At 38.0% G+C, this 72,089-nt stretch overlaps 1 protein-coding gene across 1 annotated transcript; it reads right to left on the reverse strand.

The window, feature by feature from the left end:
- Positions 1–2,032: 2,032 nt before the first annotated feature.
- Positions 2,033–41,266, reverse strand: LOC134528500 (kelch-like protein 10). Its single transcript, XM_063362212.1, has 9 exons — positions 40,939–41,266; positions 37,643–37,909; positions 30,796–31,069; positions 28,502–28,683; positions 27,827–28,038; positions 24,652–24,800; positions 22,167–22,353; positions 18,900–19,025; positions 2,033–2,229 (listed from the first exon to the last, which is right to left on the reverse strand). Exons 1-9 carry the CDS (start codon positions 41,190–41,192, stop codon positions 2,033–2,035), a joined length of 1,848 nt encoding a protein of 615 aa, XP_063218282.1. The 5' UTR covers positions 41,193–41,266.
- Between the last annotated feature and the right edge of the window lie 30,823 nt (positions 41,267–72,089).

Consider the following 72,089-nt stretch of genomic DNA (forward strand, 5'->3'; position numbering starts at 1 on the left):
GCGACAATTAACCCGGGGGCATAGTGAGAGACGACAATAATTTTTTTTTTATTATTTAATTATCCACTGACATTTTTTCTCCAAATATTTTAAGAAATTATAAAACAGGAATATGTATTTTCGGTAAATATTTACAATCGCGGTAGATGCCAAAAAAATGCTAAAAATCCGAAAATACTTTTATTCTATGCTCTTTCACTTCCTCTTTTCAAATCAACCGGCGGAGATAAGAAATTCCAAATACTTTAGGAGATATCGAATTTTTTAATTTCATGATATGTAGAGTCGCGGTAGATGCCAAAAAAAAATGTAAAAAATCCTAAAATACCTTTATCATATGCTCTTCAACTTCCTCTTTTCATTAAAAGCGGCGGAGATAAGAAATTCCAAATACTTTAGGAGATATCGAATTTTTTAATTTTGCAATACAAGACCTGTGGAACCATTCGAGCGGCGCCATTTTTGTTATTTTGCCGTGTGTTCGTGAATACGTGAATCGTGAATGCGTAATTAATAAAATGGTTGATTAGGTCAGGTCAGTTACATTATTAATACTTTCAAACTTAGCCGACATTAAAAATTTTTTTGTGAATTAATTTTAATGGATGTTTAGTTTTAAAATATTTATAATGTAACTGACCTGACCAAACAAACCCGGACAGAGGGTGAACAGTAAACTAAAATGGTCGATTAGGTCAGGTCAGTTACATTATAAATACTTTAAAACTAAGGTGATATTAAAAATAATGTGAATTAATTTTAATTATTCTTTAGTTTTAAATTATTTATAATGTAACTGACCTTACCTAACAAACCCGTAACAAAGGATGTACAGTAACAACTCACGTAAATTTTTTTGTTACTTATTACTTGCGCAACAATATCAAAATAACAAATAAGACTTTAAAATTAGAAACGTTAAAAACTCACGTAAGTTGGAGGCGGTAATTAAACACCGTTTTAAACAATAATTGAACTAAATAATCACGTATTAGTTCATTTGAATTCTGGCCTATCACGAACAATCACGTGACATCATTATCCAATAAAAAAATAGATACTCGTACGTAAACAAGAAACAATGGTGCACGCACGCCACAGGAATGCGCTGGTTTTGTGCTGAAATTTAAAAATTCGATATCTCCTAAAGTATTTGGAATTTCTAATCTCCGCCGCTTTTAATGAAAATAGGAAGTTGAAGAGCATATAATAAAGGTATTTTCAGATGTTTAGCATTTTTTTTGGCATATACCGCGACTCTACATATGATGAAATTAAAAAATTCGATATCTCCTAAAGTATTTGGAATTTCTTACCTCCGCCGGTTGTTTTGAAAAGAGGAAGTGAAAGGGCACAGAATAAAAGTATTTTCAGATTTTTAGCATTTTTTTTGGCATCTACCGCGATTGTAAATATTTACCGTATTTTCACAGTAAATTTGTGTAACGCAAGTGGAGATAGTCTGTTGAGAGTATATATATATATATAGTATTAAGTTGGTATCGTTACAAGTTAAACAAATACAAAATTAATACTTCACTTACGTGCTGCTATCGTCTGGTATGGCAAAAATGGCACATTTATTGCACAAAATTCATGAAGAGCTGTCCTGCGTTGGAGTGTGCTATGTAATAAAATGTAATGTCGCATTCTATTCTCTGTAATCCTGAAATATTGATTACTCAAGAACTTAAAAATTTTGACTTAAAATGTAAGTAAGATTAAGGGAATTACACATATCATTAAAATTTTAGATGTGTGTGTGTATATATATATATATATATATATATATATATATATACACCTATATATATATAACATGAGAAACACATTTCGAATATATATATATTAAAGGAGAAAGACAGTCAATATTAATTATTTTTAAAAATAAATTTGGGTAGTCTCTTTCTTTTGAATATCAATCAAAATAGTTGTTCAGATAAAGACTCTTCAATAATTCAAAATGTTGTTGAAACAGCCTTAAAGGTTTTAATGGCGGACTCCCTGTTTAACCTCGGTGGTCGCTCGTACCTCAGGCGGACGGCTGGTCGCAGGAGCAGCCCTGCCCCAGCTGCGACACCTTGGACAGGTACGAGAACTCCCTGCAGTTGGGCAGCCCGCTCAGCACGCACGCCGTCAGCGCGCTGCGGTTGAGGTTCATGGGCGCGCGCGGCCGCCACTGGCCGCCCCTCGAGTCGAAGCTCTCCACGTGCGGCACCGTCGTCGTGCCTGCTAGCAAGGTTTCTGCCATGCCGTTCGCTAGGCGCCCTCTCGCCGCGTCGCACGGCGCACACGCGGGTCGGCGCGCGCGCGGGTCGGGCTTGCGAGAGGCTGCGCGCGCAACCATACCGTTTCAAACACAATATTCTTTTTACAAATTCTTTTATCTGCCACTGACTGGGGATGCGCTGGAGTCGACGGTAGAACTGTGAGACTCGGCTTCACCAAGTCCAGGTCTTTGTGCTCCCCCTGAACATTTGAAAAATTTTTACTCTTGCAAACCACATTACGTATTAAAATTTCAACGATGGTTTTGCCAATTTATTAGTAAAATATTCTGGTTATTATTACTTGATAATTTATCGTCCGGTCAATTTTTCCGTGTAATTAAACGTGGCAAAAAAAAAACGTTTGGCTATTTTATTTTCTCGAAACGAAATCGTGAATTGAAATAGATATTGACCAGCTAAAAGATAATGAAAATTAAAAGAAAATGAAAATTTAATTTCCCTTTTCCCAATTGTGTGTATTATTATTATTATTTTTTGAAAAAAGAACATTATTTTTTGATAGTAAGGAAGGAGTAGTCGTCAGTTGCTTTTTGTCAGAAAAATATGGACAGGGACGAAACAAGCTTCCAGTTTCTTTCGAGACGTTGTAACTTCGTTCATGGTTAGAGTTCTGTGGTTTGCGTAGGTTATGCAACTCCTCATATTGTTGCGCAATGACAACTGTACGAGGAGCGATCCATAACTAAATGATACTGATAGCCAGCTGAGAGTGGAAATGGCCGATTCAAAAGAAACCACAAAACCCCTTTTCCCCTTCCCCTTTCAAATTGCAAGAAGGACTCCGAGGGAGCAGGTGGAAGATGAAGTTATCCGCATTGTACGACCGCACGGATTCTCTCGCAGATTTCCATTGGCACTTTTCCGACGTCCGATACGAACGATGCGGAGACGTTCAATGCAACGTAAATAATTCTCAAGCCCGATCCGTGCGATTCCCGCCGTGTGTGCGTCGACGACCAGATTGCCTTTGTTCATGTGTCCGTTTGCCGCTGGTGTCCTTTTATTCACGCGTTTGCATGCGTGGATGCTACTGACAACTTTGAGGGCGTTACTTCCAATGCAGTGATGCCAACCACTGCTGCTTCTTAAATTCCTTTTTTCTTTCCTATAGACTTCGTAGGCGAGTATTCCATACACACGGCCTCAATTTTACCTCCTAAATAAAACATTCTAAATAAAATGTACTGATTTTGCACTGACATGCTTCTCAGTAAATTTCCACACCAAACATCAAGCAGAAGTGACGGGGTTGGCAACCCTGTGAGCGCACGGTGGACCGCAGCACTGTGAATAAAAGGAAACGTTACATATCGTAAGTACCAGCTTTCTAGTCAACAAAGCTCAGCGTTTGCAACGCTCTACCACGGATAAAAGATCTCATTTGAACCAATACAGTTTGAAAACGCGCCGCGAACGCCAACACGTGAATAAAAGGATTGCAGGCAAGCTACATCTACGATGCGGGCCGAAACGTCTTGCGAGCTGCGGCTTCGTGGTTATGCCAGGTTTGTAAACTACAGATAAAACGAAGAAAGCAAACGCTAAAAGCTCAACAACGGCGTTTTAAAATACTCGTCTATAAACTACTCAATACGGAACAATGCAACGCAAGCATCGGCCAACCTTCAACTTCTTGCCTTTGTGGCTTGCGTTTCCGGCTCCCATATTTGAATTGAAGTGTCTTGAAGACTTTTAAAGTCTCATACGTAATATGTGCAAAGACCACCATTTATTTTTGTTATACACATGACGTTTTTAATTGTCATACATTCGCACAGTGAAAGGAAAAACATTTTAAAATAAATTTATCGACAGTTATAAGTGTTTTTATGATAAACTGAACTAACAAAAGGGACCCGGGGGAAGAAAATCGTTTTCTACTGTTACACAATTTGAAGATGTGAGATCTATGACGTATTGCGACTTCAGTAACACAGTACGGCCGTGATTTTGTTGCATTGATCACGTTTTACGTATTTGCATCTTTGGGTTCGTTGCATAGTTTATAAAGCTGGCCTCATTTGGAGCAGACCGTCCGAGCAAAAAAAGCTAAAAAAAATAATGAATAAACTGCACAAACCTGTTACACAACAACTATTCTAAAAACATCAACGATAGTTATAATGCTGGTGCATGTGAATACGTATTGTTCGCTAAGCAATAGGTCGTTGACATATTTTGAAAGGGTAGACCATTGGAAGAAAATGCCGCGTCCAGAAGATTTTTGGGGCGGTAGTAGCCTAAATTATTGTGCTGTTAATATTTCCTGTTTTTTTTACAACTTATTTTTAATTAGTTCATATTTATTTGGAATACATTTTTTTCTACTTATGTCTATATTTATTGTCATTTTATGAATTATAACTAAAATTTTACGTGGATCTTAAAATGTACTGAAAGCATTGAACATAAGGTATATCTTTTAAATTAACTATTCATATGTAGCCTTCACCATAAAACTCTTTATTTTTAGTTAACCACTCATTAAATAAATACAAATAAATTTCCCACTACTAACTTAAACCCGAGTATTTCAGGGTTTAAGGAAATCTCAATTTTTAATGATTTATTAATGTTTCTATGAAAGTAAAGAGATTTAAGACGTGGGCTGCATACGAACTGTAAACTCAAAACCGTATATATGTCACTTATTTTCATGCTTTCAGTACATGCTAAGGCTGACACAAAACTTTGTCTTTATTTTCATAAACAATAATTTAATAAGGCATGAAATTTTTTGGAAACATGTGCAAAAACACGAAACACTCTAGTTAAAATAAATAAGGATACTACCTTTCTTAAGCCTCCTTGGCTACGCTCTACCTATACGTATTCCCTTCCTTTCTTCCCTTAGCGGTTAACCCCTCACCCTCTTTACAACTGTGCAGGCAGCTCGCAAGACTTTGGGCCAGCACTTTACAATGACCGTCGATACTGTGGGTACTGTGGGTACATACAGGACATGTAGAGAGAGCATAAACGTACGAACATTTATTAGAGAATGTCATAGTCTTTTAAGGATAGTATTCACATTGTTAATTGTTAATTAGTTACAATTTTTTTAATTTATTATTTAAGCTAAGGGAAAAATATAAGATAATTGTGAAACCTTTTCCGTATATGATTTTTTTATAGTCTGTAATAATAGGTGTTTATTTAATTCAGTGTTAAATTTGTGAAACATAAAATTATGTTAACTTCTTTATGTGATAAAATTTTTAGACTTGCTTGTAATTTTAATTATCAATTTCGTATCTCGTATCTCAAACGTGTTTTCACAGTCTGGTCTTGGTAGTTATTTTTATCCAGGTTAGCTTAATAATGTAGGAGAAAGTTGGACAAAATGGGGAGATGCAAAGTAAATTGAATGTTGTGAGTAATTTAAAACTGTGAAGTGAATTTTCTCTGCCCCTAAATAAACTTTAAATGTTCTGCTAATTAATAACTCATATAAAGAATTTTTTACTGCTTTAATTTTTCCAAAGAAATAATTTTTTAAATAAGTGTATTTTTCCCCATTTTGTCCAACCGGTATGATAATATAGGGTAGTAGATACAATGAATCCTGTAGTTAAGTTAATCATAATATAAAATATAAATTTTACGACGAAGGATGGAAAATTCCTTTTTATATTATATATTTGTTGAAATAGATTTTTAATGTATTATTATCATTGGCTATTCTTTAAAAAAGTTTCAATGTCAATAGCAAAAAAATATATATTTTACAATTTTCACTAAAAGTTGATGAACCAAAATTTGCACTTTACAGCCTGCTATATTGGGCGACAGCGCATGGAAAATGATATTTGGAGCGAGCGCGCGCACACACACACTTATTAAAAAGCTTACAAATAAATTCAAATCTTTAATATAATTTAAATTATTGAAATAAAGTGCTAAGTGATTGATACAAACAAACCAAATTAAAAGTATTTCGCTTTTCACAAAAGTTTCTAATGGCAATAGTCACGAATGTAAACATCATCCAGTTTATCAACCCAACTACAAAATTCATAGGCCCAGTTTTTGCACTGAACACACTGATTCCAACCTTCTTGGGCCACAGAGCTGGAAAAAAAGTTCATTGCAATACAAGCATGAAGTATCACTCTCTTCATCAGAGCTTGAACTAGAGTCCTGTGTTTTCGACTTTGATGATTCACCAAATAATTTGTACGACACTGCTTTCAATTTCTTCGAAACATTGCGATGTTTCCCTTCATTACAAGTCCTCTTCTTGTTTGCCTCGAGTTTCTTTTCTTTGGTCACGAGATCTGTAGCTAGTTCATCCTTATAAGGAGTGGAAGTCAACACTGCAGTTCTCCCACATCTGCGACTATTGTTAATGTTTCTATCAGCTTGAGGGATTTTCACCAGATCGTTTGTAGAAGCGATACTGTAGTTCAAACACTTTTTTTTCTATTGATGATCCTGGTTCGGTAATAGAAGCTTGAATAATCTCTCTAGCTGGTTTTTCCCCTTGTTGGCGAGGGACTACTTTTTATTGAACTGCAGAAGGTGTTTCAGCAGGGCTAGGTCTTTCTGTTGTGCATGATGGTTCTAAAAGGTAGTCGGGAAATACATTTGGGTCCAGTGGATGAATTACAGTTACCAGAAATCCATTCACAGCAGTCTGCATCAACCCAGCTCTCATGAAGGCTTTTTCATAAAGCTCAGCAACTTGCTTCTCAGAGACAGAACGACCAGGATGCTGCAGTAGCCACGTGTCAACTTCTTGTGCATAAAACTGGCTAAGGGGTACCATTAAAACCACATCCAGTGGCTGCATGCGATGTGTGCAATGAGGAGGAAAGCATATGATAACCACATAATGTTGACGTGCTTATAAAACTAAATCTAAACTTTTTGTGTGTTTTGCATGTCCGTCAAGCAGGAGGAGAACTGGCTTTTTAGCTTTAGGATTAGTGAAAGCCACGAACCTCTTAAACCAAGCAACGAAAATATATTTTTGCATCCAACCACTCTCATGAAATTCAGCTGTAGTTCCAGGTGGTTAATGGTCAATCAAATCATTGTAAGCGAAATATCACCCAATGACTGAAAAACCCATCACAAATTCTCCGGAACTGTAAGACCTACAGACTTGAAATTTGGCACGTACAATAATTTTTTTACTTAGACATCCGATAAGAAATAATTTTATAAATATAAGGTCTTAAGGAGAGATTCAGGAACGTTAAATTTCAAAATTCACGTACTTCAACAATAATTTCTACCAAATTTTGTGGGGGCGTTAAAATTAATTAATTTTTTTAATTGTATGTCCTACAGACTTAAAACTCGGCAGGGATGTTCCATGTATTACATAATCTTCAAACGAACAAAATAATAAAATGGATATACACATAGGCTAAATATAATTGTGAAAATAAATCCATAAAACATAATAAAAGTGGGTGAATAATTTGATGAAATAAAAACATAGTCGGTAAGACTCAGCCATCCAAACAGTGAGTGTTTCATTTCTGTACGTCCACTACACGGTCATAAAGTAAGGTCTGGCAACTTCCTATCCTCCTTGACTAGACCCATGCGCTTAGTAAAGCGCCCGGCGGCTAGCGAACTAACCGCGCTAATAACAGTTTAGATTTTAACTTCGTTATAGACAGTGCTGCATAGAAATTAAAACGCCCTATCGTTTGGCGCAATCGTCAATAAAACAAACAAACAGATATATACATCGATCGACACCGTGATGGAATTAGAGACTTTATATATTCTAAAATAAAATAAAAAATAGGTTACGTTTAACGACTTAAGTAAATATAATTATTATACAGTTTTGTTACGAATTAAATCTTTATTACACGTGCCAGTTTAATGTGTATATTTCTTAAGTAAAAATGTTTGTAAATCAGATACTTTTCTTACAATGATAAAACTTCAAATCCTGAAATTATGCGAGCGAAACCACGGGTTATTTACTATATTTTATATTTCACATCTTCATTCACCCTTCCCATTTATTATTTCGTTCTTCTCACACTGATTAGAAGCCAGTAAATAATTCATCTCTTTTTTATATTTGTCCGCAGATATTTCCGACTTAGACAATATTTCACTCCAGGCGTCTTATTTAAAAATTTTAAATGTATTAATTTATTATTATTTTATGATTTTAGAGTTTATATACGATTTTTTTATTAATATACATTTCTATCAGTATCCATCAATCAGTAAATCGGCTTCTAAACACACCATAATAGTGATAGGTCATGTCATCTCAGAATTTCAATTATTTTTATACAGCCTGCAATAAGGTCTCTAAACTAATATATTTATTTCATATGACATAGGGCATAAATATTGTTACTTGTTGAAGTCAACTCTTTTCAACTGGTGTGATTATTATGGTAGTTGTAGTTGCCCGCGTGAAATAACATATTACATCGCTGCGCTTACAGACTATAAAATGCTATAAAATACGATGTTGCAACAAGGTAAAGAAGTTCTAACAGATATGATTTATGCCTTACGTGTAAAAATGGTGAAAAATAGGTCAAATATAATTAAAGCAAAAGGATGAAATAATCATGAAGGCAAGGCCTGATCTCGCTTAAATACTTTACGGTGAAACAAAAACAACTTCTAAAAAAGTAAAATAAACGATGGAAAAGGAGCATAGCGAGCAGAAAGAAAACCCAAGTAACTGCACGCTACGCCGTGCCCCAGAGAAATGAGATAGTCTGCGTCCGTCAGGAAAACCAACAGCAGGCGGTTCGCCACGAGGGTTCGTAAGCTGATCGGCTGCCAGATCACGAGAACTAGCGGCACGCTAGCTGTCCGATATTGCAGACATCGGCCCAACACGAAAACTAGCGGCACACAAGCTGTCTGGGGTTGCAGACATCGGCCTGTCACGAAAACTAGCGGCACACAAGCTGTCCGGAGTTGCAGACATCGGCCCGTCACAAAAACAAGCGGCAAACAAGCTGTCCGGGGTTGCAGACATCGGCCCGATCACGAAAACAAGCGGCACACAAGCTGTCTGGGGTTGCAGACATCGGCCCGATCACGAGAACTAGCGGCACACAAGCTGTCCGGAGTTGCAGACATCGGCCCGATCACGAGAACTAGCGGCATGCAAGCTATCCGGGGTTGCAGAGATCGGCCCGATCACGAGAACTAGCGGCATGCAAGCTATCCGGGGTTGCAGAGATCGGCCCGATCACGAGATTAGCGGCACACAAGCTGTCCGGAGTTGCAGACATCGGCCCGATCACGAGATTAGCGGCATGCAAGCTGTCCGGAGTTGCAGACATCGGCCCGTCACGAAAACTAGCGGCACACAAGCTATCCGGGGTTGCAGACATCGGCCCGATCACGAGAACTAGCGGCATGCAAGCTATCCGGGGTTGCAGAGATCGGCCCGATCACGAGATTAGCGGCACACAAGCTGTCCGGAGTTGCAGACATCGGCCCGATCACGAGATTAGCGGCATGCAAGCTGTCCGGAGTTGCAGACATCGGCCCGTCACGAAAACTAGCGGCACACAAGCTATCCGGGGTTGCAGACATCGGCCCGATCACGAGAACTAGCGGCATGCAAGCTATCCGGGGTTGCAGACATCGGCCCGATCACGAGAACTAGCGGCATGCAAGCTATCCGGGGTTGCAGACATCGGCCCGATCACGAGAACTAGCGGCATGCAAGCTATCCGGGGTTGCAGAGATCGGCCCGATCACGAGAACTAGCGGCATGCAAGCTATCCGGGGTTGCAGAGATCGGCCCGATCACGAGAACTAGCGGCATGCAAGCTATCCGGGGTTGCAGACATCGGCCCGATCACGAGAACTAGCGGCATGCAAGCTATCCGGGGTTGCAGACAACGGCCCGATCACGAGAACTAGCGGCATGCAAGCTATCCGAGGTTGCAGACATCGGCCCGATCACGAGATTAGCGGCACACAAGCTGTCCGGAGTTGCAGACATCGGCCCGATCACGAGATTAGCGGCACACAAGCTGTCCGGAGTTGCAGACATCGGCCCGTCACGAAAACTAGCGGCACACAAGCTATCCGGGGTTGCAGACATCGGCCCGATCACGAGAACTAGCGGCATGCAAGCTATCCGGGGTTGCAGACATCGGCCCGATCACGAGAACTAGCGGCACACAAGCTGTCCGGAGTTTGCAGACATCGGCCCGTCACGAAAACTAGCGGCACACAAGCTATCCGGGGTTGCAGACATCGGCCCGATCACGAGAACTAGCGGCATGCAAGCTATCCGGGGTTGCAGACAACGGCCCGATCACGAGAACTAGCGGCATGCAAGCTATCCGAGGTTGCAGACATCGGCCCGATCACGAGATTAGCGGCACACAAGCTGTCCGGAGTTGCAGACATCGGCCCGATCACGAGATTAGCGGCACACAAGCTGTCCGGAGTTGCAGACATCGGCCCGTCACGAAAACTAGCGGCACACAAGCTATCCGGGGTTGCAGACATCGGCCCGATCACGCGATTAGCGGTACACAAGCTGTCCGGAGTTGCAGACATCGGCCCGTCACGAAAACTAGCGGCACACAAGCTATCCGGGGTTGCAGACATCGGCCCGATCACGAGAACTAGCGGCATGCAAGCTATCCGCGGTTGCAGACATCGGCCCGATCACGAGAACTAGCGGCACACAAGCTGTCCGGAGTTGCAGACATCGGCCCGTCACGAAAACTAGCGGCATGCAAGCTATCCGGGGTTGCAGACATCGGCCCGATCACGAGAACTAGCGGCACACAAGCTGTCCGGAGTTGCAGACATCGGCCCGATCACGAGAACTAGCGGCATGCAAGCTATCCGGGGTTGCAGACATCGGCCTGATCACGAGAACTAGCGGCACACAAGCTATCCGGGGTTGCAGACATCGGCCCGATCACGAGAACTAGCGGCATGCAAGCTATCCGGGGTTGCAGACATCGGCCCGATCACGAGAACTAGCGGCATGCAAGCTATCCGGGGTTGCAGACATCGGCCCGATCACGATAACTAGCGGCACACAAGCTATCCGGGGTTGCAGACATCGGCCCGATCACGAGAACTAGCGGCATGCAAGCTATCGGGGGTTGCAGACATCGGCCCGATCACGAGAACTAGCGGCACACAAGCTATCCGGGGTTGCAGACATTGGCCCGATCACGAGAACTAGCGGTTCGCGAACGGTACGCGAATGTATGTCCATCTCTACACACTTCGCGGACGCCATTGGAAGTTCTTTTGAGTAACAATTATAACCGCCCTGTCACACTGTCAACTTTTGTCTCCAATATATTTGTCAATATTGTTGGAGGGGTATCATTGGACGGAAAACTGTTTTCGACATTACTCTGTCAAAGAAATTTGCACAGATATCTTGAAATATGTTTGATAATCATGTCACACTATCAAAGTTTATTTTTGGTCTTAGCTGTCACAAACATTTACCTGTTATCTCAATTTTATAAATTAATGATGCATTACCATGTTGTTCGGAATTGTTGAAGTTATTATATGAATAAATAAATATATATGTGTGTATTTTTTTTAAACATTCATGATTTCAATTCACAATAAAATTGTTAGGTACTCAATAAAATAAATTATACGTGATTTTTTTTATAGTAACAGAAAAATTATTTAATTTTTGCTCATAAGGTGTTTTTGCATACCTCATTCATATAAACATTATTTTAGTTATTTAACTTTAATAACTACTCTAATCGCCCATGTGTTTTTCCCTTTTTTAAAAAAAAAAGAATTGTTGTGATCGAAATGGATATCATCTCTGTTTTCGCTAGGCACGATTTTGATTGGCCGATTGCATCCAACATCCAACATATTTTAGAACCCGTTCTATATGAAAATTTTTTGATGGAATCGTCAAGTCATCCAACATGTCAAAAAAACATGGCTGCGCCTGCGACGTTTTATGTGACGTAATAACTTTCTAACTTTATTTGACACATCATATTGGGAGTTTTTGGAAGCGCAAATTTCACAGTATGACAGGGCCTTAAGGCCGGGCGCTAGTTGAGGCGCAGTTCGGCGAGGTGAGGTGACTCATCAAAGGTTTATGTGGAACTCGTAAATGATTGCAACAGTGAATGTTCGCACGCAGGTGAAGTGACCTAGTTTCAGCGCTTGCGTGATCTGCGTAGTTCCGAACTCAAGTCACAGTTTTCACCAGTCTTCTTTACAGGAGTTCCATCATAAGACCGAGAAGAAAGTGATACTTTAGTCAATTTCAGAACTCAGTATTCTGCAAACTGAAAAGAGATAATATAATATATTGTGAAACTGTACTTTTTATTACTTAATTTTTTTCCTTACCTATAATTTTGCATTACAATTTAGGTTTTTCCACTATTTAACATTTTTTTTTTAAATTGTAGGGAATTAATAAATATCTTACATTAAAAATACATCTAGTTTTTCTTTAGTTCCCATATGCCTTGAAGTATTGCACGCCTGTTCATGGGTTACACGATAATAGTTCTTAAAAATTTTCAATAGTAAATTCGTCCTTAAGGATGTATTCTCCGTGGTTCTTACTTTCCTTTAAATAGTTGCACTTCGGAAGCTTTTTGAGGCATAATGTTGTAATTATTTATCTTCGGGGTGTATTTGTGTTAGTGAGGCGGGATGATAAGCGCGATGTTCGCTGGTGCCTCTAGCGCGGCATCGCCTCTAAGCGCAAGGCTCTAAACAGGCGCGCCGTCGTCTCGTTGTGAACAGGACAACTATGAAATTTGGAACGGCGATCGTAACATTTCACGGCGGAGAAGTGAAGATAAAGCCATTTTAACACATCTCAAAACCCAATTTAAAAACTTAATCCAGAAACAAAACTACTTTCCGAACCTTAGCAAATTCCTAACAGTTTTTCGTAAACAGATCCCACTCGGATATCTTGAGTAGTTTTCAAATCGCGCTGTTCTTCCTGACGCTCTGCGCACCGTGTGTGTGTCAGGTAGGCGGGGGCCCTGACTGCGGATGTGCTTGTGTGCCGCGGCGATGGGCAGTCACGCCCCGCAGTTCACTAGCCCATGCACCCATCCTGAGCGTGGCCACGCGGGATCCCCGACGAGAAGCCTTAACAGTTCACAAGGATGAGAGCCACGCCCGAACACTTCCTTAGTTGACTTGATGTAAGTTTTTGGACATACGCCATTGCTAAGAACTTTTTCTGTTGAAGAAAAACTAATAAATAAATAAATAAATAAATAAAAACCAAAAAAGACAAAAAAACACACAAAATTAAGCAAACAATTGCTGTTGTCAACAAGGATATGAACACCACAACATATTCCGAAACAGGAATATGTTCAACAAACAAAGAAAAACAAAGAAAATTGTACTAAGAGAACGAAAAAAAAAAACCACAAATGATCTGTTTTGGTAAAACTATTGTGTTTGTTTGTCTTTTCGTTTTGTCGTGTTTTTGTCTCGTTTCAACTGTTGAGCTGAATTATTTTGGGTTGAATATTTTTGTGTTGTCATCATTTGTGTTTTTTTTTTCGTTCTCTTAGTACAGTTTTCTTTGTTTTTCTTTGTTTGTTGACCAAATTCCTGTTTCGGAATATTTTGTGGTGTTCATATCCTTGTTGACAACAGCAATTGTTTGCTTAATTTTGTATGTTTTTTGTCTTTTTTGTTTTATTTATTTATTTATTTTATTTATTAGTTTTTCTTCAACAGAAAAAGTTCTTAGCAATGGCGTATGTCCAAAAACTTACATCAAGTCATGCACTCCCATTGCACAAATCTTTTAAAGATAACACTTCCTAAGTTCTCCGAAGTTGGCCGATCGTTCATGGAAAAAAACAACACCATTTTGCAAGTTTATATATATATATATATACATATATATATATAATGGAAATTGAGTATTTTAAATAACTTGAGGCGTGCGTTAAGTTCTGTTTAATTTATTAATTCGTCACCCTACGTAAATTTATTTTTACTTATTTGGAACGGTACTATTGTTGTGCCTGAGTCTACCGATAAATTCCGCCACCCAGCTGTCAGCGTACCGAAACTATCGGCATTGGTGCGTGTTTCGTTTCCCCGCCACTGCACGGCGCCACCGGCGCGTAGAGCCTGAACTTTTGCTGCGGCGCTCGCCACGCGCGGGACTTGCACGCGAGACAGTTTGGGCTGTGGACTTTCACTGCTGAGGCCGAGCTGTTACCATCATGAGCGGAGGTTGCGCTCAAGACTTGGAGGACTGCAGAGTCGCTGCGTCATCATGCGCTTACAGCCTGGTATCGGGTTGTGTTTGGCGAGTGTTGGAACTAACTTAAAATTATTGCACGCATCGGCTGTGGTAGTTCGTGCTGTGTTTGTTCACCAGCCCGCTTCAGATAGCTGTGTTTGAGCCTGTCGTTATAAGCTGCTGCAACTACAGTGCAAGTAATTATGTATTTGGTGCCTCACTTCGTGGAATGAGCCGTTTTGACTTTTACTGGGACTACTTTTGAACTCGTTTTCATTTGACAGCCATTTTAAGAGCTTGGGAAGCCATCAAAAACTTTTTGGCTTTTATAAAATATTTTCTTAGCTATAGTATGATTGGACACGTATCTCTTTGCACATCAGCAGGTTTTTTTTTTTTTTTGCCTTTTACTGTGACTGGGACACTTTAAAGTTTTGAAAGCTATAGCAGTCAATATAGTTTGCCTTAAAGTCGATGTTTGCTAATCCCTAGCCTCAGCGAACATTTTAAGAACTTGAATTTGACTTTGGGACTGACAAAGAAGTTGGTGTCGCGCAATAGTTGTGTTCTGCGACGGAGCTATACACGAGTGTGGTGGCGTTCGCTCGTGTTACAAATGGACACATCGGCGTGCTTAATAAATGTAATGCAGGCTATTGAACCCAGACGACCCACGTAACTGCTGTGCAGAACAACGAACAGGTAGCGTGAACCATTATGTGTTCATCGCGCACTTATAAGACTGGAAAGTTGCCGATTTGGTGTTCTACATAGCCGCGGTTCACTGTTTTCATTGCACATTAACTGAGAAAATAATTTAGAATAAAGGTTCATTGTCGTTTCCGCCTCTTCTACATGTCGTTCGTATGTACCCACAGATTTAGACGTGTTTTTTTAATACACAATTTAGGATTAAATATCATCTAAACGTTTTGAAAACAACTGCACAATACTAAACTTAAAAATATAGAATGTCTTCTACTTGTTATTGCTGACATATATGAACAAAAAGTTTCATATATTTAAACCTTCTTAGCTAAAAAACCACTTAGAAATGTTAGAATTGTTTACAATTGTTTCAATACACTATATACAATGATTTATTCATTTAGACAACAAAGAAATTTTTAGAATACATGGTACCGAAAATTTTTATTTTATATTCACAATAATATAACTGAAAATTTTGTAACACACTTAAGTGGAACATACAAAATGTATACTTATAAATCATGTGTATGATATGTTTGGAGGCTATAAAAAGATTCATTGTTGAGATATATTTATAATATTTTATACATTCCACAGGAATGTATCGCAGAATTTACTCTGTTATACAGTACATAAAAGAATGTCCCAGTTATAAATGTTTAAAGTATCAATTGTAAGCAATGAAAAGTGTTGGTTCAAGGTCATAATTAAGGAGTAACTCAAACCTTTTTAGATAAGCGGCTACGCGAGTACTGCTTTGTTGTTTTCTCGCTTGCAGCGCCATCTACGCAAAATGACAACTCTTGAGCGTAAATTGTTTTGTAATCTGAAATTTGCTAAGAGTTAATATGTAATTTCAGCTGAACGTGCGTTTCGTTTAAAGTTTAATTGTGATCCCCCATGTGGTAAAAAATATCCGCCTATGGTATAGGCAATTCGAGACGACAGAGCTCTTTTTTTTTTTTTTTCGCTGGCCTTTACTGTCGCCTGACATAACAACGTGCGTTTTTTTCTTTAGTGCTGTATAAAAGATCGTGTCTACTTTCCACCACTACCTAATGATTTTTTAGAGTTGAGACACAGAACTGAAGAGGCTTTTGCTTCCATTACTCCGGACTTGTTAACCAAAGTGTGGGCATAATCGGACTTTAGGTTGGATGTACACCGTATAACTGAAAGTGCATATATTGAACATTCGTAAGAAAAAACATATTAATTTACCTTAACTTTGATGTATGATTTGTTCTAAATAATACAAATTAAAATGTTACAAATATCCTTTTGAAACTGGGACATTCTATTATCGACATTCTTTCATGTAATTAAGAATGTATTTGTAAGATTACAATGGGATCAAAGTCTCGTTAATAGCGTAGCAATTAGAGACACTAACAGCAACGACACAGACCAAAATCATTGGTAGAGGTATCAGCAATATTGCTTACATCGAGGAGAATTTAGAGAATCTGTCGAATGTTATCCTTGTAAATCAAGCAGAAAAAATATTTTCTATACTTTGACTAAAGATTCCTTTGGAAACCAGTTGCTAAGAAATAGTTTGTAATACTATTGTAACTTTGTACAACACATGGCTGTCATTATTTCTGCATATATGAAATACGTTGTTCGGGATACTACTGTGTATTTTTAAACCATGCAAAATATAATTGAATATTCAATAAACTGACATTATTTTGTTTTATAATGCTTAAAAATGTGTGCAGTTGCTACTGGAATGATATCCAGAAAACGGTTTACAAACAACTTTAACTATTTGAGGTACTGGGAAACACAAAAGCATAAATTCCCAGGTAATAATACGAACCCTGCATCACCGCGAACACTATTTTGTAGTGATGCAGTTGTTTCTATGTAAATGTACAAATTTACAACTATTTTTAAGTTTGGACGAATATTTCTGTTTCATTTACAAAAGACGTTTACAGTGCATGGAAAAACCAATTCAGGGAAGCCTAGACAGGGGTGCGAACCCAGCGTACTACCACCGCGCCAACCCACCCTCATCACTGACGATAACGGCTTGGACTCATTCACTGTGTTCGATTTCATTCTTTTTAGTTCCAGAAGACATATGTCAGCAAGTGACATGTATTATATAAGTATTGTGCAGTTTCCAGGCGTGAAAACATGGAAAAAATAGTTTAGGTAGCTAAACATTATTATATATAAATTTTTTACACTTGAATATTTGCTTCAAAACTTACCGAAAACAAGTATCATGTATGCAATTATCAATCTTTACAAAACCTTTACATACTCATAATAATTACATTTCTAGAAAAATAATTACGTTATGTGTTCAGGACAATAATTATAAAAGTATGTTTTTAAGTTTGACGGTTTATTTACTGTAAACGATTTTTTCAACACTTTTCTTTCGCCAAGATCTTTAAAGTGTTGCCAAGGATAAATAATAAACCCATATTTATGTGTAAAATTACAAAATTCTTTTGTACTAGTTTGCAGTGGTTCCATTCGCAGCGGGGTCAAGCCAATAATATTCATTTTCGCAATGAAGAAACATGGTGGACATTGCCGTAAAAACGACGGGATTTCTCTTGGTTTTTCCGTACACCCTCCTCCTTCCTCTCCGAAAGGAATTCCGTCAATGCCAAATTCGTATCTCATTAAGTGTTACGCTATCTGAAGACTTTGATGTCGATGAGACCCTAAGGGCGGTATTCCAAGACGTTCGTGTAAAGTAGCGAATAAGAACTGCCTTGTTGGAATTCAACCGTCTCCATGGGCCGTATGCGAGAACGTGTCCCACGAATCCCACTAAGAAAAGCAATCGGCAACCGTTTTAATAAACGGTGCCCCGCGTGAGGCTAGAACTAACTGGTTTCCAAGCATTCTAATGGACTTTTGGCAACCATAGATACAATTGTTATGGCAAAAATCCTATAGATAGAAGCAATATTGCACTATTTAAATGGTGTTATTCATATTTTCTCAAGTACTATTTAAGTTGCGAATATTCTTGTTATGAAAATTTAAGTGTACAAAATGTATTCCAGGGTAGTTTTGCCAAAATAAAGTTACATTTGACTGACCAATACGCCTGTTACGTCCCCGATATTCACGAAATTGAATATGATACGAGTTATTGGCGCCAGACGCGGGTCCGCCATCGAAAAAGTTATGCTTTTCACAAGAATTGGGGTAAATGGAACGGAATCGGATAGTAAAACGAAATCCGTTACCTAAAAGAAAGGGACTGACCGTGTCCGATCGTGCACTAGGAACATGGTTAGGTTAGGGGTGTAGCACATTCAACACCTAAACCATTATTTTAGTGTCTTGGAATAGCGGCCAGAGCCCTACTTCATTAATTCGTTCGTTCAACCACTAGTACATAAATAGAGACCTGTAAAATTCGCGGATTCATTTCGCGATAGGATAGAGTTCAAATACTTTTGACATTATTTTGCTTCAGTGATTGGGCCACAGTTTATCTGAAGGAGTCTGGGCCTATGAAAAATCTTTAACAGGAGAATTAGCGAATCACGTTCATTCCAGTCAACAGGTGTTACGAGTCGGTAACCAATCAGCAGATGTAATTTGCACGAGTGCGTAGAGGATCGAGGAGTCTATCCTTTAGGGATTTGAAATCGCGAATTTGACAGGTCTCCGTACATAAACGACAGCTCGGAGCTCGTTTTTACCGTTGAACCCGCCGACGACGAAGATGGCGTCCTCGAGCACCGCGCAGGCGAAGTTGCTGCGCGGCGTGATCATGGGCGTGATCTCGTGCCAGGCGGGGAACTGCAGCGACGGCGTCAGGCACTCCACTGCAAGCGGCAACAAACACGCGCGCGTCCTGTGGTCAGCGAGTTGACCGTCGAACCGTCAGTGACGCGCCAACGTCTAGCCTCGCTCGCGTGTTCTCGCCTTGCAAATAGAACTCGTGATGCCAAGTTTACCGTGGCGTTATTTAATGTAATGCCGTGCGTGATAAATATCACAACACTGTGTTTTCAACTAAGTTTCTTGACGCGAATCACAAGTTGTTTCCGCAACCGCCGCTAGAATTCGTTGCCGGAGCAGCTATTTTAACTAGAGAATCATGCGATTTGCACAGCGAAAGGTTAAAAATATATAGGCCTATAATTAAACGGCACCGATAAAAGCGAAAGAGACTTGAAAAAATACTGAACACCGGCTTTTGACCTTAATTTCGACAAGAAAATTTACTAAAATACTGCCTATCTAGATAAAATTCACTATTAAAATACTATAAAGTTTTCCTTTGTCTCTATACATTTGATTCGCTCCACAAATGGCAGTACCGTGGTTTCACATTTCCGTTCCAAGCTACTTCCGTTCTATTCACGAAATTACTCCTACCAAATGCCGTTTACCGAGAGCTAAGATGTTTATACATCAAACAAAGGTAAGTTACTACAGGTCCGTAGCCAGGAATTTGAGATGGAAAGGATACAGTATAACCCACACATATATTTTTATGAGTTAGTTTTATTTATAATTGATTTGAAAAAATAATTGATTGTCACACTAAAATCTCGGGTAATCCTGATCCATACTCTTTCCGCAAAATTCTACGCCTACGATATTTTCAGTTTTGCTCTATGACGTCATCGGCATGACTTACCGGCTGGAAAGAACTACAAACAGACTTTTCTACTGGATTGGATAATTTATTTCCACACCTTGTTCTTTCAAGGAACATAAAAAGTATCTAGGATAATGTTTCAGTTGGGATCTTCAGAAATAGTTCTGCATCGCGGAACAACCGACTTGAAAAAATGTGTTTGTGTTTACAACGTATCTGTTTTGATTAGCTATGATGAGAATGAACAGTTTTGTCTCTGCTGGTTACTAGAAAAATTGTACTACTGAGCTCAATTGATTGTCTTGAAATATGGGTGCCCTGTGTTAAAAATTATTCTTATAACAATGGCAGTTAAAGGAAGGACCAGTTTTTTTTTTTTAAATCTTAAGGTGGCCGCCCAGCTGGTCTTTCGAACGTCGTGCAGAAATCCTGATGTTAACGAACCTTTTTACAAACCGTTTGTGATTAGTTGAAGGTTCTGATCAGCTATTGGTAATCAGATATCTTTAATAAATACTAAACGGTTTGTATATGAGGCGTAAATGAACACATGATGTTGTCTTTTCTACGCACACGTTTGTGAATATTAACCTGAGGGGGCTATTTTATGTTTATCGTTACATTCATTGAGTCATATAGACATCGAGTTCACTCGATCGCGCTTCTAACGACGAAAAACATAGAGAGCAATAAAATTGTATTATAAATAGGTAATCGTTAAGACGCTACGAAGGCTCGCGGAATTGGTTTTCTTTTTGTTTTCCTCCTCTACTTTGAGTTCAAGAGTGGGCATAACAACACAACAGCAAATTAACATAGGCTATGAAAAACCACTATCTTTTTAAAAGTAATGTAAATAAAATAAATTCAGAGGAATAAAATTGTCTGATATAAATCATGAAGATATTTTTATAATCATAATTTTATTAGTTTCTAAAACAAAGATATATAGAATCATTATAAACTAGGTTGGAACAAAAACTTCAGTATTGAAAGGTTTTTAAATTTGGCGACAATGCGAAAGTGTGTATTAGTAAATAATTATTATTTTAACTTATAATAGGTGAACGAGGAAACTGTGACCTGGTAAATGGCTTCAAAAGTAATAAAGAACCTACGCAATTATTTATGTGGCGTGGTTGGTAACTAATTAAAACAAATTGAGATACCATATATTTCATAAAAAAACGATTTTTATTTTGCATTAAATTATATATTTTTTATCATATCAACTATGGTCTTAAAAAGTATAATACTTATTTATTTTATGGTTGGTCACCTGTAATTACGCATATTAAAGTTTCAGGTAGGAGCACTTTCCTGTGGCGATTATTTAACAATGTTTGAAACTCTTTATTGTATATATTGAAGGATATTTCCCAACACAGAAGCGTTAATTATTGGCCCCAAAAAACCACTCATTGACATTAAAGAAATTTACAACGACTGCTTTCTTGTCGCAGACACTCTCGCCAGGGTAACCCTTAGCGTCTTTAGGGCTTTAATCCCGCGGTTCTTTAGGGCTCGTATGTCTGGCAAGCCGGGACTTTAGGGTTCGTGTGTCCAGTCAGGCGATGTTTTAGGGCTCGTGTGTCTGGCTAGACGGGGCTTTAGGGCTCGTGTGTCCGGCCAGGCGATGTTTTAGGGCTTGTATGTCTGGCCAGCCGGGCCTTTAGGGTTCGTGTGTCCAGTCAGGCGATGTTTTAGGGCTCGTGTGTCTGGCCAGCCGGGCCTTTAGGGTTCGTGTGTCCAGTCAGGCGATGTTTTAGGGCTCGTGTGTCTGGCCAGCCGGGCCTTTAGGGTTCGTGTGTCCAGTCAGGCGATGTTTTAGGGCTCGTGTGTCTGGCCAGCCGGGCCTTTAGGGTTCGTGTGTCCAGTCAGGCGATGTTTTAGGGCTCGTGTGTCTGGTTAGACGGGGCTTTAGGGCTCGTGTGTCCGGCCAGGCGATGTTTTAGGGCTCGTATGTCTGGCCAGCCAGGTTCTTTAGGACTCGTGCGTCCGGCCAGGCCCTTGCCGTCTCCCCTTACGGCCATTAAAACTAGGATATATCATCTTACGCTACGTATCTATTCCCCCCTCCTTGCCGTCTTTACATTCGACCACTAGTGCATGCTTTGTAGTGGTGTCGTCTTTGACATACTCTCCTCCTCTATCGGTTCCGCCACCACGTACCTAATTATCTCCCTCCTCGCCTGGTTCTCCCGTTGTTAACCTTCATATTTCACTCATGCAATCGTAATTTTCGTAAAGCTCGAAAATTGTAGTAGTTTCACTTCAAAATTTGGTCAAGCACTAACTCCAAAAGCGTATAATTTTTAAAAATGTATTTTGTAAAGTGATTGTGGAGTCGCGCGCTCACCGGAGTTGAGGCGGGTGACGCCGTCGAAGCCGCCCATGGCGTACAGGCGGTCCTCGTACGCGATGACGCTGATGCCCGAGCGGGGTTGGCTCAGCGCCGCGATGAGCGTCCACTGCATGCTCACCGGGTCGAACATCTCCGCCGACGACAGCACCTCGGTGCCGTTGAAGCCGCCCGCGATGTAGATCTGCGTCAGCGCACGACCCGCGGGTTCGTTCACCTCGCAGGGGGAGACTGCTCGGCGCTCCAAGGGCGGTGTTTCTAAACCCCCCTGCTGGGATACGGCCGTAACCTCACTCGCAGGGCCGTATTCCAGCACGTTTCCAATAAAGGAACAGATCGGTAAACCGTTTTAATACACGGTGCCCTGCGCGAGGCTAGGAACTGGTCCCAACGCATTATAGCGGACGTTTCAATACAATTGTTTTTTTGCAGAAATACTAGAGATAGCAGCACAATAGCACAAAAAATATATATAACCACCTTTCTAAATTTTTCTCAAGTAGTTTTTTTTTTAAGTTGATATTACTTCTTGTTATGACCGTTAAAGTGTACAAAATGTTTTTTTTTTTTCAGGATAGGTTCGCTACCACAAAGTTTCATTTGCCACACCAACACGCTTGGTTCATCCCACGATGATGACAAAAGTGACTATATAAGAGAATATGGCGCAAAATGCGGATCCACCGTCAGAAAAAAATCAACGAAAAAGCGAGCTTGGCACATGCGCGGAATTTGGGCAACAGATCGGCAATGAATAGGGAACTAAAATTCTTTCCCAAATGATAAGGGACTGGCCGTGGCCTATCGTGCACCAGGAGCAATGTTAGTGTACAGGTGCAATGTATTCAACACCTAAACTTTTATTTTCGTGTCCTGGAACACCGGCCCTATAGTTCGCTTTGTGGGATGTCAATATGAAATTTCGAACTCGTAAATTTTTTCTTATCATTTGAAACGACCGTGGGGCGAGATGACTGCACTGTCTTCTGCTTTCTAACCAAAAAAAATACGTTTATGTTATTTCTAACGAAACCGTGATACATCTCCTAAATTTGTTTATGTAATCTCAAAATTCAAAGGAAATCCACCAAATTAGTATGGTAAATCCAAACTTCCATTATTTGTCGGCCAATTAAAATTATTTTCCCCCACATAATATACTTCAGTCACAACAATTTAAAAATTAAATTTGTTGAATCTAGTAAATCTGAATACAACCAAATGAATCCACATTGAAAGAGATTAAACTGTCCTGTGCAATGTGTTTATTAATGAATATGTGTTTAAGTAAAGACTGTAGGTAAGCTACCATTTTAATTTACCTTCTTATAAAAAAATTAGTTTTTGTGTCTTCCTCTTCTATGCGTTCGCGCATCGTTCATTTGACTGAGTTGAAATTCTGCACACTTGAACTTCGAAACACGAGAAAGGTCACTGTCCAGAGGAGAATGCGAGAAAAGAACCCCTTGAAGCAAAATTTAATTATTTTCGCCATTGCATTGTTAATGATTTCTTCGTCTCCGTGGCAACGGGCCATATCCATGGTGACGGCTTTTCCAACGGCAATGGCGTACCCACACGAATGGTCATGTATTGTTGTGCGAGCGTGTCCTGTCTGTAGATGTCCGAAGTGAAGCGCGGGTACACCAGCTAGTATACAATAAAAATGCTTATAAACCAATGTAAAAATATATTAATATTTAAATATAAAAATATATGAAACCTATATTTAAATTATTTAGCTGGATTACATATACAGATTTGAATTTTTTTTTGTCTTCGTCTGTTTTTTCTGTTTGTTCCGGCCTGGCACAACAAGTACAGAACGAGTACAATAAAACTTTTTTTAAATTAAGAACTATACTAATTTATACACAAGGCTCTACCTCTTAAAGTATAACATATGGTAAGTGATCTTATAACCAAAGTTAATGAAGAGGAAGATAAGATATTAAGAATGGTTGATATTTATCACATGATTTTTGTACAATGTTTGAGCGGGTTTTCAAATAGATTTCTGATCCCGAAACACGCGTATTTTCCACACCAGCTGCTAGAGTTCGCTGCCGGAGTAGCTACGTTGACTATAGAATAATTTTATTGCAGACCGAAATATTAAACTCTATAATGAAACGGCTCCAATAAAAGAGAAAAAGATTTGGAAAAATACTAAACCCCAGGTTATGATTTAATTTTTGACCACAAACTGCATTAAAATACTGCCCACCTTGTTAAAATCAATTAAATATTTATTACTATAAAGATTCACTTTGTATTTTTATTTTTAACTTCACTTCATGCCATTCGCCACAGATGGCAGCACCGTGGTTGTTACCCGTTACCGATCCTTGATTTCCATCGCATTCACGAAATAACTCCCACCAAATGCCGCATACAGAGTGCTGAGATGTTAAACATAAAAAAAGGGGGAGGGAACCCGCACGAAATGTTTGCTTGCCTCGCCGGGCCCTTGGTTGCTCACCTTGCCGCCGAGCACGGCGGCGCTGGCGTCGGAGCGCTGCCTGTGCATGGGAGGGATCATCTGCCACTGGTTGTACTGCGGGTAGTACCTCTCGCACGAGCTGAGGCGCATGCGCCCGTTGTAGCCGCCCAGGGCGTAGACAAGCCCGTCTGCGGAACCAACGACCGAGCACACACACCCCACCGTAGTGGCTTCCCGCATTTCGCATCAAGCTTTACCTGGGCTTCAGATGAATGGTGCAGTGGGGGATCTTGATTTAATACGCCATTGCTGTTTTTAATTGTTTGTCATGGAAAAAAAAACTCAAGCAAGCAAATTAAGAATTAAAAATAGAAACATAAATCCACAGAGAACAAGCCAAAATCAGGTGATGTCAGAGAGATAAACCCAACGTTGAACCTTAACCTGTATTGTGGACTACCCGATGACAACAGCACAGACGAACACAAACAAACTTAAATATCAGACCGCATGAGAAATACGTGTAAGGAATTTAGTCATGAAAAATAATAACAGCGCAGAGGAACACAGTGGGCTAGCAACGACGAGACCGTTTCAACAATAGCAGTAAATTCAGGTAGACCACAAAACCTGGGCAATGCAGCAAATATACGAACACAAAGATATAGCTAAACATATATTATGGACAACACAACGACGACAATACCAACGAACACAGTAGGTTTTCTATATCGCCTATGGTTTTCATTTTATTTCTTAGTTTGCTTTCTCGAATTTTCCCATGACAAACAGTGCGAAAATGCAATGGCGTATGTTTAAGAAATTGTATTAAATCAAGCTTTACCTGTTCACGATGTCACGCCGTTTAAATGGGTCGTGGCCTGGTTCACATGTTCCAAGCGTCTGGAAAGACTTTCACGGTTCTCGCCACGTCCGCAGATGGGTAGGAGGGAAATGATATGACCTCAACGTTTAGACATGCCTCGCTGCAGCCATCTTCAAATACATTCAACAACTGAAGGCCTAGAGTTCTGTTACATCAATTTTGTAGCGTCATTCGCAGCCTAGCTGTGATTGGTTTCTTTGATTGGCCATGATTGGAGGACGGTAAGTGTACGATAAGTCTGCATAGTATGTAGACATGCCTTGACTCTGATTAACCATCACTCACTAACTAGCTAACGCATTTCGACGGACGTGACCTTCCCAGACGCCAAGAAGGAGTCCGTAAAAATGTTCCGATTTTTATTTTCCCCTCACTTTACTTAGAAAAGGTGTTGTGACGTGAAGATCATAAATGCTAAGGCACACACATCTGAATGCTTGCTAAGCGTTTTCTTGCAATCGAGAATGCATTTGAATTAGAAACTTCTTTTCATGAAAATCTTATAAGTTTGAACCTATGAGGGAGAAATAATTTTTAAGTTTGATTTTGTAAAGTTATCAACTTGAATGATTGGCCAAAAGAAGTTCTAAGTGACAATACTTTTAAAGTAAATAATAATATCTTTTTAAATAAGGTATTCATTATATCTTTCACAACTACAGTAATAATTAAATATAGGAGATCTTGCAAGTAGAGTTCACGATGAGGCGTGACTGCCATGCACCGAAGCGTCCGGATATTGAAGCAGAAACTGTAGGTACCTACATATTTTGCGAGTGGGATACATGGAGAACGTTGCCTTGAGACAATTGGCATTTTCGGGATACTCCTGTTTCCCCTCCTCCAACAGAATTATTCTAATGCTGAAATGTTTAAATGTTTTATCCTATGTCCATTTCTGGTAATCTCAAGACCAATGTGAATTTTAACCCCAATTATTTGAGTCATTCGTTATACTTTCGATGAAGCATATCCAACATCATTTATTTTCACTTATCTGTGTTAGTAACGAAATTTATGGATAGTAACGATACCTGAACTGGTCAAATTTCAACAAAGTAAACAAACACAAAATTTCAGCGTAGAAAATTAATGCAAAAAATTACTACTGTGGCCATAATTTTGAAAAAATATTGATCTTCGATAGCAGTTACTATATAGTCTTATGTCTACCATTTATCACAATGGGCTTGCTTTATCTCCATTCGCACGTTTTTAAAAGCAAAGGCTAATTGTTCTGAAGGAATATTTTTGTCACTTTAGTATCTGCGTATTCAGATCTGCGATATGCGGTCGGCTGAAACATGCTTAATGCACAGATACTGAAGTAACAGCATACGCTGTACGTGCAAGCGCGCTCTTGCCACTTTGAGGTGGCTGTTGAAGCAGCACACCGAATTGATGTGCTTGCAGCTTGCAATGCCTGGAGTTTGAGAAGTGGAGGACACTGATATAGCAGCATGCATTGTACCTGCAGACGCGCTAGTGTTTCTAGGAGGTGACCATGTTGTAGCCGTGTAATGAAATAAATGCTTGTGGCTTTCAAAGTCTCTGTCAGATGGGTTTTGAGGAGAAGAGGAGGATCAAAAACTGTGGCAAACAGACCATACTTAGCGTGCAGACACTAACATAGCAGCGCGCATTGTATTCGCAGACTCGCCCCTGCTATTCTGAGGTGACCGTGTTGAAGCATCGTACCGAGTTGAAGTGCTTGTGGCCTTCAAAGCCTCTGTCAGATAGAGTTTGGGGAGGCGGAAGTCCCCGAAGCCATGGCGTGCACACAGAACCTAGCGCACAGATGCTGGTGTAGTAGTGAGTGTTGTACATGCAAGCATGCTCCTGCCACTGGGAGGTTGCTGCGTTGAAGTATTGCACCAAGATGAAGTTAATTTAAGCTTTCAAGACTTTCGTCAGTAAGAGTTTGGGGAGGCGGAAGGCCCAGAAGCCATGGCGTGCACACAGAACCTAGCATACAGGTGCTGGTGTAGTAGTGAGTGTTGTACATGCAAGCATGCTCCTGCCACTGGGAGGTGGCTGCGTTGAAGTATTGCACCAAGTTGAAGTTCATATAAGCTTTAAAGACTTATGTCAGTAATAGTTTGGGAATGAGGAAGGTCCAGAAGCAATGATAAGCATACATTACCTAGCGCACAGACACTGGTGCAGTAATGTGCGTTGTACATGCAAGCATTCTCTTGCTACCGGGAGAGTTCCGCGTTTAAGAAGCGCACCAAGTTTAAGTGCTTGTGGCCTTCAAAGACTTTGTTGGATTTTGAAATTGATGGTTGAGGTAGGGGAGGCTCAGGAGCCGCGGCGAGTGGACCGTACCTAGCGCGCAGACGCTGACGTAGCAGCGCGCGTTGTACATGCAGGCGCGCTCCTGCCACTCGGAGGTGGCCGGGTTGAAGCAGCGCACCGAGTTGAAGTGCTCGTGGCCATCGAAACCGCCCACCACGTAGATGAGGTTTTCGAGCGCGCACATGCCGTGGTAGGAGCGTGGCAGGCTGTCCGTGTGCTGCGACAGGAACCAGCGCTGCGATCTGAACAGGCAAAGTCTCGGCTTCACCCACCATGATGTATGTTTTGTCTTTTTCACCCACCATGATATATATTTTGTCTTTTGTTGCTTCAGTCTCTTACAAACAAATATAAAATACAAGGCTATATAAGTATTTATTGCACATCTGGGGAGTCAGAAAATAAACATTAAAAGTCTAACCATGATGCACATTAACAAACAATATGTGATGATTACACATGGACAGCAGAAACGTATTTCTTTATTGTGCAATTTAACCCTAACTAATTTCTCACGTATTTTAAACATATTTGTTTAGCAAATACTAACTTCATGATTGCCTTTCCACATTTATTCCCAACGAATTTATTTCAAGCTATTAAGCAAACTTCTAGGGTTAACGTTATACGGCCCCGGATTGTTTTCCTTCACACACAAGAATAACCCCAGCTTCACTCCGCGGACTGGTTCCTCCAGCCACCCACCTCGGGTCGTAGGTCTCGATGAAGTTGGTGGGGCTGCCGGAGCTCCAGCCGCCAACGGCGAACAGCACCTCGTACGGGATGCGCGGCCTGCAGAAGTGCGGCTTTAGATCGAGCTCCGTGGCGTTGCTGGTCGCCATCTGCGTCAGGAAGACCGTCGGCTCCTCCACGAGGCGTTGCAGGTCCTGCGCGGCCAGAGACCAGAGTCAGCGCCTAATTAGGAATCGTGCTGGGGACAAGATCACAAGAGGGCTCTTCATAGAGACCAGTGGTATTCGCCATTTCATTTTGCGTTTAGCCAAAATTCAAATATGGTTCGGCGATTGGAGGAATCTAAAACCATTAGACTCTTTAAATAACAAAGTATCAAATCACACAGGCTACCTGGTAACAGGCCGGAAGAGCTCCAATTGACATGAAAAATATACGTAATGGGGCGGGGCGGCCAAATGTTGACTGGGAGATACTCCTCAAAGAGCCCAGGATGTGTGGTGTTGGTCTCGCCCTTGGTGCGTGGTCGCTCGGAACTTTACGAGCAAGCCCTGGGAGTCCCTACTCCGAAACGAGCGGACGAGTGAGCAGCGTTACACTGCTCCGGTACTAGCCTAGTGAGCTTGTGGAGGTTGGATAGGTCCTCAGCTGGATTCCGGACTCTCTGTGGGATGTTCTGAGGAGTCGCAGAGTTGTTGAGAGGCCTGGATGAACACCTATACTGCCTGCTCCGTGAAGGGGGGCGGGGAGCGGCAGCTAGCCGGCATGGAAGCTATTGGTTGCTGAATGGACTAGGGGTTGGGTGGTGGATGCTGGGATGGGTGGTCTCAGCCTCTCGACATAGCTCTTCACCGACGCCTCCAAAATGCGATGAAATGGCGTATCCGTTTCCCTTAGGATTCTGCCCTTCTAGGAGCATATCCCGTCCCGCAAGGGTTTAGGGAACGCGTGACGTAAATTAGCGAAGCCTAAGCCCTATTTTCGATTAAAATTTAGGCTACCATTTGGGAATCTCACAAGTCTGCAGCAAGTGCCAGGGAATATTTCTCCATGTATGCAAAGAACCATTGGAACCACTAATTTTCTGGTTCCTATTTGTGTAATAGTTTAACAAGGCAGCAATAACCAAAACCTCGATAGGCCTGATAGCAAAATAATCAAGCGTAAACAAAAACACTCAAAAACCTTCGTTTTTTGGCACTTAAATCCCAAAGTGTATCCTTCATACCTAGGGACTGGAAATATTCGCGCATTCACTGACCGGCCAGATGGACTTCAGAGACATAAGTATTATAATAGGGCCGATGTCACGTTTCCATTGACTGCTAAGATTCTGAGAGACTTGAGTGGTTGGCTTATGATTCGGAACTTCTTTGATGGCAGTCTTGTAAATGACATCTTGGCGTCCGCGTGAAATGTGTTCAAAATGAAGATGCAGCAATTACAAAAGTTTGAATTTTAGCCTATGGTGAAATGAACCTACGAAATGTCCCGTTCACCGATCTCTAACGATATCCTTACGTTGAATTACAGATTGCGCGCGTGAGTTATGCAATAAATAATTTTATCTTAAACACTGAAAGGCCTATTTTCTTTTAAGAATTGCCTAAGTTTGTCATGCCACACACAGCTATTGCTTTGCTGATGCTATGCCCCCATGCACATTATCTTTGCGCCACGGGCTCGGCAGAAATGCTAGGAGGAACAGGTTAGCAACGAGCAATAAAAAGTTCACGCTTTAAGCGCATGCAAACATAATTCATACATCGTTACAGAGTCAGTCAATCAGTCAGCAATGAGCGTATTTATATAATACAGTAGGGACTGGAATAAATTCTCGGGCTAGACTCCATAAATCTATGTACACTCAGGCAAAAATAACTCTCTCAGTGGCTCCTGTCCTGTGAGACGTAACTGTAATTTGAAACTTCTTTGAAGGTTTTTTATTGGCCCAATGTTCTCCATGTAATGTGTGAGAAAGTAACAGAAGCAGCGCTCAGGTATAAACTATTGAATTTTCACCTGTTTTACGGTCTCTAATTATTAGTCATTGGTGTTGCCTGTCTGTGAGGTACACATTCCCCTTGCTCTTTACAAAGTATTATTCTCTGGTGTGGTGGTTGGCTCAGAATGGGAGAAAGCCAACTTTGGCTTGGGAGTGGGAGTGCGAAAGTAGTTGGGTGGAAGTGAGACGGAGGCAGTGGTTGGGTTCGGAGTGGGAGGGAAGCCGTTCTTGACTTGGGACGAGGAGGGAATTCAGAGGTTGGCATGGGAGTGCAAGGAAGGCGGTGTTTGCTCTCGCTCACCGGGCTCTGCTCGACGTACTTGCACCGGAGCACAATCTCGGTGAAAGAGTCCAGGTCGAAGAAGCCGTAGCGCACGCACAGCAAGAGGCGCGGCAGCAAGGGCGCGCGCGACTCCGGGTCGGCGTCCACCCAGCGCGTGACGGCGCGGAACACCACCGCCTCGTCGGCGACGTTGAGCTCGTCGTCGCTCAGCAGGCGCTCCAGTTCTTCCACCTGCATCTCGCACCACTCGGAGCTCTCCTCGGCTATGCGCTTGAAGTTCACCTTCACGAACCTGAGGGAACCCCCGCCAGCCATCGTCTCATCAAGGCAGAACTGTGAGGATCAGGTACCAACACATCTGACAAGGAAGGCTCCAAACACTGTTATGTTTCTTGAAGTGAGACCTGGTAGTGTGAGACGAGGCGATGTCATCTTCAGAGCGTAACGGAAGTGTAATAATGCCTTCGGGAAACGAGAAGTGCAACGAACAGGGGTTAAAATGTTTCAAAGAGCAGAGGGGAGGATTATGAGTAGAATGCCCTATGTCATTTTTTTTAAATATAGTAAACTATATGTGGATATTTACGTACTTTTACACTTTATCATTGCACAATAATTGCATTCTTGCTTACTCGCATACTTGAACACGTTTATTTACCATTATATGTTAAATTTAGTTTCTAATGCGAGTGGCGACCACACAAATTTTTTAATTTATTATTTTGCCATGTATTTATGTGCGCTTTTTTGGCACGCCTATGAAAAGTAGGAGTTAATAACGAGCCAAAATAATCTGAACGGTAGAATAAAGCTAAGGTGATTCACGACAAGTATTTACTTCTCTCGAGGACAGCAGCCAGTGAGAAAATGACTTGAGATCCGAGAAAACACAGCACAATCATGTCTATCCTGCAGGTATATGAACCGACACATTTTCCGGTTCCTTAGCAGTAATTAGACATGGCGACAATTAACAACGAAATCCAGGGATGTTATAGAAGGATTCGGCCCGTAGTCTACTGTCTGAAATAACTCTAGTGTTTGCCTGGAATGATTTTGGGCAACCATGGGAAATTCAGGATTTGAATCCAGGACCTCTGGAATGTGAATCCATGGTAACAAATTTTGTGTAAAATGATATGGTTTAATCCGTATAAATGAAATCTAAAGACAGGCAATCACTTTTGGTTATGGTTATAGACGTGACAAAATAAACCGCAGCTAGATATCATATGATGTAAAAGAAAAGTCACTATATATAATTAGTACCCTTCTAAAGCCAGTCTCTTAAAAACTAACTGTAAATAATATCATGAATAAATATATATGAAAAATTAAAAATGGGAACGACATTTATACGGAAAATTTGGCCTCGTTAAAACATTAAATTGTGTTTTAAAAGTTTATTTTGTTTAGAAAATTAATATATATATATGTGTTGGAATTATGTTTCCATAAGTTTCAGCGGATTTAATAACATGGATATTTTTGACCAATATAAGAAAATAAAAATATTATTATTTCACGTTAATCTTTCCAGTTACTTTCAGATCTCGAGACCTTCATTTCATAACTTTTCTTCTCTACTTTAAAATGATCAATGAGAGGGGAAAGGGAAATATATAGATGTTAAAACAATGGAGGCACTATGTTAATTGCAGGTACACTGTACCTAAAAATCTAATTATATGAAAATTGTTCAAGTCAAATATGTAAATTAGTCCAAAAACATCGCAAATAAATTATAATTTTATGTTAAATATTAAATGATTACTCAAATTTTTAGATATCTTACAATTTCAGTATGTTTTCAGGCTGAGCATTTAGATCTTTTGGAAAGCAAGCCGAGGGTTAAGCATTCGATCGATTGCAAGGGCAGAGATTTTCACTTGCAAAAAAGTCCTTCCTGCTTTCAGAACTGTTTGTCACTTTGTTCTTTAACGTTCGTTCACTGTAAAAATTTCTACACATTACAAGTAAAATACTTGAAAACTCAGTTGCCAACGATATCACTAGTAAAACTGCAAGGAAGAACTTTGTAAAATTGTATATGGCACAAAACTCCGCCTCGCAATTTTACAAGTGATATCGTTGGCAACTGAGATTCTAAGGACTATCTTTCTAATAGTACAAAAACGTTTTTACAGTGTACTGTAAAAAAAAATGTCTAATTATCGCAGTGTGATATCGCATGACGATAACTGGACATTAGGTTGGTCCTTATTTTACAACATTTTAAATGGTTAGCTCCCGCTCCCCTGTCTTGTTTCAATCAAAAAAAAAAAAAAAAGAATTGTGCAAAGTTTTATCTCAATCGGGCAATTGCAAGACGACCCTCATCGACCATGGAATTTTGGAAATTTGGAATTTTCACTCATAAGATATTTTTCAGTTATTTATTTATTTTTAAAGTAATTTTATTTTCTGGCAGATTTTCATTGATGACGACCATCATTCCTGTTACGAGTTTTATTCTGCTGATAATTTTCCTTTCTGCGACCTTGTATACATTTTTCTTGGCTCTTTGGTCGATTCGTGAGGTGACATTTAAGGGTGTTTGGAGGATTGAGATATGTGATAGCCATTACATCAAGTGCAATAAAATTGCCAACATGGGCAAGATCACACTATTTAGTTGACAATTTCAACGATATACCTAATTAGTTATGGTTTTTGTGTTATTAATTGTAAGTACTCGTGAATTCATTAATAATTTATTAGAAATGGAAATTAATGCGAGATTTCATTGATTTAATTAGCGTGCCATTTTTATATAACATTTGATTCGCTATTGCTAATTTAGTATGAAAAATCACTACATATTTGCTGTGTGCATTATTTTATATGATTTATTATTACCCACCAGTGTACGAGATGGTATTGTGAGACCCAACCACATGCACTTCATCGAGTTGCCAAAAGATGACAAAAGCTGTGTTCTTGTGCTTTCTGCTACCTTCCTACCTATACCACTTTAGTATCTCTGTGGTATTATAGCAAAGTAACAGATTTTTTGTAACGTGCTTTATCTACTTAATTATAACACAATATGGTGTTGTCTTGGATGATTGATTTCTCAATTATTGTTTCAGTTCGGTTGGTGCTGCTGTTATAAAGTGACTTTTGTGATGTGATTTTTCCTAGACTTGTAAAATGGCAGCAACTTCTTCAGGTAGTTTGTCTCACTAAGTAGAGTGTTTTTTATTTCACTCTTTTTGGCTACATTACCAATCAAATAATTAGAGCCAAACTATCTTCCAAGAGTCAGGGTTAAGTGGTTTTTTCCTACAATATAATATTATTAAATACAACGAAAGAAAGTGCAGCATTGGTGATTCTAAATGTTTCTATTTTTTGAGAAAAAATGTGACTTCCTACTGGAAGAACTGACCACTCCATCGATAAGTTAGTCGAACTATATGATGAAACAAAACATTTGCAGAAACATTTGTCTAGAACTTCAGATAAAATATATATATATTTTTTTTGGAAACTACGCATGATATTTTTGACATATATTATGCAGATACTTTGGGAAAGATGCAAAATAAAGAGGATAAGAATTTATTAATGCTTCAGCGCCAAAAAAAGTCCGAATCCATTGTTCTTGTGGATGGAAAAATAAACCACAACGAAGAAATAGCACTAAAGCACAACGCAAAGGAAGCTTCCAGGAAAAACATAACTTATGAAGACATGAAAAATATTTTGATACATCAAAAACTGCTGATTTATCATCAAGCATCCTAATCCGTGAGGGTGGTGAAGACATTTAAAATTCTTCTGTCATCGATAAGCAAATATCAGCAACTGCCACAGCAGAAACAAGTTTCAGAAACTCTAGACGTTTCTCTGAAGTTTTTGATAAGTGTAAAATCACTGATAGAAATGGGGTTTACAATTAGTGGTTGCTGCAGAAGCTTTGGGGCGTGATAATGATCAGCTGGTAATAAATCCAACTTATTTTTAACGCCTTCGAGAATAATCTATAGAAGTGAGACACACAGAAATTCATCACAAATTTAACCTAAACGACTGACTGCCAAGAATTAGTATAGCATTGGAATGGAAAGTTGTCCCAAGCATTCACAGGTGTTGAAAAATTGATATATTGGCAATAATAGTAACATTTAAAGGTAAGGAGCAATTGTTGAGCGTCCCTCAAATACCAACTTCTTTGGGACAAGAACAAGCCGTGGCTGTTTACCAAGCAGTGGAGAAGTGAGGTATAACCGATAACATTCAGCCACTTTGCTTTGATACGATCGCAAGTAATAAAGGTCGACTAAATGGTGCTTGTAAAAATCTATAAAATTTTAAATCGTAATCTGTTGTACCTCCCTAGCCGTCATCAGCTTTTTGTGTTAGTTTTGAGGAGCTGTTTAGAGATACTAATGAGTGAAACTTCTGATCAAAACATGCCGCTTTTCAAAAGATTTATCAAAATCTGAGAGAAAAAAAAACTCGACAAGAACATTTACATAACTCGTAGAAATGGATTGACTGGTAATGTTGTCTCAACCATTCTTAGATTTCTTAAACTCATCTTTCTGCACAGAAACAACAGCGAGATGCTTATCGAGAATTGTTGGAGTTAAGAAACTATGATCTTTATTGGCTGCATGACAAAGAACGGGATGTAATTTTGTACCCCAGGAGCTGTAAGTCATGCTAGGGGGCTGTCAAAGGCAATTTATATACTCAAAATTTACCTATTTAAAGATCAATTTAAGTAATCTAATAGGGAGAACAACGGATTAAAAAGATTATGATTTTTTTTGCTCAAGTGTACATTCACACGTAGTTTCTATCTCAAAGCAATTAAAGCACCTTAACATGATTTCCTATTCATGCGTCAACAAATAAACTATCAGGATATAGATAAAGAAATCAGTAAGGCTGCTGCTGAATTTTTCTAACTCCTGCCGTTTTAAAATAAAAAAAGGATATTTTTCTTAAAAGTTTTATTTTTAAATGATAGCCTGAACCTTAAAATTCTTTTCCACATAATTTCAGCAAATATTTAGGCACATACCGTAACGTACAACTAGTTTTTAAATACCACTCAGCATGATTTAAATGTATCAGATAACGACTAACTTGTAAAACGTATCTTCTTAGCTCCCGAAACTGTGGCTCTATTCTTATTTGATGACAATGTTCCAGCCACGGCTAAGAAAATTACGCCTGAAGTTATGCTGTAAGCAGATAAAGTTAAAGATTTACGTTCTGTGCCCAAATGATTTTTCTTCCTTTACAAACAACAAGTTTTGGTCTTTTGTAACTCCCGTTACTAAATTTTCTTCGCGAGATTTTCTAACACCACCGATTTCCACGACAAAGACCCTTCCTGGTTACACAAGTGATATTGAAAAACTTCATAAGACAGTTGTTGTGAATGAAGCTGCAGAAAGAGGTATCAAAATAATTCAGGAATATAATAACATTCTCACAAAATATAAAAATGAGAACAAATTGTTTTACTGATCGTTGCCGAAAACCGTAAAAAAAAAATACCCAACTGTAACTAAATCCTCTCGTAGGAAAACATAATGTTGAATGTTATTTTACGTAATGTTTTGATTTTAAAGAAATAATTGCTCTTAAAATGTATTTCTCTTATATTAATTATATAAATATAATATTTTTAATTTTTCATCTTATTTGAAGGATTGTTCCAATTTCAAGGCGTTTGAGGGTCGCCTGGTATTAGTCCTTTCAAATGAAATTTTGACAGCCTGCTTTATTTGTTGATTAAAATTAACTTTTGGGAAATAAACTACGGCTAAGGAGCACCCTACTGGGCATTCATACCAGCCTCCGAAAGAATCCCCTACCATTATTTAGAAAGGTTTAGTTTTTAGTTTTATTAAAAAATGTTATCTAAACAGCTTTAACATTTATTTTGTTTCTTTTATAACTTAAACAATCAGCTAATGCCCAGACTGCGTTGAATTGCCCATATGTATTTTTTTTGTTTGAACTATGTACACATATACAAAGCATTTCACTATCTATATCTCTCTAATTATCTATCTATGTAGACCTCTCTATCCTTCTCCATCTATCTCTCTAGCTACATATATTCATCTACCTCTTTATATCTCTTTACCTCAATTTATCTATACATCTAAATCTCCCTATATTCATCTGTCTCTCTTCTTTAAATACCTATATCTATAAATCTCTATAAGTGCCGCTCCATAACACTGAACATATTTAATATGTATAATTATATCTATATATATTTCTATCCATCTTTTTACCTGTCACAGTTGTGATATTGGTATATAAAAACACGCACGTACTCGAATGCAAAGTTGTGTCAAAATTTCAAGGCAATCGGTGAAGAAATTTCTGTTTGTTGGTGGGAATAATATATATTTTAGAATAATTTTTTGAGAGGGGGTGGGGTATGATATATCCCCAAACTAAATAATTCTCCCCCCCCCCTTTTTTTTTGCTGTTTGCATACGCCACAGTCCGCATGAAATGTAAACCAATCGAAGACGCAGCAAGTATTAGGCACATTGGTTTTAATTTTAGCCTGTGGTGAAATGAACATCTGAATTTTTTTTTTATTTCTATTTTTGTGCAAGTAGGCGCCAGGGGAGGAGGATTAGGAGGAATCGTAGACGAAGAGAAATAATAAGAGTAGGAGGATGCAGTAAGAATTGGAGGAAGAAAAAGATCAGGATGAAGATGAGGAGGCAAGAATGAAGATGAGGAACAGATTATGAGAAAGAAGAGGAGGAAATGGAAGATGATAAAGAGGAGTAGAAGGAAGAATAGGAGAAGTAAAAGGATGGAGGATGTGTTGGATGAGGAGTAGGAGGAGGACGGACGGAGAAGTCCAGCGACCCACCTGTCGCCGGTCTGCTCCAGGTTGCGGCAGAAGTAGTGGCGCGCGAACCGCAGCACGCCCAGGCAGTTGGCGGGCGTGAGCTCGCGCAGCAGGAAGTGGCAGCAGCGCTGCACCACCTCGCCGAAGCTGTAGCGGTCGGCGGCGGGCAGCAGCTCCTGCACGTTGTCAGCGGCCACGCGGCACGCGCCCGTGTACGCGTGCTCCAGCAGGATCTCCAGCAGTCGGCCCGGCAGGTCGACGGACTTCTCGCGGTCCAGACTCTGCTTCCTGGACAAGGGAGGTGCAGCAAGCCGCGAGGCAGGCAACTCATTTCACACTGAGCCCATCCTGTAGGAGTTTTACTGAAGGTCAAGATTATCAAGTATGTTGGCGACGATAAAGGTGAAAAACCAAAATTGTGGCGATTCAGATGGCTTCCTCAGAGTAACACAATTCAAGATATCGGCCTACATCCAAGATACGGCTGGAGCCGAAATACTTTAAAAATGACAGTATATGATTTTCACCCGCCTGGTCATTTTTTTTTCTTCGCACGAAGATGTTCAAACACGATTGGGATATGCTTGCTACTACACGTTAGAGCTCTCATTCCGCTGACTGCATGTCAGTGAATCCCCCCAAAGTTGAATGAAATGACTGACATAGGTATTCGGAAGCAGACTTTGTGCATCCTTAATTCGCCTATGTTACGAAACAATGAGAAGAAGTTCATAATGATGATAATAACAATACACAAAATATATTATTTGATCTCAGTCTCTAGCATCCACGAACTGGACGTCATTTTCAGGATGGTGATTGTCAGTCCTCGCTTGAAATGCCTATATAGCTGTATACATCTTTCTCTTATTAGGCTATCTGAAGTTAGCAACCAAAACCTATTGCATCAAAACCATCCCAATCTTACATCAGAAGTCTCAGGCAGGAATGATAACAAGGTTTCGAGAAACTGGTCTTGGTAAGACACAGTGAGCCACCAACTTTGCAGCCAAACCACCTCAGAGTTGACCGATGACAATAGAGACCTCGATAGAATTTCCGTCGTGGTGGACAGGTGGATAGGCATGAAGGGCTCGCCTAGTCAGGGGTGTTGCTATCTGTGTTAGTGACGCGGGATGGTAAGTGCGACTCACTGGTTTTTCTAGCGCGGTATCTCCTCTAATGAGGCGAAATCTTCTCTTCGTGCATATGGTTACTTTGATATCTAAGCGGTAACCATAACATTATACGGTGGAGTTATGAAAATAAGGCGCAGTTCAAGACCCTTGAGTGCTTTCAAGAAGCTTAACTGGCTTTTCATTTCTAAATGTTAATCTGAAAACACGTAATTCAGCCCTTTTCACTCTCCAAAAAGTACAGTTAAAAAAATTAATACGCTAATAGAACTACTCATTCGCCCTCAGAGAATTTTCAAATGCTTTTTGCAAATAAAACCCACTAGAATATCTTGAGTTTTTTCTGAAGTTCTGCACACCGTATATGTGCCAATGTAGGAGGGTCCTTAAGGTCTTACGCCCCGTCAACAACGATGTCATTTGAGACGGATACAATCAATACAACAGGGGAAACCGGAGAAGGTATCGGCACTTGTATAGAGCTAGGAACTATCCAAGAATTTTCCTAATGAGTTATCGGGAAAACAATGAAAAACGTAATTCAGGATGGATCCTCCCTGACTTAAGTTCCACGTTTAAACTTTGAGCCATCCCCCTCGGCCAGTGGCCCTACTTGCTTTCTCGTAGTTGAAATTTATGTCCTGAGTGCGGAAGGGGGAGAGGGATATCTGAGAGTAGGGTGGTCTAACTTACAACGGGATTAGTGAAGAGCATGAAAAAATATTTTTAAAAATTTTGAGCGAGTATTTCAGTACTCACCATTATTATGTAGCTTCTAACCTCGGTAACGAGAAAATGCATGTGTTATAATTCTTGCAAATACATTTACAATAGAAAATTGGACACCAATTCTTTAAAACAATGCCGAGTGTGATAAATCTATATAAGCAAATTGTGTTTTCAACTACATTTCAAGTCGTGAATAGCACGTAGTTTCTGCTCCCGCCTTATAATTCTCTGCCGGAGCAGCTACGTTGACTATTGAATCGTTTGATAAGCAGACCGAAATCTTAAAATATTAATGAAACGTCTCCGATAAAAGTGTAATAGTCCTTAAAAAAAATACTAAAACCTGGTTTTGGACTTATTTTTAGACAATGAATTTTATTAAAATACTATCAATCTTGTTAAAATTCATTAAACATTTAATACTATAAAGTTTCCCTATGGCCTTGTGAACGTTAATTTATGCCATCCACCACAGATGGCAGCACCGTGGATGCACGTTTTCGTTCCATGTTACTTCCGTTCCATTTACGAAAGTACCCCTACCAAATGTTATACCGAGAGCTAAGATGTAACACTTAAATAAATTACCGGCTGGAACTCTCATAACCAATGCCATCAATGGTTTTATGCTTCCTGGTGTACCAGGTGGTTCTCCCCCCCCCCCCCTTTCCAAAAAATTTAAGTACGAGCTCAGTTTCGTGTTTGGGGAAGCAACGTGCGGAGTTGATAATCAAGACGCTCATGAGCTCGTGTTGAGGTCCGCCACGTCCGTTACCTGAAGATCGCCTTTCATGTTGTCAGCAATCCGTTTGTTGAGTAAAATTTTATAATGTTTATAACTGTTGCTAGACGGCCCCATGTCAGCTGGTGATGGGCGATGCCACAGGGTGGCCTCGTCTGCATGATTACATGGTAACCGGGTTTAAGGCGCCAAGTTGGTTAGAAGCCCAGAACCTTGACTGAATTGTAGGTAGTGCTTGCAATAAATTTCAAGGTTCACGGCATTTCCGTTAAAAAAATAATTAAAATTCCAATTTTATTATTTAACCCAAAAGACGTTCCTTTAATTACCCAGAAAACAGGTTTTTAAAAATTCCTACTGTTTTCCCGGAAATTACCGTATGTTTGTTAACATTAGGCAACGCTATGCAGTGACGCGGCCGTCGGCATGTTGTGCTTTCTTAACGTAGCCGAGACTGCTTTCAACGAGAGATGTCATTGATCCTGTGGTTCTGCAGGGATCCTTGAGAATACAGCGTATCCGAATATTAAAAAAAAAAAAAGAAGAAACAGGTATGTGTAACGTCGGTACGTTACGGCCGAGGCCCATTCCATTTGATTTTCTAACTGAAGTAAATATTGAAGAACGTTCACTCGGAACGGGTTCCCACCAACCTTTGGCGCCTGGATTCACGCGTGTTGTGCGTAATGCGTGAAAGAAGGCCGACTCACCCGTCGATGGTGTTGGTGAAGACGAGGCGGAAGTAGGGGCTGACGGCCGACAGGATGACGCGGTGCACGCGGAACTTGGCGCCGTCGCTGCTGGCTAGCGTGGCGTCCGCCAGCTCGCCGCTGAGCCACAGCTCGCGCCACGCGGGCGGGAAGCGGTGGACGCCGGCCTGGTCGCCGGAGCCGGAGCCCCGGCAGAAGCAGCGGCGCCCCAGGATCGCCTTCTTCGCGGTGCGCCGGCGGCTCGGGCTGGACATGGCGTGGTGCGTGGATCAGCGCAGTTCTCCCCCGGACCCCTGCTGACTGTTTGTTTACCCGCCATGGAGGTCGCGCCGCGGACCCTGCTGCCCTGTTCTCCATGGCTAAGCCTTAGAGTAATGAGCACATAGACCGTACTCATCCACATTGCCTTCACCGTAGAGTAATAAACACACAGACTGTACGCATCTACCTTGGCTTCACCGTAGAATAATAAACATGTAGTCTGTACTCGTCTTCCGTGACTTCACCGTAGAGTAATAAACAAATAGACTGTACGCATCTTCCTTGGCTTCACCGTAGAATAATTAACATGTAGTCTGTACTGATCTTCCATGACTTCATCGTAGAGTAATAAACACAAAGACTGTACCCATCTGCCTTGGCTTCACCGTAGATTAATGATTCGATAGTCTGTACTCATCTTCCATGACTTCACCGTGGAGTAATAAACACAAAGACTGTACCCATCTACCTTGGCTTCACCGTAGATTAATGATTCGATAGTCTGTACTCATCTTCAATGACTTCACCGTAGAGTAATAAACACAAAGACTGTACCCATCTACCTTGGCTTCACCCATAGATTAATGATTCGATAGTCTGTACTCATCTTCCATGACTTCCCCGTCGAGTAATAAACACAAAGACTGTACCCATCTGCCTTGGCTTCACCGTAGATTAATGATTCGATAGTCTGTACTCATCTTCCATGACTTCACCGTAGAGTCATAAACACAAAGACTGTACCCATCTGCCTTGGCTTCATCGTAGATTAATGATTCGATAGTCTGTACTCATTTTCCATGACTTCACCGTAGAGTAATAATCACAAAGACTGTACCCATCTGCCTTGGCTTCACCGTAGATTAATGATTCGATAGTCTGTACTCATCTTCCATGACTTCCCCGTAGAGTAATAAACAAATAGATTTTACGCATCTTCCTTGGCTTCACCTTATATTAATCATTCGATAGTCTGTACTCATTCACGGAATAAGGAATTATGAGAAGACGACTTGCTGTGGAGTAGTTTGCGTTACTTTCTAACTTCATCATCGTTATACCGCATTGTGGAAGTGGTGCTACATAACGTTTGATGATTGTCAGTTTGTATGATTAGAATCTCCTTAGAACGCATAGACTGGTTATCATCATTCATTACTTCACCGTAGACAAAAAACAACACACACAGTCTGAATCTCGTATTCCATGACATTACTACATATTAATAAACACATAAACTTTTTCGCACTTTATGCATGGGACCATCTATAGCAAACGATTAGAAAATATTACTATTTAAAAATACTGATATAATAATAAAGCATTTCTTTGTTTAAATTTTGAAGGTAAGCGGTCAGGCTCTATTGTTTAAAACATGTAAGGCAACCGCTTGTCAATTCTTAAGGGCAATGCATTCACAGATAGTTTCTTCAAAAGTCCAACTACGCTAGCATAAGTTAACCTCAAAAATTTTTTTTGTATGTTTATTTTAATTTTAAACATTATAATTTGGTTAATATTATATATTTATGTCAAGAAGGAAAATATCGCATTATTGTAAGATATTGGATATATTTTATTCGATATTAATAACAAAGTAGTAGTAGTGTTACAGGAATATGTTTGCAAAAAATTGTTATGTCCCCAAGTACAACAATATAACATAAAATCATCGCAAATTCCTCTTCATTGTGACGCTGAAATATTCCAGGTTTTAAAAACTATTTTCCTTAACCAATATTTGCTTCATTATCTGACACGTGTCCTTTGATGCTGGGCTGCGCTGACTGGCGTCAGACTAGTGTCTGAGCTTCACCAACTGGCGTGTGAGTACTGGAATTGGGTTTCAACAATGAAATTGTGACTAGCGTCTGGGTTTCTCCAACTCGCGTCTGGGCTTCACCAATTGGCGTGTGAATACTGCAGCTGGGCTTCACCAACTAGAGTGTGACTAGTATCTGGACTTCATCAACTAACTTGTGACTACTGCAGCTAGGCATCACGAACAATTGTGTGACTACTTCTGGTTTGCACCAACTGGCGTGTCGCTTCTTCATCTGGCTTTTTTCATATTTTATTGTTTCAAGTAAGCAGATAAGCGTGGTTCTGATAACTTATATTAAATGGAATCATCACACAGGTAGGTATTAAATAAGTTTTTGTGTAATCACAGGCAAAACTTTTTATTGCATGTTAAGAAATTGTTAGTATCCTTTTGTATGAAAATAATTTGCGGTAATATATTACTCTCAAGCTATTATGTTTTAGTTAGCAGTAGTTTTCTTGAAAAACTATTATTATCTCTAAATTATATCAGGGCTTCATGGCGGACGTATAACTGATAGTATAATATGTGAATCTTTTATAATTACTTAACATAAATTATTATATGCACGTTGTTTATTTCCCATAGCTACTATCAGCAAAAACAATACAACTCAACACCGGACACTCGGCTTGTTTAGTATAATATATTATATTTATATGAAAACCATAGACACTAGCACTACTTGGAAGAGTTGCATAGAACTTTGTTTATAGAAGTGGAGGGAAATTAAATAATTACTCATGACTAAGAGATATGATTTTTTTAAACGAGTTCTAGTAAAAAATCTTCCTGTTATTTATTTGCAATGAAACTCTTCGATACCTCTTCGATATAATGCAATATGAAAGCAGTCATACCTGAAAAAAGAATTTTGAGTGAATCTTTCTATACTCGCTGTGCTGTGTAAACATCAAACCTCGGTAACGAGCAAATTCATATGTTCTCATGTTGTTTATGTTACAAATAAACTTTTTATACGGAACTAAAATCGAAATTTAGCGTCATAAATAAACTGATAAATAAAATATTATCCTTATCAAGAAACACAATTTCTAAATGCAAAACATACACATACTTTTTGCGCCCGCCGCTGTAATTTGCTGCCTGGATCATAAACATTGCTTCCCACCTTTACACGCAGATAACAACACGAAACAACAGAAATTTTTATTCTATTAGAAACGGCTCCGATCGAAGCGAAAAATATTTGGAAAAAAAAAAAATGGAAAACCCTGGTAAAGAACATAATTTTTGAAAATGAATTTTATAAAAATACTTTCAACTTGTTAAAATTGACTAAACAGTTAAGTTTCCACTAACTTTTATGCCATTTCTAAAAAATTAACCTGACACATTTTTAAACACATATTATAACTCTGAGTAAATGTTTGTATATTTGTTTTCGCGTAAACGACTGAAAACGTTCTGAAAATACTTTCTACAAACAATACTTAAACTTATTGGGTTAATTCAACATTTTTTTCATATAACGTTATAAACTAATAATGATATTAAGTAAATAAAAAGAGTGTGTACATATGTAAGCGCGTTAGATTACACTCTTTGATTAGAGCACAGAACAATTTTTAAATTTTACTGTAACAAAAAATAATTACATAAAAACTTGTAGGTTAGTATGTATGTTTTCTATCAAATCTATAATTATTTAAAACTATTCAAACAGCAATTTTGAAAATATTTAATATCTATTTCTATAAAGAAATTGTTATAAAACAAACTGTTTTCCGTGAAAATAACGTTACGTAGGCCTAAAAGAAAATAATACCTAATATATATATATATATATTTTAAATTAACTATGTTTATTTATATTCAGTAATGGTAAAGTGACCGCAAGTTCTCAAGATATGACCACACGTGCACTGGGGAGAAATTCTCCATCGATTGATATGCGATCTTTCGCCCACGACCGAAATGTGTTTTTTTTTCTTTGGGTAGGGGGCAGGGGGTGGCTTTATCCACACACGCTGTCTGTGCGTGCCGGGGTAGTTTCGTCGCGAGAGCTCGGGAATATGACGGAGAGCAAGGCCCGGGGTAAAAAGTCAATCAGATTATGTGAGAGTGCTGATGGCCTCTGGTCCTCGCCGAAGGGTTATGACGATGATGTGGGGTGGTAGGGGGTAGGAGAAGTGAAACGCACTCGCCATCGATGTGCTGATCCTATCACGAGAGCCTATCGCCCATCTGCCCCCCTACCCACTTCCTCCCCCCCCCCCAAACTTCACTGGATGAAACATAGGTGTCCGGGTGAGAAGCAACGTTCGATGCCATGGCTTTTACGCCCGCAAATGTGTGTATTTTTTTTTTGGGTGTTTGGGGGGAGGGGTAAGGTGTTGTGATAAATACGAAAACTAATTCTAGGTAACGTTACCCAAAGAATTGTTATAGGGTCTAGAACAATTCGGTGCTCGCAAAATTATGGCGTTTCAAATTATAGATACACGATTCCAGTTATCTGCACAGAGAATTGAACATCGAAAATTTTAATGATACAATTTATTTTCATGCTATTAATTTTTTTGGGGGCATTAACAATGTAAAGTGCTTATTTTAACAACTTATGGTAACCAATATTAGTTTTATTTAATACATAACAAAACATGATTAAATATTAAATTTGGTGTACCTTAAAATATAAAATATTAAAAATTTCCTCATTAACTCGTCTTAAATAATACAAAAACCTAATTTTTTAAAGAGAGTATAATTTTGAAAGTTATTTCAGGATTCATCATTTAGATAGAAATTACTGCGCTAGTTTTTGCAAAAAATGTTTGACATAATATACAAATTTTATTGAAGAATCTTAAAAACACATAGAAATGAAATTTCGAAGGAATTTTTTAGGTAGAAAAGCCAAAAGTATAAAATCTACCAAAACCGGACATTCACACACAATCCAATAGACAAGAAAATGATTTCATAAGTCTATTTTCATCCAGAAAATTAAAAAAAAAAAAAAACACACACACACACACACTGACGTCAACGCATACATTCTCTAAACGACATTATTAAGACTATGTGTATAACCAAATATTTTTATGCTATTAAAATATTTTTACTAGCAATCATATGTCACTCTACATTGTATGGTGCATATTAAACGTGGTGGTAAAATTTAATGTGGTAGTGAAAGACATTCGCAAGTGTTCCACTTTTTTCTCGGGAAACAATATTTTTGTGTGGTCATTTTACCACAGCGCCTAAGCCAATTCGACATCTGTTTTGAAACCAATAAACTTTATTAAATGCCACAGTGATTTTCTGGCGATGTTTACAGTAAATATATGTTTTTTTTAGGATTGCATATTATAATTTAGTTTACACAGAGGCAGTTCAGAATTATGACCAAGATAAAAACAGCCGTCCACTACACTGTTTGAAATAAAGTACCTATATTTTGATATTTTATCAAGGAATTACTCTTAAACTTAATACCACAGCTATATCACTAGATTGCTATAGAAGAAAGCCATTTCAGTTATTAATTTTGAAACGAAAATTTATTGGACTTTTCACTTATTAGAACTGGATGCCGAATAGAGTGATTATTTTTGTCACAATAGAAATCGGCATGAAGTCACGCAAATATAGGTCATATTCACGTTAGGTGGTTGATCGTGAAACTCCTTGAGGCAAAATAGTTCTACAATGTTTTGTTGGGAGTAGAACTGAATGAATTAAAAGGAACAAAACTTTTTCTTTTTTCCATCTAAAAAAAAATTTTTTAGTTGTGAAACACTTTATATGTAAATTTGTGTTCAAAAAGGCGAACAATATTTTTTTTTTCATAGTTAAGTTAAATTTGTTTAGTATTATAGGCCTTCTATGTATTACGCTTCATTAAATGCATCAAAATTTGATATATTACGGAAATTCAAAAATAATGAATAACTGCTTGAACCAGATTTGTATATGCATTTCGTATGTTTAATATTTTAAAAAAATGTGTGTATGTTTTTGATTTTTACAGTTTATTAAATTTTTAATAATGTTATTAATATGTAAAATATATTTCATAGCTATTTGGAATTCATGTTGCAGCTACAATTATTTCCATTATTAATGATTTGTTTCCTACAATGAAACTTTTGCCGTGAAAAAAATTTATAAAGAATTTTGACGTGATAACGTCTTATAAATCGATGAACGCCGGCTGCACGCACGAAAAATTGTTACGTTCCGCCTGAGCCGAGCGTGCAAGAACTGGGCAACCACCGTGCAAGAAAACCTTCTATAATATCAAACAGGTCAAGACGGGATTTTTAACTAATTGTTCGTGATTATATTTAAACAAATTATTTAAATTAAATTGTGCAAAAACTGTAAAGAATATTTGAAAGTAAAAAAGTATGCAATTTTTCATCAATGTTTTCTCATGCCGTTATCACGTAAAATTATCGTCCGTAAACCGACTTTACAGACAACCCTTTTTATTTAATTTTAAATATATTGAGGAATTAAGTTTGACCTGCTAAGTCTCTTACTGGGCGTATGCTACACTCTCGCTGTCCCATCGCTTGTGGAACGAGCGGTAGTAATGTGCGCGGTTATTTTACAAATGCAATTTTTGGTTTGGTTTTCAGGGTGAATACTCGACCTGGTAAAGCCTTCAACATATGGAAATAAGGTAAAATTCGTTAGTGCAGGAAAATGTCAGGGAGACGCAGGAAAGTTTTATTAATAATTACAATTTGTAATTTATAAGGAATAACTCAAATTTTAGCACGACAATTAAGAATCAGCAGATTTTGGATTCTTATGAATAAATGTGCACATAAATCAACTCACCACTGATGTATATTATATTAAATTTATTGGCACGGGATTTGTTGGCTTGAATTTGTTGGCTCGATATTTTGTTTTGTGATTCACATTGCCATTTTAACTTGTTAAAATTCGCAGTTTTTTTTATAGGACATTTATTGATGTGTTTGTTTGCCAACGAGTGTAAAGCAATCGTGTGATTGTAACACATTATATGTTAACACAATTACTGTATAAACTCTGATTATTGTTATTGTTGTAATCAGTACTTCAATATAAATATAGAAACCTACTTGCATGTTGTTTTGATTATGAAATGATATTGTGTTTTGATGTTATAAATTGCGAGTTTTGAGCTTCATTTATGGTTTTGTAAACCTGCATTATTTAGAGTAGCGTCGGAATTACATAAATCTTTTAGTTTCAGAAAAAAAATGGATTTAGTTGTAAACAAAACTAATCTAAAATTCAATAAATTTTTCAACTTATCGAGTGTCCAAGCTAGTGTTATGTACCTAAAAATCCCCAAGGTTTGTCGAAAAGATTAACTTGGTTGAATAGTAAAAAAAAAAATAAAAAATTTTAAAAATAAATTTTAAGCCTATGTCTTTATTGTTGGCATAGGCCAATTTACACATGTAGATATTTATATTCACATTGTTTTTACTGATTCTGGATAAAAAAAAAAGGGAAAGTTCTTTTTATTAAATTTGGAATGTATTAGTACCAAATATAATCTTAACATTTAACCTAATTATCTGTTTACTTTCGTTACTGAAAGTTTACAAAAACCATTATGACTTTTAATATGTAAAAATGTTCCTTATTAGTCACAAAAACGTGGAAATATTTTGTATAAAAGGCATTGGGTTTAAAATAAGTAATTTTTTAAAATTTATAAGCGAAACAAGTTATTTTTGTTCATTAATTTTGTTTAAATCAGCCCTGCTAAGGAAAAAAGGCAGTAACTGCAAAATATTCAATAGTTATTTTTTGATGTATATGTTTTTGGGGACGAAGATTCAGAAAAATATGCTAAATAGGCCGTATCTGCATTTATTACTGAGATAAAATGGGTATCAATAACAATATGTACACCATTTTTCATTAAATACAAAGCCAGAAAGCAGTATCAACAAAAGCTCAACAAAAAGTTAGTATATGCATAGTAAATACTGTATTTATGATTAGCATCCAACATATACAGACTTTTTGCTTAGCATGTGTTGGTACACCTGTAGCAGTAATAAGCAGCGGTTAAATAGCTCTTTTTTCCTTGTTGTGAGTTTGTTTTGGCGATTCACTGTTTGTTATGATTATTTATTAGTTAATAGTCCATATTATTAGCTTATTCTGAAAATTTTACCACTTACTTTCTGCAGTAAATGTGGTAAAATTTTGAAAAACGCATTGACCTTACAACGCACAATAATGAATGTAATGCAGCGAAGAATTCTGACGGAATCGGCATCTGCAACCAAGTTCCAAACCTCATAAAACACCAATGATCAAAAAAGTGCTCAATAGTTTACATTGGCTGAGGGTAAACATGGCTAAAACTCTACAAATTGGTAAATAAAAAAGTTATCAAAAGGCAATTTCATTAATCTATTTAACGAAATAAAACTACTTTAAATAAGACTGAATAAACCTTATATAAATTACACTGAATAACCACACACAATAATTCAGAGTGGTGTCATGACTTTACTTTATGTAATATGCTGCCGCAAAAAGGTCGGATTACCAAACATGTCCTTTTAACAAATGTTGGAATGTCAATATTGAACTGCTAGAGTAATTTTTTTAAACTTACATCCAAGCACCAGGCGTGTGCACACAAACGAACATTTGCACTTAAAAATATAAAATAAATAGGCCCACAAATTTCTAATACATCTTACTTTTTTTTTAGACGATGAAAGTTAAAGACAAGGATCTACATGTTATCCCCAATGAGACTCAAGACCAAATTTAAAATAAAGACTCAACATTACTGTTCATGGATAGTATACTGGAAGAATACTTTTATAGAAATTTTGTTACACTATTGATATTAGCTTCACAAACGATTGATTGTTGTGTGTTCGAGGTTGGAAATTAAGTTGTAGAAGAAGAAATAAACACTAGCACGAGGAATGAAATGAAAACTGAAGTAAATGACGAAAATGACTATGCCAATGACTAAAATATAGAAAGATCAGAAGTAAACGAGAGAAGAAAGATGAGGAATTTTGAATCTACATTATCTCAAAGAAAAATAAAAAAATAAAATAAAAAAATAAATGTGAAGCCTCCTTGTAGTAGTTTATGTAAAAAAAAAAAAAAAAAGAGTGTGTTGAACATATTGTTGAAGGACAAAGAATAAACATCAATAATCAATTTTTGACTGACTCTTGGACTGAAAGAAAATCTTTTATTTTAAATATATGTGTTCGGTTAAATGTTAACGGGCGCTCTACAAAAAACAATGATGTAACTAATAGGAAGCAAAATTAATTTAAGTAATTTTTGAAATTTAACAGTGATGTTAAACACGAAGTGTGCAAAGTTTTCCTGAAACATTGGGTTTAAACAAGAAAAATGGCAAATTTATCCATAATGCATTATCAAAGACACATGAAGGAGATATCAGTCCAAAAGGGGACTGAAGAGGATAACATAATGCAGTTAACATCGGCCCCCACAATGAGATATTTCAACAAATTGGGTCATTTAATCCTACCATTTCACCCTAAAGAAGAGAACACGCACAAACACTAGGTACCTACCAAGTGATGTTACCATACATTTTATGCACAGTCATTTTATTTATAAGTATCCTGAATTTTACAGCAAAGTTTTCTTATAAACTTTACAGAAAAAAAAAGATTATAAATGAACATTTATTTCTCTAGACTTGGCCACGAAGAATGCGAGTATTGCGTATGCATGAATATATGAATCTATTTTAAACGATGACTGTGATCTGTTTATACCTTGGGTAGAACACAATGACCAAGTAATTTAGTGTCGTGAGCTATACGACAAAATTTAAAAGCCTGAAGAAGAGGAATTCAGAGCCATCATTGAAGATGAAAAAAACTATATTAGTGTCAGCAGATCTTAAAAAATATTATAATGTTACCCAGAATTGAAATGTTCAAAGCAGTTTTTTTCATGCCTCGTCTAATAATTTACCACGAAACCTATGCTCCAGTTGGAAAAAAACCAAATCTTTAAGCCTCATGCTGTGTTGTGCATGAGGTAATATCTGAACGCAACAAAAAGGACATAGGCCCTACTAAGTGCTTTATATTCCTTTTAAAAAGAATAACAGATGTAAAAAACTTTATCATCTTGCTTGAAAACTGTTCTGCGCAAAACAAAAACTGGTGCCTCTTATCGTTTCTTGTGTATGCGTGAATTTTAATGAATTAAGTGCTGATGAAATTCATTCATTCATGAGCGCAGATAGCTTTCACCAGCAAATTGAACTATCTCTGAAAAAAACAAAGAAAAACCTATGATTCTGTTACTGCGGTTTCTAATGCAAATTCAGGAAAAGTAGATGTTCTGAAAATACAAGTCAGTGATTTACTCCTACCCAGATTGTTCGTCTCAACCAAAACTAAAAGTTTAAACTGGTCGAATTTATCTCAAAGATATTGTGGAGGAAAAAGCCACTAGAGGCGAGTTCATGTTCAATTATAAAATAAGTTATGCGGATGAAGATTACAAAACTTTGAACTTAAAATGTATGACAAAAATGCCTGATCAGAAACAAAATGAAACTTCAGTTGGATTCCCAAGACACAAAAGAGATTATCTTCTCAAGAACCTGAACTCAGTCATACCTGAGAATCGAATAGAATTTAGACAAAAGTTATATATCGTCTCAGACGGTATGAGTTACGGTGATGTGATAACAATGTTGTTTGATTGTAATATATACATACCGTTTAAAAAATATTATTTAAGGCAGCCTTTCAGTGTTAAATTTATGGAGCTGATGGGAATAATTCTTAAATATTGGTCTTATTAAGTCTTTAGTAGGCTAATAAACTGAGAAAAAATATTTTGCAATGTATTAAATTACAGTGCTTAGGAACTAATAATATGAAACATTACTTAAACATTTAACATGTACTATAACTTAAAAAAATAATATTTATGCTATTTATATAAGTGCCAAAAATTTTCTAAATGTTGTGTTAATGATTTAAAAAATTTTTTTAAAAATATTATTTTGAATAAACCCCTCATAGCTTTGATTAAACGACTGGACATAAATTTCTAGGTTCACATTAAACGTGAATATGCTGTAGTAATACTTGGGTAAAATATATTTATTTTCTAAGTAAAATAGCAGTATGTTTTCATACTTGTGTTAAGCATAGGAGTCACCACTTATAAAAATAAGCAAAAAAGCCGTATGTTAATGCTGCTGTTTGTTTTTCCTGGCATTCACTGCCTATATTTCACAGTGTGAAGCAGTATGTGCGTTTTGATTTTGTTAAGAAGGAAACAATCTATTTTTTAAGGTGTTTAACGATTCTTTATGGTCAAATTTTATAGAAAAGGAAAAAAATTCAGCCACAGCTAATATTTTGCCAGGTATAAAACGAAAAAGTTTAACCCAATGTTCTTCAGTTTGAGGATTTTGCCGTTACTCCTTTTTCCTTAGGAGGGCAGAAATTTTCACACTAGTAACACGGTAAATATTTTCAAAGTGTTATTATTATTAGACTACAACACTTATGCAAAGTTCCATGGACAGCGAAATGATCCATCCAGTCAGTATTGAAAAAAATCATTCGGTTTTGCCCTGGAAAGTCAAAAACTTAAAATATTGGTGACACGAATCTCTTAGGAATGATATGATGCTCAGAATGATTGACGGTGAAAGGAGAAGAGGGCGGTAGATGACGAGATTGATTGATGGTGTCAAGAAAGAAAATAATTGGCGCTTGGAAAGGGTTTCGGAAGTGTCACAAGAGCGACAGGAATGGCGTAATCAAATAACAGGGTCAAGAAGAGTCGTAAACGTCAGAATAACAACACTAAAGTCTAGAATTTATTAGTACGAAAAATAAAAATCACCACTTGAAGATCTCGTTTTGAAGTTGAAAGAGAGGTAACTATTAGCAATTCTATAGTTAAAATTTTTTAATCTATTAAAGAAAAAAATTATTTTAGTTCAATAAAGTAAAAAAAAATTCTTACTTTTTTCCGATCAGAATTAATTAAGACAGTTGCACCATCAGTTTTGGTGCTTCTTTTCCTTGTTTGTTTTCTACGTATAAATTTTTAATATATTCCAAATAAGATTTACTTATAATATTTGTGGGGTTACTAAGATCAATCAATTTTTCGGGTAGTATTCCTAAGAAAAAGACAGTGAAAAGGCTTGGCATACATCCGACCGCTTCCCCTCAAAGATAAACTCCTTGTCTCGTATTTTCAGAGACAGTGCGGTGATAGAGTGGGTCCACCTCTATATCAGTCGGATGCATGCCGGCTTTCAGAGCAGGGGCTTCTGGGTTCGATTCCTGGGTAAGTAATGGATGAGAATTAGCATTCTATGAAACTGACAATCCACCAAATACAAAAGGCCCAAACAAATGACAAGTTGCATAAAAGGTGCGTGTAAATAAAATTTAAAAAAATTCAGATAAATCGTTTTCCAACCAAGGCTATCTTGGCTCCATGCGTTTAAAACTAGATTTTTTTTTTGCAAGTAGGTAACGTGGTAGACGTTGCCGTTGGCCAGCGCGTTTATCATCCACATCCCCTCATCTCATCGACAATTCTAAAACAATTTCATGGACATACGCCATTGCTTTTTTTGCACTCGATATATAAAAAAATCCTCAAGATTGGATAACACAGATCAACACATTAATATATATATCTGCTGGTGTAAATTTTTAATTATCTCGACAGCAAAACTGAATCCAATGAAGAATTTTAGTCAGAAATAAATAAATACAGCACAGATAAACATAGTGGTCTTTAATCAATAACAGTAAATACTGGTTAATAACAATCTTGAACAACACAAAGATAAACGTAAGAACCCAACGATAATACTAAAAGTATAATCTGGGCAGCACAACGACATCACAAAGACGTAAAACGTAGCAAGCAAAGAAACTAAACAGATATTATGGACAACACGAAGACGACCGCACAGACGAACAAATAAATTTATTTAATTACTGGCCGTGAAACCGATGTGAAAGTATCTGATCCTCAATTTTTATAAATTACAAAAAAAAAGGCTGATACAACTTACTTTTATCTATAAACAGAAGTCTAAACACAAATTTACGTATTTGTAACTTTAAAAATAACAAAACGTCCATAGAAACTTTTATACCCTTTTTAACGTCCTTATAAAATGAAATTTCAAATATTAATTCTAAGTGCTCACCTACGTTGTATTATAAACTCCTATGAAAACATTTAATGCTCCTAGACCCACCGGTTTAAACTGCGCGTTGTCTGTCAGTCAGTTTTAGAGTTTTAATAAGTAGATTTCTGACTGAATTCCGACCACAGAATTCTTTGTGCTGGCTAGACGTTTAACACTCGACATCTGATGTTGGCTTGCTATTGACGTATTTTCCCTACGACATCCAGTGTTAAACAGCAATAGTGTTCGCCCATATACATTTTTTTTAAAGCAATATTATCCATCGCAAGAATCGTTCTAATATCATCTATTCTCTTAGTTTATTTTGGAAATGACTTCGATGACATCGAGAAGAGTGGTTCTATTTAATTTAGTTCATTAATTCATTCCTTTATTAAATGAAACGGAAACGTGTACTCATTTATAATAATACAGAGTTTTTGTTACGATAAAATTGAGATGACTGTATTGCCTTGGTTGTTTGATACCAAACATATAAAATACTTCGATTTTTTTTAATACAAAATTAGATTAATGTTTTACACTATATTCATCATTTGGATCATACTATCACAATTTATCTAATTATGCCAGATCAAGATCTATCGACATGTAGTAGTCACGGCATTATTGTTTGTTTCGACTGCATTACACAATTGGCAGTCACTTAAAAGCTTTGTAAAACCACCATTTCCATCAGCAAAAAATTATATTTGTGTTTTAAATTTAATGTGTAATCAGCAATATTATTCTTAGTTTACAAATTTTTATGATGTAAAAGTAAGGAAATACTCTCGCAGAAATGAAGCAATACTAACTGCAAGTTACTTCTATGATTAATAAAATATAATACATTTATTGACGAACTAGCTAATAACTCGCGGCATCGCGGCGCAATTCTATTAAAACGGGTTATTCCGTTTTTAACAGTCGCGCCGCTGTGACGTCAGGTGGGCTCAAGTGACACGGTGGTTGGTAGTCGCGCATGCGCAAGGTGATGGCAGCGCCACTAGCGGTGGTGAGCGGCGAGGACTGTTAAGGTGCCAGAAGAGCGACGGAGTGTTCAGGCGGTAGACGTTACGCGACGTGCTGGAAGTCTCGGCGAGCATGCAGTGACGTGCTAAGAGACTTGGAGGGGACAGCAACCGAGGGTCCCTCGGGCAGCAGAAACGTAACCGGTCGACAAGGAAGCTTACAAAGGGGTGACCGGCTCTTCAGTGACCCGGCTGTGAATATTGTAGCATAACGAGTTGCTGCCGATTGGGCTGCGCTGGCGCTGTCCATCCATGGTGGTGGTCATATTGGGGTGACCAAGAGGATGACGTCTCCATCAGCTGCAACGGCCGCAACGTTCCGCAACGCTTCGCAGGAAAACTAAACGGACGCGTCGGACAATAAGGTGGGAGAAAACTATGTAATAAACAATTAGGACGGATCATTTCCCAGAGGCTTTTCAAAAGAGTAAAATATTGTTAACTTGTTGTACCAGGGTAATCGCGTACTAACAGTTCCATCAACGTAACTTTAATAAAATTCTGGAGGATAAAAAAATTTTTTTTTTTATTAAGTCATTATGTTCACCTAGGGGGCTTACTATGATATTGCTGATAATTTACCCACGCAAGAAAAGTGTTTGACTTAAAGTATTTTTTTATTAAAAAATACAATAAAATTTCAGGTGTATATAAGATTTCATTTATAATAAAAATGTTTAAGAGTGATATTTGAACGGTAATGCGTAATCCTGTTTAATTTTTAGTATAGATGTATTCAAATTGATAACTGTTGTTTTAGTATTTTCGGGGATACGAAATCACACTTTCGTCCTTTAAAATTCATCAGGTAGTTGGTTTAAAAAATAATTCGAATCACGTGCTTATTAATTTTAATAATGTTACGATTTATCAAAACAATAAATGATAAATCGTTGTGGGAAAACTACTGGGTTCGTAAAGGATAACTCTTTTAAAGATTTTATCACTAAACAGTTTTATTGTTTTCCAATATTTACATCACTAACAAACAATCTTATAAAAATTCCTAATAATCAATTACACTTAAAAATGTTGCTTCCCCAGTCACTCGGTTTTTACACACCGCACACCTCGCTGGGCCGCACCACTGGCGTAACTCTCACCGCAGCATCCCTCGTGGACCTCCGTCGCCGCACTCCTCCGCCGCCGCCGCACTTTCCTTCGCCAAGGTTCCACTCGATTCTTCGCTCGGAACGTCGCTCGGGACTCTCGCCGCACCCGTAGCATTCTCGCTCAGACACTCGCCCCGGAGCTCCGCCACACCCGTGGCACTATCGCCCGAAAAACTCCACTCAACAATGAACTCTCCGCCCTGGAACCTTTGTCCAGGAACTTTGCCGTTCCGCCGCACCCACTTCACTATCGCTCCGGAAACTCCGCCGCGCGTAAACTCCCGACTTCTCAGTGAACTCTGAGGCCGGCATCCTGGGCTTATATATGCCTAGGCGCCACTTCTAGAAGTGACGAGCGCGGCTGGCGCCTGTGGCGTCATTCCGCGCCGACCCGACGGCAGAATTCTCGAGACATGCCTCGGCGGCTCGTGTTACTCCGCGGCTGTCAGGTGTCACATAACGTGTCAAAGGCAGAGCGACGGTAGGGGAGCGGAGGGAAGGAGTTGGGGAAGCGACGATCCTTGTAATCTACCAGGCGCGCGCGGCACGTCTCACGTTGCGGTGGCCACGAGACATCAGTGGCCGTGCGAGCCAGCCAGCTCTTAACCTGCAGGCGCCGCGGCCCTGCTCATGTTCGTAACAATATAGATTCTGTCCTAGTATACATTAACAATTATATTATTACTACTTTAAATCATAACTGTGCTCAAAATAATTAAATTATTTTTAATTAATAAAAAATATAAATTATTTTAAGATTTTATAAACAATTGCATCTTAATTTAATATGAAGAATACCGGTACACAATTTCTTATCTTAATGTGTGTGAGATAGATGAAACTCTCCATAAATTATTTATTGCTCCTCGTCGCCTCGTCTGAAGGCGTGATGTCCACTGGTTACGAGAGCCTTGCCAGTCCTTGAACGCCCCTCAGCAACTGGAGACTGGCGGCGCACGCACTCGCCTGAGACAGGAGGCAACTGGATGCCACGCGGACTCCGACCGGTGAGAGCTGCGGCAGTCTTGTCAGAGTCAAAAGAGGCAGTTATTCCCAAGTTCAGTATCACAACCTCCGACTCACACTTCAGTACACGTCACCAGTAAGTTGCCTCGCCAACTTATTGCTCGCGGAAAATTCCCCACGCTCCCCAGTGTGTCGGTTTACGCCGGTCCGACTACGCTCAGTCCGTACTAAACTCCAGCACATCATATAAGATGTCTGCAATAAGGAACTCATTCGCCTAACACTCGTCTGATACCAACCTCGCTGTCACCACATGCCATCCTCAACCAGCCCATACTCGTTACGGCCACGAACTACTAGTACAAAACAAGTATCAATTACCGCTCGCTTCTTCGACTCGCCTCTTATTCTACGTCCTGGTATCAGCACGGACAAGTTGCACAGTTTACGGCGGATACCAGTGACGAAGAGGGCTTACCATAGTCAAAGTCCTAGAGGCGGTACTCGAGGCGTCGACAGCAAGGGAGCTTCTTGACTGTGTAGTCTAACTGCAGTTAGAGACTCGCGCTCTCTTGCTGCTCTCCTTGTCTGCTTCACCGAATGGGGGTATTTGTAACATAAATTCCTCCATCTACCAGGAACTAGAAGCAACCAGACCGTTCCCGGAGGAAGGAACCATTTACACCATTTCCGGTCCAAAGCGCGCTATTCCGACGGTAGCCGAAGATGTCCGAGCGGCTCCGAGCAGCTTGCTCGCCCACCGCGAATTCATGCGCGCTTCGTGCATTGCGGGTGGCGTCGGCCGGCTTAGGCGCAGACTGCCAAACAAGTACGCGATGTATGTTAACTCTCTTAACGTAACGATGCTTAACATTACATAAACACAATTGTCAAAATTGCACCCCTTTTCTCTTTTCTCGCAGAGATGTCTATGTGGGAAATTAGAAATACAGATATAGTAAGTATGGTATTATTAGAATTGGAGAAAACGGGTCCGTAATGTTAGCCCAATTCATTTTATACAGTTTAATTTGCTACCAATATTTACATCACTAACTAAATGACCACACGTAATGTCTGTTCACAAATAAGAAAGTATCTTTTCAGTCCACACACCTGTTCACACACAGTCTCGTGCCACTCGATCACACATGTACGGTCCCGTCGCTCCGCGACTCCGCCACTCGCCAATTGGAACTCAACTGCCATGGAAGCTGGCGTCACCGCTTTTATACCCGTGGCAATCTTTCTGCAGTCCTTCTGGAGTGGTTGTGAGTGTCGCGTCATCCCGGGCCGACTCGATGCTCGAAGCGTCCAGAACATCTGCGCTTATTCACGCCTCTGTAAGCCCGCGGGATGCCCAGGCCACTCAGGGATGTATAAAAGCGCCGAATAAGAAGCTATGGGGGGTAGGAGGGGGACGAGGTCCGGCCGCCCTAGCTCCCCAACGGTATGCGTACATGACGTCAGTGGCGCTGTGCAGGGCCCCTGGGCCACACTACCGCTGGAAGGCCAGCTCATGTACTTGGCACGCGTCGCGGCCCTGCTTCCCATCGTACCACTTTTATCCGTTAACCAAACAAAACCAGTCTCGTTCCTATTTTGAATGCAGCTTTAAAATCCATAATATCTATAATAAACTTACATATATACTAAATTTAAATTTATCTTGCCCACAATTAGTTATTGGATTCCATATTTTATTAATAATATTAACTTACGTTACAACTTAAAATAAGTTAAGGAAAACTTTGAACAACACAAGTTAGTTTAAGAAATTTTTAATAATCACTGCCAATACCTATATTTAAGTTTGACTGATGAGAATATATCATTTTTAATTTTAAAACCGTATTTACAACCTATCCACCCCTTTAGAAGAAGAAATGAGGCAAGTAATAAAAATAAATGAAAGATTTTGTTTGTTGATAAATCATACTGAAAAACTTACATCTGGTTTGATTAGCTTAAGAGACGACTTCAACTCGAAAAAAAAAATCTAACTGCTCTTTTGCCCCTTTTGTGGATAAATAAATAAATATATATATATTTATATATAAGCAAAGGGCATACATATGTTAATTGTGCACAGTTTATTAGATGCAGTTTGATATATTTTGGGTATATGATTCTTTATGTTGAAACAAAATACTCTTTTAATCTTTTTATTTGTCGAATTCCGAAGAAATAAATGTATATACTCATTAAGCTTGCTGTTCGTTACAAGTTTCTTACTCTTAGTATTTTTAGATTATAAAGTAGGTTTTTTCTTAAATCTTGATTTACGCCTTTTATGTCTCTTAGGTGTTTAATCTCGCAAAGTGGTAAAAAAAGTATTTTGTGGGGTTTATTACATTTTATTATTCTTACCAAATATTTTACATCTATATTTAAAAGTTTGGGGGATGCATTTTTGTTTAAAATAATTAATATCTCAAACATTTTCACCCCTTTAAAGGACAAATTTCTGAAAATAAATAGAAAATGCTTAACTCTGCATACATGCAATTATTAATTTTTTAGTATCTTCCTCAAGTTATAATAGGTATGAAAGAATAATTTTTTTCTTTTTAAAATTGTACATACCACTTTTACACCCCTTACAGTTTGAATTTCACAAAATGGTTCACTTATGATTGGTATTTTTATTATTCACACCCATTATAATCCTTACGCTCGATTATCATTGGAGATAAAATTAATCATCTAAAACCGTATTTACCTTTTTTTAAACCCTCTTATGTAAGAAAATATGTAATGAAATATTGTTACGTCTTTACGTTATCCAAAGAATTTTACTATTCAAATAAGCTTAATAAAGTTCCGCCAAGTATTATTTGATTGGTGTTTAAACAAACAAACCAAATACAAAAAAAAAAACAATAATTTTAAAATAATACTTTTTATGTTCTCAAAAATATTTTTTAATTATTTCATGCTATATACAAACGTTTGAACTCGAAAAGTTTTAATATTAGAAAAGATGTACCATAATGTATATTAAAAATATATTTTATTTAATATTTTTTAAAATTTTTTTTTCAATTTAATAAAGTCGTCAAAAAGGGCTTGTAATAACCAATTTTATTAAAGTTTTAAGATTTGCATTTATTTAGTACTTCTTGTTTGCGCCACCAAAAAAAAAAAAAAACTTGTGACATTGATAGATGATAGTGATAAATTTATACCTACACTTAGCAGGATAAGGTCTCTTTAAGAATTGTAGTAGAATGACTGTAATTTTACTGCAATTTTATCTGCTTTTCTCAGACATGAAGTAATGACGCGAGGTTTATAAACGCTCATAAACGGTGTGGCAAGTGTAACGGGGAATTTGACCTGGTTTACGTTGTGTAATTTTCCCGTGGTCATTAAGTGGTTCAGCGCACGTGACGAGTACCGATGGTCCCGTTTTAAACTCACTCATAAAGGATTTTAATCCCACTGTCCAAAAGCATTGCACTTTCATTTGCGAAATAAAAATTACAGATAGGAGAGAGATTTCTTTAAATTTTAGCTTTAAAAAAATTCATGCACTATCCAACACAAACGATAAATTAAAATATTATTTAAAAAAAAATAATTTCCGCGTTATTTAATGGGCGAGTTTAACAGACCAAAGACACTTATTAATGGTCAAAAATATTTTTTTTAAAGTTGAACATTATTACATAATATATTGAATGGATTAAGTTAATGAAAGTAGCCAATTTTCTTTTCCATTCTGCACACTTCGTTCAGAAAAATCCATCACGCTCATCGTTTTATGTCGTGTACATGTGAACTTTGGTTACCAAAAGTCTAGGAGCTTTTGTAATTTATACTATGTCACTTGCTGTGTGCGCATAGGAATATGTTTTTACTGGTTTACTGTACTTTTAACGAACTCTTGATATAAATTTGGGTAAAAATTGTTTGTGAAAGCAGGCTTGACGTCAATGAACCATTTAAAAAAGAAAAGTCGAGGGACTGTGAGGTACATGACGTTCAATTACCTTTAAATATTCCTTTGGTTCTTAATTTAACAATAAACTTCCAGGTAACAACAAAATAGAACTATTCATTACATGATTTTAAAAATGGTTAACCTTATCAATATAAACAGCTAGAAAATTAACCGCGGCTTTACTCGCGAATTTAAGGATACAGTGTATATATTATTTCATTTAAGATATTTATGTGACTAATTTCCAACTTTTCTACTAATGAAATAGACAAAATAAAATACCAAGTGTAATTACTATTTAATTCAAAACATACTCGTTTAAGATTGATATTTTCTAAGAGGTAATGTGTAAGTCTGTTTAAATTTTAGTGTATATTTTAGTGTAAGTTTGTCATGTCGTACACAACGGAATCCAAACGTAAACGCGTCGTTCTCGGGGTTTCTGATAAACATATAATAATAGATAAGTTGAAGAATGGTGTTAATGGATCAAGTTTAGCACGTGAGTATGGAGTAGGAAAAGCAACAATATCGGATATTAAAAAGAAAAAACGATGCAATTACAAAATTTGCAGTTTGCTTGACGGTGAAGATGGAAGCTTGCGCAAAAAAAAAAAAAAAATCAATGAAAACGGAAGAAAATCAGGACTTAGACACTGCAGTTTACACATGGTTTATGCAGATGCGTAGTCAAGGGTAACCAATAAGTTGCATTTTGATTTGTGAAAAAGCTCTAAAAATGAATCAGAACTTCAAATGTAACGCTGATTTTAAAGCAACTACCGGCTGGCATTGTGAGTTTCAAATCCAGGCATGGAATTAGGGAATTGGACATCCAAGGTGAAAAACTGTTCGCTGATACTGTAGCAGCTGAACTTTTCAAAGATACTTTTTAACAAATTATTGATAATGAGGGATATAAAAAGTCAATGTGTACAATTCAGACGAAATGGGTTCGTATTGGAAGAAAATGCCAACAAAATCCTTAGTTTCTAAGATCAAAATAGCACCTGGATTCCAGGCAAGCAAATCACGCATTACTGATCTGATTAGTGGAAATCTTATTCTTAAAACTGAACATATTCCTTCAAACCCTTTAGGGGTGTAATATTGAAAAGAGGTTTGATAGTTTTGCTCTGTTTATTATTGGCACCCAATATATTTCCTTGTGCTTGATTATCTTCTAAGAAAGGATTAATAATTTAAACAGTATTTTTAACCCTTTCCACTTACTTAGGTGTGAAACATTGAAATATTATACATTCTAGATTTAAGTTAGACAAAGATCTTACCAACAAAAAAAAATCATCGAAACCGGTTTAGTAGTTATTTAATGATGCTGGAACAAACATAAATTCAATCAGGCAAGAGTTTGAAAACTATATTTTTGGGATAAAAAAATAAAAAAAGATGTTTGCAAAAGTTTTTTTTATAAATCAATGCAATCAACAGTCATTTATCCTCAAACAAAACTGTTATTAGTATAGATATTAATACATATTTATATTCAGCACGGCCAGAAGGAACCCAAAATTAATAATATATCTATAGAATAATATAAAACTGCTTGAATGTATAAAGTTTATTCGGATGAAAAATTCTAGTGTCGGCTGTACCAGTTCTCTCGGTGAGCGAGGACGTGCGGCGGCACGTCGCTTGCGCGGTTTCTGTCCCGAGCCCCGGGCGCGGTCCAGGTAGCGCTTACGTACCCCGAGGGCGCTTCGCCACGCGCATCGGAACCGGTTGCGCCGGTGCTCCCCTCCCCCGCCAGACACCCCCACCCGCCCGTGTTCCTGAAGAGAGTTCGAGGCTCCCATGGGAAGAGAGTAACCCCCACCCCGCACCTTCTACAACAGCCTGTGCCCCCCCTCCCCGAGACCGTGCCACGCAACGGCGGCAATAACCGCGGAAGAAATGAATGAACCTGCTGCAGCGGAGCAGGTGGGGTAGGGGCCGGAGGGAGGGGAGGTTTGGCCTCTCTCCCCTCCGTGTGCGCGTGGCGTAATCAACGTTTCTCACGACGTGGCCTCTGATGACGTCCAGGAGAGGGGAAAGGGGCGAGCAGGGGCCACTCCCTGCGGCTGTCGTCGACTGGCGCCGCGCCTCGCTCAGCGGCCCGACAAGGAGACAGTCTCTTCAACAAGCCCCGAATATTTACCTTCGCGTACCTTGGCTTTTTTTTTGTAATTACAAAAACAAAACAAAGAACCCTCGTGGGACTTAAGCCATTAAAACCTAGGGCGGGGGGGGGGGGGAAACTATTTCAAAACATCAGCATGTATATTTGTTGTTTCACTTTAAACCTGTCAACAAGGGCGCAAATCAATAGAGATCGTGAGAGGGGCCCGCTCGGCCCGTGAGTTTTGTGCGTTTTTTTCAACCGACACGTCATCCTTGGATACGGTGCTTGTATGTTTCACACTGCCCATATTTTGGCCTGCAAGCATGCAGTAAGCAGAGATCTTTAAAATATACAGTAATTTACCATAATACATAGTTTTGACATAAAAAAAAGTTTCATAGTCACGTTTTTGCAAGTACATGCAAGACCCCCTCAGTGAGGGGCTTCTTAATTCATGGGGGGAGGGGAGTACTGAAGCCCCCTCTCTCGGGATCTACACCCCCCTCCTTGTCAATACGAGACAGGTTTTAATTTTAAGGTCTATGTCACTATTGAGGCGAGCTGTTTGCAAGCACAGTAAATACTCGCGCATAGCGGCGTCCACGTTACTGTGCAGGCGGACGTTAAAACGGCTAGTTACTTGTGGAGTTCCAACAAGCCCAAGTTACACGAAGGTAAACGTTTGGGAGTGGTTGAAAAGACTTTGTGACTTTAAAGATGGGCTCCCGTGGGTGCAGGTTTACCAACACTTCGAGGGATATTTCAATCAAAACGCGCCACGCGCGTTAGAAGTGAAACTTCTTAAATATATGTATAAAATTTTTTAATAATGTAAACAAGTATAAGAGTGAGAAAATATGCTAGTGCGCAAATATGAACAAGTGTGTAAGAATACAGATGTGCAAGTACGCAAGTGGCAAGCATGCAATTGCGCGAATATGAAAGAGTGCTGTGACACAAACACGACATCGAAGGCTCCACTCCGGAGCCCCATCTCTCGCCTCTGAGACCATCGAGCACATCACTAGTGATCTTTCACTTTTCGTTTCTCGTTTCTTACACTGTTGTCAAGATCTCATGACGTTATCGATTCGACTTACTCGATCAGACGTAAATAAGTTCCAATCATTAAAAAAAACTGAGATCAAGGTGGAACACAAAATTATTCACGTTAGTCATATTTTGAATGAATTTCACAATGGGGGAAGATTTCAAGGACACACACCATTGTGGATCTGCACTTTACGGAATATTTGCACTGTCTAGGCATCTTACATTTGACATCAGCTGATACTGGCTTGTTTGATATCCGTGTGCTCATGCATTCTTGAGGCAACCTGTGTAAGACCTGCAATAATTGCACAATTGCACAATTAAATTAAATGCACAATTGTTGTGCATCTGTATAAATTCTTTTTAAATTTTTCGTAATTTGTAATAGTTAATAAAATATTTTTTATAAACTTACATACAGAAAAGTCACAGTCTCACTACTTCAGCAAGATTCCTGTTGGTATGCTTATGTTCTTGAGCATTTATTGCAATAACGTATTTTTAGTTTACACACAAGTAGTTTGACGTTAGGGCAGTAAAGACGGTGGAAATTCAAATTCGGGCAACGCGGCGAGAACGTTTACTGAGTCTGTCCACATTTTGATGGACATAATTCGTGAAATGCGTGCGTTTAAACAGTTTACTGCGGTATCAGAATCACCATCACAGTTGTAGACTCAATATATATAAAACGAAAGAAAAATGCATTGGGTATTTTTGTGAATCATTGAACTGTAATGTCATTAAAGAGAATAAAGCACAACATGATTATAGGATATTAGATCACCACTAAGAATCCATCCCAGGATTTTCCTCGAGTGTTTTGTTAAAGCATAAAAAACTCATATCGGAAAGACTGCATGTAGTTTCGAATTACTGTTATTATGAATGCGAATCCAATGTTTTAAGTCCTTTATAAAATATGGCATGAACTCTGGTATTTCTTTTGGGTATCATACATGGATTTTTTTCCGCGTGAGTTATTTTATTTTATTATTGAATCACAATCGTATCTATACATAATCGATTCAATGGTTGGTTTTTTTTAAATTTAATAGTATTTTCCATGCTTAGTTTATATTTTTTTTTAAAAAGCTCGCAGTGTGCCACAGTAAACTTTCATAATATTTAAAACCTTACGTTTTAAAACAACAGTTCGTTGAATTTAATTAGCATTACAAATAACTATGTTTATCAAAATGTTATTAATATCTGCGTATAACAATATCTAGAAATAATTAATCGCTTTTTGTGTTATATTGCCAACGAAGCTTGAATAACGAGACATGACAAGAGTTATTATTTAAAGGCTCGATTATGCTGTTCAAGGTCAGCTGATTCTAATACACAATGGATGGTGTATTCTGTACAGACTCAGGTGTAATTGATTAAACTTGCCCCTTTCATTCGTACACTTGTTGTGTAGAACACGTACAAGTACGACGGGTAGTATATACTTCAGTTCGCAGGCGAAGCCGTGAACCAAGAAGAAAACACATTAGCAAAGCGAGCAAATGTGCTGTGGTTGCTTTTGATAAAATAATATTATGTATTCCTTTTTTAAAAATCCATAAAACCATTAAAACACTGTATCATTACAAACAATTCTAAAGTTGCAAAATTATTCACAAAAATATTTTAACTTTTCCTTAGGTAATTAACTACTCATCACTAGGGGCATGCAGATTTCGCGAAAAGATTTGGAGACTAGATTAAAGTTAAAACACTGTACCATCGTCTGTGTTTCGTGATTGGGTGAGTTTCTCCCGGGTACTGTAATAACACCAATCACAGTGATTCAGTGCGGAAGCAAACGCGTCCTGAGTGGCTCGGTCAAACAAGGCAACGACTTCTCTCGCAGACGGCCGCCAATCACAGGGCAGAAACAGCTGGTGCTTGTATAACTTGTTGCAGTCTAATAGACATTCAGATTTTTTTCGCGAAAAACGCCTGCCCCTACTCATCACTTAAACATATTTTAAGGCAATGGAAAACAACGGTTATAAAAACTTAAATACATTCTTAATTTAAAATTCTTATGAAATAACAGTTATTAAAGTAAAAAACTATAAAAATTTATTTTTTAAAACCCTGTTTATAATAAAAGCACCGATAGAACCTTCAATTTAAGTATTTTAGAATACTCAAATAAAGAAAGTGAAATTATTTGTTATGAATAAACCACAAGCAGCTGTTTGAAATCAAACAATAATTTGTTACCGCTGGTGTATTATTGCACAATTTTTTTAAATAAAGAAACTTAGGTAAGTAAATTTTATATATTCCATATTTACATTCAGTATAGGCAGAAAATTGGTAAACGTTAAAGATGAATGCATTGGTGCTTTAGTTCACATAAAATACTTTCCAAATATAAATATAAATAAACTTAAAATGAAAAAGCGGTTGTAAAATCTACACAATCAATAAACAAAGAAGCAATCCAAGCACACCTCGATATACCATGTAGTTAATATTGTGAGTTTTATACCAGGAAGATACACAAAAGACTGAAAAATAATTAGATATGAAAGTTATTTGCTTTTAAAAAATTATTTTCTCTTATTTTCTCTTATTTTCTACCATATTCTGCTAATAAATTCTCTTTCGATTATGGAATTGTGTGAGAATTTTAAGAGAAACTGAAATATTACACAAGGTAATAGCTTTTATCTATAAGCTAATGTCTTGCGAAGCAAAACGAAACTGCGATATCACAACTCAGTTAATAAATGACCTGTGATTTATTAATAAGGAACGCAGCCTGACAAGAAGAAAGTATCAGATTAAGTTGACACGTAATTATATATTTCTCTGAGTTGTAATCTGCAGAGCACATCTGTATGCCTACGAGCTGGATAGCCACTGGAAAAGCAGCCCGATGTTGGAGATTTATGTGTATCTTACTACGTCAGGGCAACACGAGTTATAAATCGCACCAAACAAAAAACAGCTGGGTGCAATAAATTTAAAATAAAGAATTTCAATGAAATTAGCGCAACACGATAACTGAACGGATTCCTGTCAGTTAAAAAAATATATTATATAAAGAATAAGTAATTTGACTTTACTGTTGAGAAAAACATTCTCACGTACACTTGGAGATGCGTCTACCTTACTTACAAAAAATGGTAGAGATTCGTTTTTCCTAACTGTAAATACAATTTTTATTTAGCGAGATTTGTTTGGATACCTAAACATCTGCATTTGAACTCTTGTGAAAAGTCTATAATACAATTAATTTTTTTTAATGGAAGATAAATATTCATGGAAAAATTACAGATATTTGTAAAAGTGTACATTCACACTAAAACCACTGTAGCACTACAAAATAGTGTTCGAAGTAATATTGGTTCGGATGATTACTCAGAATTGTTTTTTGTGTTGTCCCAGTACCTACCTTCAATAGTTCAAGTTATTGGTAAAACATTGAATGATTAGTTTTCCAGTATTAACTGCGCACATAAATAAGCACAATTAAACAAAATTAATTAAAATTATTGACATTTTAATTATTTTTTCCACGGTTTAAAAAAAATTAATGCTTGACAGAAATATCAATCAAAGTATAAAATTAAGAAATGAGATAAACTCAGTATTATTTCGAATTGCGTTTTTCATAAATGCCTAAACAACCATATTTTGTATAAAGTTACAATATATGTCGTGTAGTATTAATAATTATTTCTTGGCAACCGATATCCAAAGGAATCTTTTGTTAAAGTACATTTTTTGTATACAAAGAATTTTATAGGCTATATGCCTCAAAATGCAACTTTTTTCGTTGTGACACGTGGTCTAGGACATTATTTATAATAATTTTCAGTATAGGCCATAATTTATTTGGATAAACGAAACTTTAAAATTAGAGTAAAATATTTTTTTTTTCTCATAAGTACTCAAACCCTTTTTGACATTTTATGAAACTCTAATCATTATCATTCGTATAAACCATAACATGGATATGTTTGGGTAGTATTTCTCCTCAAATGTCTATACGACTTTAGACAAACTAAAATTAAAAAAGAGGAAAAAGGGGCGAAATCATTGACAAGTTATTAAAGACTGATTTCAGGAACGTTGTTGTTGATTTATATTCGTGTTTGTCAGCCGTATCCTTGAAAATGTTTTGGAACGTTACATAGTGGCATTTAAAACTGCTATGAGATAAAGTCTCTTTTTAAGTATAACTCCACTTTATTCACTTCCGTAAATGCACATGTGATCTGTTGGCGAAGCAAAAACCTACTTCCGCACAAAGATTTTATTATTCGAAGTCTGATTGTTTCAGGCCGTTATAAACACAAGTACAGGTTAGGTTTTGCTACTCAGTCACCTTGTGTTAAGCCAAACAGCTTAAAGCCGTTTGCGTGTTATTTATCCATAACGAAATAAATAAAATGGAATTTGTTGTTGCGAAGCACTGTGTAAAAAAATTAATATTAACTGGTACTGTTAAATTCAAGAATGTTAAAAGTTAGGGCGGAAATGTTATATTTTTCCAAGTATATAAATCAATATTAAATATCGGAGGAACAATTAATCAAACTTTAAGCGATTTGATGACACTATGTTATCAACTGGCAGTCGTCCACTTGTATTTTTAAATTTTGAATTCTTAAACTGAAAGGAACGCTGAAAAAATATAATAATACAGTATGTTAATTAATCGCTAGAGTGGCAGATACTTATGTCTAGACAAACTTATTATTTACTGGTAATAATTTCATTTTTGACAACCAAATAACTGAACAACTAATTTTTATTTGTTTTGTTAAACTTAGAAAATTTTACTTCTATCACTATATCTACACGAGAAAATTATTTTACAACCTCCTGCCCCAAATAAGGATTCTTTTGCTCAGTAAACAAGCTAACTTACAGTTTATATAAGTTATACTGATAAATTATTATTGAAAATAAAATAACAATAAATATATAAACTAACATAATAAACACATATTATAATTATCCAAAGGAGGCTGAAAATATATTGTTACCTTAACACGCATCACAAAACATTGAGTTACATTTATTGTGTTCAAATAAATAAAAAAAAAATGCTGGACGAATGCAAATAATATTTCTTTTTACTTATTAAACAAAATTAAATGATCAAATGTCGTAAGAAAATATGAGAATATTTCAAGTTTAAATTCCCAGTAAAATACGCTTCACCACATCGTCAGTGTATAAAAAGGAGTTGTGACTATCTAAAATACCAAGAGTTTAATTTTTTTGCTAATTTTCAAGAAATAATATATTTAGCATTAATAAACTAGAAAATATTGCCCATATCATTTCTATTTTCTTCTAGTGTTTTAGCACGCTCAGATGAATATGCTTTGCTCAAATAAAGTCACACAAGGTTTTGTATCAAACATCATGTATGTTCATCTAGTTATTAATAATGTATGAAAGCTTTTACTGTACATTTATTCCGATTTTTTCGAGTGGGTGTATACTCAATATTATTTAATACAGATACAATTTCACGCAAGTGTTCGTAATAACTAAGATACTTTTTTTTTGGCATTTTTCAGCTTAGAAACGATGCCTAGAAAATACGTGATGTCAAAATTAAAGGATTAACAAAGAAACGCAAGAGAGCTATCCATCAAATATAATAAATTCGAAAGTGTGTTTGTTAATGTGTTTGTTTGTCCTTTTACGTAGCAACGGATCGATATGATTTTTTTTGTGTAGAGTTAGTTTATGGGCCGGAGAGTGACTTAAGCTAATTTCCCCCCCCCCCCCCCCCCGAAAACATGCACAGTTCCTGTGGGATAGATCCGGAGCGTGGAATCCATGTTAACGGGCTTTTGCATTGTTGATAACTTCTGTGTGTCCAAATGCCATTCCATCAGTCGCTTGAAGTTGGGGTTGGATTAGTTGATTAGTTAATATTTCTTCTCGATTTTAAATGTGATATTTTACTGAGTTTGTTAAGTGTTTTAATGCCACGTAAATGTAATTAAAGTCTTTCGAGGGTGTCATCCCAAGCAGAAGCAAAAAAGACTTGCTGGATCGCTATTTTCCATGGAAGATACTGAACTGAGAAGACAAGATCAAGCCCAACATCAGGCTGCTTTAAGAGCCATTGTATTTCACTGGAGCCTTCACTGTACATATGATGAGGGGCATGTGTAATAGGTTGCGTGTGATTTGTCTTTAGACTTCTGTAATGAAGCGAGGATACTTTAGTTAGTAATAAATAAAATACATCGGGTGTAAAAATGTGTAACCAAAATTCTTGTGAATTGTAGCTACAATGAAGTTTTTTCATGAAATCAGTGAGATCCATATATTTTTTAGCTATGTTTGTTTTACAATAACGTTGATTCCTATCACATGTACAGATATCACGATGATTACTTGAAATGGAAATTTTTTTGTTTTTAAAGGGATACACCCGGAATCTTCAATTTACAAGGAAAAAAATCCCTGAAATTAAAGCAATGACAGGAAAAAAAAATAAATAATAACCGACTCGGCGAGTGAGACCGAACATTCAAACACACAATTGCATTCAAGCAGCACGCGGTTGTTTCGTGACTGTGACCGCACAATGTCACAACGTTCCGCGGGGCGATGCCCTGGGGAATCTGGAGGAAAATCCTGCTGTTCGCATCGGGTTCCCGTCCAGCAGAAACGACTTGATTAGCGGCGCCTCGGGACGGCAGGCGCCCCGTCCTCAGTGACCAGGAGAGGGACTGTTGGGGGGGGGGGGGGTGTCTGGACGACGAGTCGCTGGAACACGGGGTCCCAGGACGTTCCGCCAGGGAGAAGAGTCCCTTTCCTCGGGTCCAGGACTACTGATGACAACGGTGACCCACTACTGAATCTTGTAGTCTGGCCCACCATACAGCCACGCGATGGTCAACCTCCCACTACAATGGCTGCGGACCCAAACCAGCGTGTGTGCTGACCACATCATAACCATTATAACCATCATCACAATTATTACCATCATCACCGCCATCATCAAAGTAAACCGAATCATTAACTACTGCGCCTACAGTAAAATTAACAAACCGCACAGTGAACAGAAAACTCAAATCGACAGGAGCGCTAGTAGCATTGCATTCTGGTGTTCTCCATCTCCAAAGTGACTTAAGCGTATGCTGAATACAACCTTCACATCAGAAAACACTCTTGCCACTCAAAGCAACAACGTGAGTGAAAGTGGCTCTGTGTCATGCAACTGGTCTCAGATGTGACAGTTCTCTAGGGTAGTGATTGTCCGCCTCTCTTCAAATAAAAACGTGTATTACGGAGGTCACTAATTTATGCTCTATAACGTTTACATTTTGTGCGGCTAAATCAAGAATTGATTTTATTGAGAAAATGAGTACCTTTTCTCCTAAATTTCACTTGCTTCGAATTAAATGATTTCTTTACGAACGCTGAAATACACGTGAAATTATTAACAAACACGGTCCACGGAACATCAGTGGTAGAATGATGCGTCGACCACAGTTACTATAATTTTGAAAACTGTCAAATTTGAGACAGTTAATTGGCATATACCATAAAAACGGAAAATTGCATGCTGTGCGAGAAATAAGCGGCTGCCATATTTCATTCAAGTCCGTAGGTATCATACACGAAAACAGCTGAATTAACTGGCGGGAATTGCAT

The sequence above is a fragment of the Bacillus rossius genome, chromosome 1, assembly GCF_032445375.1.
Source record: "Bacillus rossius redtenbacheri isolate Brsri chromosome 1, Brsri_v3, whole genome shotgun sequence".
Lineage (NCBI taxonomy): Eukaryota > Metazoa > Arthropoda > Insecta > Phasmatodea > Bacillidae > Bacillus > Bacillus rossius.

Bases quoted from the DNA above. Each gene is read 5' to 3' on its own strand.
- LOC134528500 (XM_063362212.1), bottom strand. From the start codon at position 41,192: ATGTCCAGCCCGAGCCGCCGGCGCACCGCGAAGAAGGCGATCCTGGGG. The intron at 28,684-30,795 runs GTGAGCGAGAGC...CTGGCCGCGCAG, and splicing joins AGTACGTCGAGCAGAGCCCG to GACCTGCAACGCCTCGTGGA. The intron at 19,026-22,166 runs GTGAGCGCGCGA...TGCCGCTTGCAG, and splicing joins CGTCACCCGCCTCAACTCCG to TGGAGTGCCTGACGCCGTCG.